We start from the raw sequence: 72,089 nt of genomic DNA, 5'->3' as shown, positions 1-72,089 counted from the left end.
CTTACTCATCTCTTCTTTATAGATTCTGTTGTATTGAGTGAGATTGAGTTTTAAACACTTTCTTATTATTTATGAGAGGTCATTCAAGCACCTATTGAAGTTTGATTGTGAAAAGTGTTTGGGATAATACTTGGTAGAAGTGTAAAGCTACTTGTAAAAACTTTGGTGAGAAGATTTGTAAAGGGCTTTTGTATCTTGCCTTTAAAAGAGAATATTAGTGGAGTGAAGACTCAAAGTGGGATATTTGAGAGAGTGGATGTAGGCTAGTTAAACCGAATCACTATAAAAATTCAGTGTTCAATTTTCTCAACCCTTACTTTTTATATTTATGCATTTTAATTTTCTGATTGAAGTATTTTTACTGAGATGAAAATTGATACTGTTTACTCTTAACTCTGCTAGAAACTGAGATAATTTGTTTACTGTTGAATCTGCTGATATCTGATATAATTTGTTTACTGTTATATCTGCTGTCAACTAATATATTATGTTTACTGCTCTGTTTGATGTGTTGTGATTTTATTCAGATTACTGAAATTCTTACTGAATGCTAATATATCCTGTTAGATCAGTATATTGAATGTTTATGAGCCAACTTTGTATCAACTTATCAATTGAGCAGTATTGCACATATTTCACAGCAGAAAATTAGGTTGAACCAAGCTGCAATTTTTCAAAGGTTTTGAGCAAAAATCGAAAAATTATTTTTAAAATCCAATTCACCCCCTTTTGAACATATTTTGGGACATTATATATATATATATATATATATATATATATATATATATATCAATGGAGCTTGTCAAAAATCTAAATATGTTTGGTTTTATATAGATAATAGGACATAGGTCAGCGGTACTTGATTTGAAAATAAATGATCAAATGAACTACTGATTATTCCACGTTTCAAACATTTGAAGGTTCAATGTTATCTCGTTTATTGCAGATAGGGGAAACGCAGGATTATACTTGAAAGGGAGTTAAAATTTAAACAGTCGCATAATTCATTTATTAAAAATAAGAAATATGACTTTCAATAAATATGTACATAATTTATTTTAAAAAAGATTTAAATAATATAAATTTAATAATATTTATATAAATAGACTATCACATAAACTCAATAATACACATATCTTAAATTATATAAGAAGATTTTATAGTATAATCATTCGATTACTAAACTGATTATATTTTATTAATAAAAAATTTATTATATATCATAAAAAAAATTATCAATTTATCGCTTATAAATTAAATCATATAAAAGTATAAATTCATTTAGGCATTTTTAACAAACATGTTAAAGATAAAAATAAGCAAAAAAAAAAAAAAAGGTTAATTGATACCAGAACAACAACAATAATATCATTTATGAAATGATTAATACTTAAAATAATTATAAATTAATTATTTGAATCCCAGATAAAGTGATTGAGTTTTTTTTTTTTTTTCTAATTACAAACCTAACCTATACATCAAAATTAGAAATTATAAAAATGGAGATTCAATAATTGAGTTAAAGAAGGAAATCAAGTAAAGAAATGTCAAAAAATATATATAATCTTTAGTTTTATTATTTTTTCTTATCATTTATCATAGTCCCTTTTTTATATTTTTATTTTTAATATTTTTTATTTTGAGAGTATTCTAAATAGTTATTCATATTTTTATAATATTTAATTATTATTTTGTTATTTTTAAAATAATTTTTAGCATAATAATATTTCAATTTCATTATTATTATTATTATTATAAAAGAAATTGGGTTTGGGGGGGGGGGTGGGGTGGGGGTGGGGGTGGGGGTGGGTGTTGGTGGGCCTCCCTAAGTGATAGCCGAACCCTAGTTAGCCAGCGAAACAAAACAGTAAACTCTTCCCCTGGCCGGGTAAGGAAAGCCAACTGAAGAAGCTCGACTTGTGCCGATAATAAGAGAAGCAAAACCAGATATTTGAGAGAACTTCTCTCGCAAAAAAGAAAAAAAAAAAGGGATAATTTTTCTTCCTCTGGCAACGCGAACAACACATTTAAATCCAAGGTAAAATCTTTATTTTACTGTTTTACATAAATAATGTAAAATAATATTAAGATTTTAACTCAAAATTTCATGATCTGAATTAATATGATTTTAATATTATTAAATTAAAATTTATAATTAATTATAATATATTTAAATCCACACTTCCGAATCATTCACTTAGTTTATAAATTATTTCGTTTAACTAGTTGTGTTTTATGGCATAATTAACTCTTTCATTAATTAATAGTACTTCATTTAATTTGGATTTACATTTAACATTTTCTTTGTTGCATACATTTATTTTATTTTTTTATATAACTTTTAATATTATGTGTTGCAGGGAGACTGAGTTCAAATACGAAACAAACAGGGGATATTCTAATCAATGGTCATAAACAAAGACTGGCTTATGGCACATCGGTATGAAAATTAAAAATAAAGAAAAAAAAATTCCAAATTTTCAACTTTTTCCCCAGTATTGATATGTGCAAAGATTATAGTTCTTGAGATATAATGATAATTAAAATTTTTAATATCGAATCAATTAATTTGGATGTGGCAATAGCAACTCTTGAAATTCATATATTTAAAATAGAAAGTACTTCAAATTTGAATTTGATGTAATTTATTTTGTTTAAAAATAAAGCCAATTATCCAAATCATGAATCCAGACACTATAATCTAACAAGTTTTCTTGAATTTTAATTTGGTATGAACTTAGGCATATGTAACTCAAGATGACACTTTGACCACAACCTTAACGGTTAGAGAAGCAGTTTACTACTCAGCTCAACTTCATTTGTCAGATTCAATGTCAAAATCAGAAAAGAAGTAAAGGGCTGAAATGACAATAAGAGAAATGGTTTACAAGATGCCATGAACACGAGAATAGGAAGCTGGGGATCTAAAGGCCTTAGTGGTGGGCAGAAGAGGAGAGTTAGCATTTGTATAGAGATCCTAACACACCCAAAACTTCTCTTCCTTGATGAACCCACAAGTGGGCTTGATAGTGCGGCTTCATATTATGTCATGAGTGGAATTGCAACTTTAGAACAGAAAGATGGAATTAAAAGAACTATCGTTGCATCCATTCATCAGCCTGGCAGTGAAGTCTTTCAGCTATTCAAAAGCCTTTGCCATCTTTTTTCTGGTAAAGTGGTATATTTTGGCCCGGCTTCTGCAGCAAATGAGGTATGTATGCTTTTAAGATTTCATATAGGTTAACTGATCAAATTTATGCAGAATTATGGGAAAAATTCAATTGATGGATCCATCTTTCTTTTGGTTATCCATACAGTTTTTTTCTTTGAATGGCTTCCCCTGCCCTACTCTCCAGAACCCATCTAATCATTTCCTGAAAACAATAAACAAAGATTTTGAGAAGGTATGATATGACGTTCACTCAAAATCCTTACTTTTTTTTTTCTTTTTATTTTAGCCCAAAATGATTTTTTTTTAAGGAATTCAAAGTTGTGACTGTGTTCTTTACATAATTAATTAACAGGATCTTGAACAAAGTAATAGTGAGGCAATGAGCATAGAGGAAGCCATTACTACACTTATAAAGTCATACAAATCATCTACCAATTACAAACAAGTTCAAAGACAAGTTGCTGAAATATGCAAACAAGTGAGCAAAAAACTACAACATTTGAGTTATAGATAACATAGGAAATGACGATTAAACATATATAAAACTAATGGGTGTAGGATTCTAGAGCACTAGAGCAGGAAAGAACTCATGCTAGCTTCCTCACTCAGAGTCTCATCCTTACAAGAAGATCATCTATAAACATGTTTCGAGACCATGGCTACTACTGGCTGCGTTTCGGTATCTATGTGTCCCTGGCTATAAGTCTTGCTACTGTGTTTCCAGATCCTGGATTTAGTTATAAATCGATCCAGGTAAGACAGACCACAGAGTGTGTAGCTTAAGAATTAATATCAAGAAAGGAAATTTGATTATTAAGATGACATACAAGCATGAATTAACCATTAATTATGGAATCAATTATTGCAGGATAGAGGCTCACTAATAATGTTTATTGCTACTTTCTTAACTTTCATGACCATTGGTGGATTCCCTTCTTTTGTGGAGGACATGAAGGTACATTTATTACTACATTAATTTTGCTATCTTGCATTGAAAATATTAATATCTAGCAAGGAAATTTTTATGCCACTAGCTAGTTGAATAAAAGACAGCATGCCTTATTAGTTTAGACACGTTCAATTACAAGGCTAATCAAATTGTATAAAAATTTATTAAAAATAAATATTATTTCTCTCTTTTCTCGATACAAGACTACTTTGCTGTTGTATCTTGATTGATTGAATGAGAAATACTTTTCCTATTTTCTACTACAGTTGTGACACTTTCCTCCTAAATCCAGGTATTTGAACAAGAAAGATTAAATGGGCATTATGGAGCAGCTGCATTTGTCCTTGGCAACACATTCTCTTCTATACCATACTTGCTGCTGATGTCACTAATTCCTGGAGCTATTACTTACTATCTTCCTGGGCTTTAAAGGGGTTCTGAACACTTCCCATACTTCTTTATGACATTATTCATTTGTCTGATGTTGGTTGAGAGCATGATGATGATTGTTGAAAGCATTATACCTAATTTTCTGATGGGTATTATAACTGGATCTGGGATTCAAGGAATCATGTGTTTAGGTGGAGGATTCTTTAGGTTGCCAAATGACCTTCTAGGAGCATTTTGGAAGTACCCTATGTACTATATTTCTTTCCATAGGTATGCTTACCAGGGCATGTTCAAGAATGAGTTTGAAGGACTGACCTTTCCTGCTAATCCTAAAGTTGGACACCTGGAAGGTTCACCAACCATTGGTGGTGAAGAAATTTTGAGGAATATATGGCAAGTGGATTTGAGTTACTCTAAGTGGGTTGATCTTGCCATTCTGTTAGGAATGGTTATTCTTTACGGGCTTCTGTTCTTAGGTATTATCAAGACTACAGAGAAGGTTAAGCCTATGATTGCAGCTTTTGTTTCAGTGCCTCCTAATCAAACTACACAAGTTATGGAGAATCCCATCACTACACCTTTGCATTAAGAGAGTGTGTAGTGAATGTAGCAATGCTATTGCTTATATTAATTAGAGATCAATGACAAAATATTCTCGTTAGTAAAATCTTGGGCTACATCTGGTATGACATAATGCAATATAGTATAATCAATTATATAATAAAATAAATAATGTAATGTAATACAATATAATTGTTATTATGTTTTTATATTTGGTTGCAAAATAAAAATATAAGTAATGTAATGTGATGATAATTTTTAGTTTAATATTTATTTTATTTATGGTGATAATAATAAGTAGTAAAGGTTACAATGATTAGTGATTAGGTGGTGGTGGTAATGGCTATGTTAAATAACCAAGTGGTTATAGTGGTAGTGGTAGTTAGGTGGTGGTGGTAATGGTGGCAACAGTAATCAAGTGACGGTAGTGGTGATGGTGGTAGCAATAATGGCATGATGGTGGTAGCAGTGGCAACGATGCCCAAGTGGGGGTGGTGATTACAATAGTAGGGACAGTGATAAGCTGGTGGCGGTATTGGTGATGGTGGTGATAGAAAACTATGCAGCAAGTTGTAATCATTTTTGTTTATGATGATAAAGGTGATCTCAAGATAAGTAAATGAAAAAATTTAAATTTAAGATATCTTCTACTCTCTATGCTTTGAAAATAGAAAAAGATCAAATAAACTATTTTTTTTTAGTACATTGACTAAGTTATCCTACCGTCTTCATTTTATGATAGAGACTATTCCCCCTCAAGCTTTGGATGTGCAAAATGTGGCCTTTCCCTATAAATGCATACCCTTTTCTTGGACATGACTCGCAGCACCAATAATCACTCTATTTCTCACACTTCAACAAAAAACATACCCCATGGCTTCTTTGCATAGTGACCGAGAAATTATGACTACATTGGAAGTGGAAACTATGAATCCACTACCAACCACTAGAAAAGCTAGAGAAAGAGGTGGTGGTAGTGGTGGGTGTGGTGGAATTGATGGTGTTTTCTTGACTTGGGAGGACTTGCGGGTGACTGTTTCAAATGGGAGAAAAGGTAGCAAATCCATCCTCCAGGGTGTAACTAGTTATACCTAGCCTAGTTAGCTATTGGTTGTAATGGGTCCTTCATGTTGTGGCAAGTTTACCCTTCTTAATGAGTTAGTGTTGAAAATCAGAGGATGAGAAGGATGGAATTAAATGAAATTTTTATTATGAAAAACTAAATTGAAATTTTACAATCTACTTTCTCAAAAATGTTCACATGCACGCCACTTACACCTAAAACACTCATACACTCTCACTTGAATACAAATGCACATACAAGTGTTTCACACTATCTCACATTCTCCCTTTTACACTTGCACACATACTGGCACTTGACACTCTTGCGCACCTAGATGAAGGAGCAGAAGCATGTTGATTAGTTCATTAGAGCAGTGAATTTCAAAAATTTTCTTCTAGGGTTTCATGCATCATGCCACATCTCTTATGTGCCTAATTAATTTCAACACTCAATTGTATATTAAAACACTTTTAATATGTATTAGGATCTATATTTGCCATTCAAGATTATGAATTAACAAATTAATTCATTTAAACCCTAGTTTAAAGGAGAAGTTAGAGTACTAACCTCTTTGATGCACTATGGATGTAATTGACACCTTTAGGAAGCACCTAGGATCTCAAGTGTTGTCCCTCTAGTTTGTTCACACTAAGATCACCAATGGGCAGCCCCCAATTTGCTTCTCAAGCCTTTGCCAACCAATTATAAATTGAGTTTTTGCCTTTAGAGAGATAGTATATATGTATAGGACACTAGAAACAATTTCTAGCAATTTTAATTCAAAGGATTTTTGGGCAATTCTCTTTGAATTAATGAGACAAGATGAAGAGGAGAGGGAGAGAGGTATGCTACCACACTTTAGACAAGAGAATGTTATATTTTATTCTTCTTTTTTTTCCCTTTTATAATTAGGTCATTAAGTTACTTAAACCCTATGCCACATATCACTACCACATTGTATCTTATTATTAATTGACTTAATCACATTAAGCCAAGTGTCAAAACTAGACTTAATCTTGACTTTGATCATCTTACATGATAGAAAGACCAATGGCAAGTTTATATGATACCATGTGTCACCATCTCATGGTGCTACATGTCACCATGACCAAATTACCCTTATATTGTAATTTTGAGTTCTCAACCCAAAATCATTATTTCTCCTCTTCTAATCAATTTATATCAAATATAAATTAATTAATTAATATCTATTAATTAATTTCTCATAATTAAATTCAGATTTAAACACTTTAAATATAATTTTAACTTATACTATACATCCAATAACCTAGATTTGGTTTCAAGCCATGCTAGGGACTTTGTAATCTCATTGCAAACCAAACATATTTAACTAATTAATTAAACTCTTTAATTAATCAATTAAATCACATTTTACTTGGTGATTATCTTGTGTATGTATGTGACTCACTAGGCTCATCACCAATTGGCAATGAGAAATGATATTGTTATGGAAAGTCAATCACTATGTTATGGAAAGTCAATCACTATATTATTTCTCTGTATATTTTGTATTCTATATTCCTATTTAGGATTTCTTATTTAGGATTTCTTCCTAATTAGTAGAACACAATTATAGGAATCAATTGTATATATATACCCATATACAGATTAATTGAAATCAATGAGAATCATCTCTTTTTACATGGTATCAGAGCAGGTCATCAATCTAGGGTGACTATTTGTTCTCACTACCCAGCTCAGGAGAGACCTTGGCCGCTGACCGGCCGTTTCAACCCCGATCAACATCGCCGGTGTCGCCTCAACCCTCTCATTCCACCACTGTGTGCTGTTGCCTGATCCAGTATACCATTAAAGGACTTCTGAGGTTTGGCTCTCAGATCCTATTTCGGTATTTGCTTGATTTGTGACTTTGGGTTATTTTGCTGCTATAAGTACTTTGGATTAGCGTTTTGGTTAGTTTTCTTTGTCTCAACAAATGGCAGACAATAAGAATGTTATTTCTGATGTGATTCCTGTGATGACTAAGATCACGGAACACAAACTTAATGGTTCGAATTACCTAGAGTGGAGTAAGACTGTTAAGGTCTATTTGCGTAGCATTGATAAGGATGATCACCTTACTAAAGATCCACCCACTGATGATACACGAAAAACTTGGCTAAGGGAGGATGCTCGGTTATTTTTGCAGCTTTGGAACTCGATTCATAGTGAGGTAATTAGTTTAATTAATCACTGTGAATTTGTTAAGGAATTGATGGATTACTTAGATTTTCTGTATTCTGGTAAAGGGAATATCTCCCGTATTTATGATGTTTGTAAAGCATTCTACCGTGCTGAGAAAGAGGATAAGTCTCTCACGGCTTATTTTATGGATTTTAAACGGGTATATGAGGAACTTAATGTATTGTTTCCTTTTAGTCCTGATGTGAAAGTTCAGCAGGCCCAACAGAACAAGCGGCTATTATGAGTTTTCTTGCAGGCCTTCCTTCAGAGTATGAGACTGCTAAATCTCAGATTCTCTCCAGTTCTGAGATTTCCTCTTTGCATAAAACGTTCACACAGGTCCTTCGTACAGAGAGTACTCAATCTTCACAGCCTGCCAGTAGTGCTCTTATTAGCCGTAATCCAAATGGACAACAGGGTAATAGAAGAGGAAGTAGAGGAGGAATTACAGGCAACAGAAGTAATCAGCGTAATGGAGAGGCTAGTTCTAATCAGGACTCAAGAGGAGTCATTTGTTATTATTGCCATGAGCCTGGCCATACAAAATATAATTGTCCGCAACTTCAGAAAAAAAATCAGCGATCACAGATGGCAAATATAGCGTGAGAGAATTCTCTGATATCTTCCTCTGAGAAAACTATCTTGGTATCTGCAGAGGATTTTGCACAATTTTCCCAGTATCAGGCATCTCTAAAGCCTACCAGTTCCCCTGTCACTGCGATCGCTGAGTCAGGTAAATCCACTACATGCCTTGTGTCTTCTTCATCCAAATGGGTTATTGATTCTGGTGCGACAGATCACATGACAGGTAATTCTAGTCTTCTATCTGCTTTTCAGTCTAATCTCACTTCCTCTACTGTTACTTTAGCTGATGGTTCTACTTCTTGTGTCATGGGTTCTGGAACTGCGAACCCGACTTCGTCAATTTCTTTGTCTTCTGTTTTGTGTCTACCAAAATTCTCTTTTAATCTACTTTCTGTTAGTAAACTTACTCGTACCTTAAATTATTCTGTTTTCTTTTTTCCTGACCAGTGTTTGTTTCAGGATCTTATGACAAAGCAGATTATTGGTAGAGGACGCGAGTCAGGTGGTCTCTACATTCTGGAAAATCATGTACCGCGGTCGCTTGTTTGCTCCAGTACCTTAACACCTCTTGAAGCTCATTGTAGATTGGGTCATCCTTCTTTGTCTACCATGAAGAAGCTGTGTCCTCAATTTCAGTCTTTATCAGTACTAGAATGTGAGTCGTGTCAGTTTGCAAAACATCATCGTTTGCCTTCTGTGTCTAGAGTCAATAAACGGGCTTCATCCCCTTTTGAGCTAGTTCATTCTGATGTTTGGGGTCCTTGTTCGGTTACATCTAAAACTGGATTTCATTATTTTGTTACTTTTGTTGATGATTACTCTCGTGTTACCTGGTTATATTTAATGAAGAATCGTTCTGAGTTATTTTCAATCTTTTGTGCTTTTTGTAATGAAATCAAAACTCAATTTAATATTTCTGTGCGCATATTAAGAAGTGACAATGCCAAAGAATACTTTTCAGCACAATTTCAGCCTTATATGATACAAAATGGCATTCTTCATCAGTCTTCCTGTGTGGATACCCCATCCCAAAATGGCGTGGTCGAAATAAAAAATCGTCATCTTCTTGAGGTAACTCGTGCTCTTCTTTTTCAGATGAAAGTACCTAAACACTTTTGGGCGGATGCAGTTTCTACGGCATGTTTTTTGATCAATCGCATGTCGTCTTCTGTCCTTAATGGGGATATTCCTTATACTACTTTGTTTCCTATAAAATCTTTATTCCCTATTGAATCCCGTATTTTTGGTTGTACCTGTTTTGTGCGTGATGTTCATCCACAGGTTACTAAATTGGATCCAAAATCTCTCAAATGTGTCTTCCTTGGGTACTCCCAGCTCCAAAAAGGGTACCGTTATTTCTCTCCTACTCTTAATCGTTATCTTGTTTCTGCAGATGTCACATTTTTTGAGTCCACTCCATTTTTTCCTCCATCATCTGTGTATGAGAGTCAGGGGGAGGAGGATGATCTCTTAATATATACTGTCCAACCAATGTCTAGTCCTCTCCCACAGCCTGTTCCTTCTGTCCCTAGACCTACTCGACCTCCCGTTGTTCATGTTTATTCCAGGAGATTGGAGATTCCTCACTCAGATCCTCCACCAGCTACTTCGTTGGGAGATCCTGTACCTCATACTAATCATGATTCTGATCTAGACTTACCCATTGCTCTTCATAAAGGTAAACGTTTATGTACTTACCCTATCTCTTCTTTTATTTCTTATAATCAATTGTCTTCTTGTTCTCGGTGTTTTGTTACTTCTTTAGACTCTGTTCCTATCCCTAATACTGTTGATGAGGCACTATCTCATCCTGGCTGGTGTGATGCTATGAAAGAGGAAATGGAGGCTTTAGATGCTAATGGTACATGGGAACTATTGCCTTTGCCCACTGGTAAGAAAGCAAATTGGTTGCAAATGGGTATTTACAGTAAAGGTAAATCATGATGGTTCTGTGGCTAGGTTAAAAGCATGCCTTGTAGCAAAAGGATATGCTCAGACATATGGGGTTGATTACTCTGATACTTTTTCTCCTGTAGCTAAACTTACTTCTATTCACTTGTTTATCTCTTTAGCAGCTACATATGATTGGCCCCTGCATCAATTGGATATCAAGAATGCTTTCCTTCATGGTGATCTTCAGGAGGAGGTGTATATGGAGCAACCACCTGGGTTTGTTGCTCAAGGGGAGTTGGATAAAGTTTGTAGGCTTCGGAAGTCTCTTTATGGCTTGAAACAAAGTCCTAGGGCATGGTTTGGGAGATTCAGTGAAGCAGTACAGGAATTTGGTATGCAAAAGAGTAAGTGTGATCACTCAGTATTTTATAGGCAATCTGAGGCTGGTCTAATTCTCTTGGTAGTCTATGTGGATGACATTGTCATCACTGGGAGTGACTCTGCGGGTATTTCATCTCTTAAAACCTTCCTCTAAACTCAGTTTCAAACCAAAGACTTGGGATTGTTAAAGTATTTCTTGGGTATCGAAGTTATGAGAAGTAAGAAGGGTATTTTCTTGTCTCAAAGAAAATATGTTCTCGATCTATTGACAGAGACAGGAAAATTAGGTGCTAAACCTTGTAGCGTACCAATGACTCCAACTTTACAACTGTTAGCAGGGGATAGTGAGTTGTTTGAAGATCCAGAGAGATATAGGAGATTGGTAGGAAAATTGAACTACCTTACAGTCACTCGTCCTGACATTGCTTATGCCGTTAGTGTGGTAAGTCAGTTTATGTCTTCCCCAACTGTTGCACATTGGGAAGCCTTGGAACAAATCTTGTGTTATCTGAAGGGCGCTCAAGGAAGAGGTTTGCTATATGGTAATCATGGGCATTTGAATGTTGAATGTTTTTCAGATGCCGACTGGGCTGGATCTAAGGTTGACAGGAGGTCAACTACTGGATATTGCGTTTTTATTGGAGGAAATTTGGTGTCTTAGAGAAGCAAGAAGCAGAGTGTAGTTTCTCGATCTAGTGCTGAATCTGAATACAGAGCCATGGCACAATCAGTATCTGAGGTAATGTGGATACTTCAATTACTAGATGAGACAGGTTTTAAGACCTCCTTGCCTGCTAAATTGTGGTGTGATAATCAAGCTGCTCTTCATATTGCTTCTAATCCGGTGTTTCATGAGCGGACCAAACATATTGAGATTGATTGTCACTTTATTCATGAAAAGATTAAACAACAGATCATCTCAATAGGACACATCAAAACTGGAGAGCAGTTAGGAGATATTTTCACAAAAACTCTGAATGGAGCTAGGATTGACTACATTTGTAACAAGTTGGGCATGATTAACATCTATGCTCCAACTTGAGGGAGAGTGTTATGGAAAGTCAATCACTATGTTATGGAAAGTCAATCACTATATTATTTCTCTGTATATTTTGTATTCTGTATTCCTATTTAGGATTTCTTCCTAATTAGTAGAACACAATTATAGGAATCAATTGTATATATATACCCATGTACAGATTAATTGAAATCAATGAGAATCATCTCTTTCTACAGATATTAACTCTTAATCTCATCAGAACTCTTTTTTACTAGAAATGATTTTTCTAAATCATCTTAGGCATCTCATAGACCATGGTTGACACCTAGTATAGCGTGCCATGGCCACCCAATCAGTAATAAGGAAGACCTTAAATGAACCTTTAATCAAATGTTACCATGCACTAGAATCTCTCTGTTACAAAATCCCAATTCGAGCTGGAGTCATGGCTTATGTCAAACCCCATTTGCTATGAATATTATGTTCTCTTTTAATTCCAGTTCTTGATTAATTTGATTTTCTTGTCAGAAACTCTTTTCTGACTAAATCTGTCTATCCTGGCCAGGAACTTAAAACATCAAGAACTATTAAATGAACATAGGATTTTATCCCTATTTACTTAGGGCAATAGATTCCATCTTGATCAACACCTATCTCCATATATAACTAGTAGGAGCCAACACATGCCCATTTACCCATACACAGTAGAAGTATGAAAGCAATACCAAACTCAAGCCACCTACATACAAGATAACTGTGTTATCTCAGGTCTAAAGATTATATGCACTAATATGATTTATGACAATGCATTGACAAGAGTAAACTCCATGTGCTTGTCATAGGCATCACTAGTTCGGCCTACTTATCATGTACAAGTGCCTATCATGTTTGTTATATGGCATGAAACTCACCATTCCATCTTATTTATCTCTCATATAAATATCTTGGGAACAAACATGAATACAATTTTTCTGGATAAGTCATGTCTTGTGTGAAGTATCATCGATTGTGAACCAATTTATAATACTTTGTACTAGAAATACTGTCACTAATATTCTTAACAATTTAAGAATAGAATTTCTAACAAAATATCAATGGACCTTTTCTATTACACGTAAATATATTATGTAAATGGAAAAGTGAAATTGCCTTTTATTAATAAAATATGTACAAGATACATACAAAATGATATGCTCTAGGACATACTACTAACAATCTCTCACTAGCACTAGAGCCATTCATTACAGTATCTCAGACCCATCTTCTCAAGATGTCGGTCTAACTGAGCTTGTGACATAGCGTCAGTGAATGGATCAGCCAGATTTTCAGTTGATGCTATTTTTCTGCATGGCTATATTGTCTCGCCCAACTATCTCTTTGATAATGTGGTAGTGCCTTTCTATGTGTTTGGATTTCTAGTGTGATCAGGGTTCCTTATATCCAAACAGCCTCTTTTGCAGCATCTGATGCAGCAATGTACTCGGCCTCTGTAATGGAATCAGCAGTCTTACTCTGTTTGGAACTCTTCCAACTGACTGCACCTCCATTACAATGAACACAAACCTAGAGGTAGAGTTTCTATCATTGATATCTGACTGGAAATCAGAATCAGTATAACTATCCAATTGCAAGTCACCACCTCCATAAATCAAGAATAAATCCTTAGTTTTTCTCAAGTACTTAAGGATATTCTTGACTGCTATCCAGTGTTTTAAACCTGGATTGGATTGAAACCTGCTAGTCAAACTAATAGCATGTGCAATATCTGGCCTAGTACACATCATTGCATACATCAAACTTTCAATAGCAGAAGCATATGGAATCCTGGCCATTTTATCTCTTTCTTCAGGTGTCTTTGGAGACATCTATTTAGAAAGGTAGATACCATGTCTTACTGGTAATAATCCTCTCTTGGAATCAAGCATGTTAAACCTCTTTAATACCTTTTCCAAGTATTGACTTTGGGATAAACCAATTATTCTTTTCGGTCTATCTTTATAGATGTGAATTCCAAAAATATAGGTTGCCTCCCCTAAGTCTTTCATGGAGAAAGTATTTGACAACCATACCTTGACAGTTGTCAACATACCTATGTCATTACCTATCAACAGAATGTCATCCACATTTAAGAAAAGGAAAGTGATAGCACTATCACAAACCTTCTTATATACACATGGTTCATCCATATTTTTTATAAAATCAAATGACTTAATGGCTTTATCAAAACGGATGTTTCAACTCCTCGAAGCTTGTTTTAACCCATAAATGGATCGCTTTAGCTTGCAAACCTTGGAACCATCTAAAACCTCTAGGTTGTTCCATGAAAATGTTTTCTTCAGTGTATACATTGAGAAAAACTGTTTTGACATCCATCTGCCAAATCTCATAATCATAGTATGCAGCTATTACTAATAGAATCCTAATTGATTTAAGCATGGCAACAGGCGAGAAAGTCTCCTCATAGTCGATTCCTTGCCTTTGGCGAAACCCTTTCACTACTAGCCTTGCTTTATAGGTCTCTACCTTTCCATCAGAACCAATTTTCTTCTTGAAAACCCATTTATTCTTTATAGATACAATACCTTCAGGTGGGTCAACAAGGTCCAAAACTTGGTTCTTATACATGGAATCAATTTCGAATTTCATAGCTTCAATCCATTTTAAAGAGTCTATATCTGATATAGCTTCTTTATAAATAAGTGCATCATCTCCATGATCTACTTCTTCATGAGTAAAGAACTCTTGTTCATCTTCATGAAGAAAATCATATCTCACTGGTGGGTGAGATATCCTGGTTAATCTGCGAGGAATTACTGTAGATGTTTCATCAATAGGTGTAGGTTGACTAGATGGATTTATATCCATTTGATCTATTGGTTGATCAGAATTCTCCAATTCTAACTCTATTTGCCTTCCTTTACCACCTTCTTTAATGAACTGTTGTTCAAGAAATATGGCATCTCTGCTTACCACAACCTTTTGTGATGTTGGCAAATAAAAATAATATCCAAAACTTTCTTTTGGATATCCAATAAATTGACCTTTTTCTGATTTGATTTCTAATTTATCAGTGTTCAGTTTTTTGATATAAGCTGGACAACCCCAAATTTTAACATGCTTAAGATTCGGTTTTCTTCCATGCCATATCTCATAAGGTGTGGAAGAAACTGATTTTGATGGAATCCTATTCAGAATATGCAATGCTGATTCTAATGCAAATCCCCAAAAGGAGATTGACATATCAGTATAGCTCATCATACTGCGTACCATATCTAATAGGGTACAATTTCTCCTTTTAGATATATCATTCAGCTGTGGCGTTCCTGGAGGAGTCAGCTAGGAAACAATGCCATGCTCTTTCAAGTATTCATCAAATTCAGTACTTAAGTATTCACCTCCACGATCTGATCGAAGAGTTTTAATACTTTTTCCTATTTGATTTTCTACTTCACATTTAAATTCCTTGAACTTTTCAAAGAATTCATGTTTGTATTTCATCAAATACAAATACCCAAACCTTAATTTATCATCAGTAAAGGTAATAAAGTGATGAAAATCGCCTCTAGCCATTTCCTTAAATGGACCACATACATCACTATGTATTAGATCCAAAATATTTTCAGCTCTTAGTCATTGTCTAACAAAGGGTGATCTAATTATTTTGCCTTGAAGGCAAGATTTACAAGTTGGAGTAGGTTCAGAACTCAATGAGGATAGAATCCCCATTTTCTCCAGTTTTGCAATCCTATCTTCTACAACATGACCTAATCTTAAGTGTCAAATATATTTTGAACTTGAGTTGATTTTCATCATGGTATTACATTCTTTTAGATTGGTTGCATTCAATTTGTGTTTATCATTATTATCCAAATAATAAAGACCATCATGCATATAACTCGAGCCAACATATTTATTTTCAAAATATTGCAAACATCATTTGTGAACTGAAATTCATAACTATCTCTAGTCAAACTAGATATAGAAATGATGTTCTTAAAAGCATCAAGTACATGCAAAGCATTATTTAAATACAAAACATGTCCATACATGTATAAAGATTTAGATCCTATGGCTAAAGCTTCAATAGTTGAGCCATCGCCAATCCGGAGTCTAACATCTTTAGCATGCAAGCTGTTACTGTTTGTTAGTTTCTGCATATCATAAAAAATGTGAGAACTGGCAACAGTATCTAAAACCCATGTTGTAGATGAACTATGAACATCATCAGCATCTAAATAACAAGATATAGACATACCTTCTGAAGGTGTGTCCTTCTTGTCCTTCAGAGAAGCAAGATACTCTGGGTAGTTCTTTTTCTAGTGCCTATCCTTCTGGCAGTGGAAACACTTTCCTTTGCCTCTATCAACTTTGGTCTTCCCTTTTTATTTGGCTATCTTCTTGGAAGGTCCTGAAACTTGAGGTTTCTTATTCTTATTGCCCTTCTTCTTTTTGGACTTTCCAACATAAGAAAAAGATGCAATCAAAGCTACCTCTTTTCCTTTATTGCCCGGCATATTCTTTTAGGCAATAATAAGCATGTTAAGTAAACCAGCCAAGGTGTATTTCTGCTTAGTCATATGAAAATTTATCACAAAATTCTCAAATGACTCAGGTAGGGACTGAAAGATCAAATCCGTCTGCAATCGGAAATCCATGTTAAAGTCAAGATGTTCCAGCTGCTCTACAAGCCGAATTATCTTGTGGACATGATCCCCAACATTCTGTCCCTCAGACATCCTCATTCGAAATAGCTACCTAAATATCTCATACCTAGCATTCCTGCTGTGCTCACCATATAACTCTTGTAGGTGAAGAAGGATCTCACTTGCACTTTGCATTTTCTCATGTTGCTTCTGTAACTCATTACTCATAGAAGCAAGCATGTAACATTTAGCTCTCATATCATGCTCCTTCCACTTGTCCAAAGTGTCATATTCCTCTAGAGTGGCCTCTGGTGGTAAGGGACCAGAAATATTTGAGTCTAGAACATATCCAATACGTTATAGGTTCAGGACAAGTTTTAAATTTCTGAGCCAATCAGAAAGATTAGGTCCCGTCAACCTATTGTGATCAAGTATGCTCGTAAGGATATTGGATGGTGGTGGTTGTTGTGTGCTCATTATTATCAGAAAATTAACTGTAGAAAATAACTAGATTAAGTAGTAAATGTATCAAGTAATTAACTAAAATAATTATGGTCTTTTAATCAAATTGGTCCTCCTACTAACTTGACGAATCCTACACTTCCAAAGTAGGAAACGAAAAATCCTAATTGAATGAATTTCTAGTGGGTGATTGAATTCTTATAGTCTTATTAATCATCCTCAGGCACATCCATTATTAGAATTACAATAAACTATAAGTGAGCAACTCCTTGGCCATCACATCTCATGTGAAGTTCAATCATTTATCTAGCCCCCAATGCTCAAAATCTCAGGCACATCTATTATTGATTTATCTTGCATTAGTTAAGTTGATCCCATTAAGCGAATAAACATGCAAATAATTTTAATGTCCTCAGGCACATCCATTTGCCATCAACTTATTTACATATTTACAACATTTCATGCTTAACAATTATTCTTAAGAAAGTCTCTTAAATTAAATGCATCACATGCAAGTATTTAAAATTTCTTAAAATAATTGCCTTAATGGAGGGCCCATGATATAATTACTTTAATTATACCATTTCCAACTTAATCATTTGTTTGGATGATTTAGTGGTCGGCTTAATTATGATTATGGTCTCATTTTGCACATTATCCAATTAGCACGCATATATCATATACTTGCATACATTCTCATACATCTCATGCATACATGGATAAACAATTAATATGGTATGATCATAGACTTTATAAGGGATTCAATTCTAAGCAATCAAGAATTGAATTAGGGCATTCTTAGGTGCATTTCATTCATTCATTTTACAAGAGTTGCTGAAGGAGTACATAACCAATACTTGATCTTGATTTTCTCCCACTGGTCCCACCAATACTCTTGACCTCCTTGATCTTCTTGCAATCCAATTACATTATAATCCTTGGTATACCAAGGAAAATTTACAAGAATATGGACTTTAAAATTCTCAAATAAATGAAATTATAACCCAAATTATTGCAACACTTATAATACATACCACCAAAAATAAAATTGATTATTTTACAACCCAAAGAAAAATAAAAGAAATAAATCCAATCACATTGGTATTTTATTGTCCATGATCATCCATCATGCATATTACCATTTAACAATTAAATAAAACATACATACTAAAATTAAATTGAATATCTCATATTCAACTAAAAAATTCAGATTTGAATCTCATTCAAACAAATTTAAAAATTCAGATTTGAATCTTATTCAAACAATTGAATCAAAATTTAATTGTGTGATTAAAATTTTTAATTAAACAATTTAATTAAGCATGGGCCTAATTATGGGCCTTAAATTCCAAGCCCATACATCAAACCCAAACAATGCGGATGGTTGGTGTTCACAACCATGCAAGCCGCCACACATGAGGACTTCAACATGGATGCCGCCACCATTGGTTAATCCAAACAGCTTTAGATCAATTCAATTCTCACAATTAAATCTCAATAATCAATCTAAATGACAAATATAGTGGCTCTGATACCAATTGAAGGAGCGGAAGCATGTTGAGTAGTTCATTAGAGCATTGAATTTCAAAAATTTTCTTCTAGGGTTTCATGTATCATGCCACATCTTTTATGTACCTAATTAATTTTAATGCTCAATTGTATATTAAAACACTTTTAATATGTATTAGAATCTATATTTGTCATTCAAGATTGTGAATTAACAAATAATTCATTTAAACCCTAGTTTAAAAGAGAAGTTAGAGCACTAACCTCTTTGATGCATTATGGATGTAATTGACACCTTTAGAAAGCATCTATGATCCCAAGTGTTGTCCCTCTAGCTTGTCTACACTAAGATCACCAATGGGCAGCCCCCAATTTGCTTCTCAAGCCTTTGCCAACCAATTATAAATTGAGTTTTTGCCTTTAGAGAGGTAGTATGTATGTATAGGACACTAGAAACAATTTCTAGCAATTTTAATTCAAAGGATTTTTTGGCAATTCTCTTTGAATTGATGAGATAAGATGAAGAGGAGAGGGAGAGAGGTGTGCTGCCACACTTGAGACAAGAGAGTGTTATATTTTATTCTTCTTTCTTTTCCCTTTTATAATTAGGTCATTAAGTCACTTAAACCCTATGCCATATGTCACCACCACATTGCATCTTATTATTAATTGATTTAATCACATTAAGTTAAGTGTCAAAGCTAGACTTAATCTTGACTTTGATCATCTTACATGATAGGAAGACAAATGGCAAGCTTATATGATACCATGTGTCACCATGACCAAATTACCCTTATGTTGTAATTTTGAGTTCTCAACCCAAAATAATTATTTCTCATCTTCTAATCAATTTATATCAAATATTAATTAATTAATTAATCTCCATTAATTAATTTCTCACAATTAAATTCATATTTAAACACTTTAAATATAAATTTAACTTATATTATACATCCAATAACCTAGATTTGGTTTCAAGCCATGCTAGGGACTTTGCAATCTCATTGCAAACCAAACCTAATTAATTAATTAATTAAACTCTTTAATTAATCAATTAAATCATATTTTACTTGGTGATTATCTTGTGTGTGTGTGTAACTCATTAGGCTCATCACTAATTGGCAATGAGAAATGATATTAACTCTTAATCTCATCAGAACTCTTTCTTATCATAAATGATTTTTCTAAATCATCTTAGGCATCTCATAGACCATGGTTGACACCTAGCATAGCGTGCCATGGCCACCCAATCAGTAATAAGGAATACCTTAAATGAACATTTAATCAAATGTTACCATGCACTAGAATCTCTCTATTACAAAATCTCAATTCGAGCTGGAGTCATGGTTTATGTCAAACCCCATTTGCTATGAATACTATGTTCTCTTTTAATTCCAGTTCTTGATTAATTAGATTTTCTTGTCAGAAACTCTTTTCTGACTAAATCTGTCTGTTCTAGCAAGGAACTTAAAACATCAAGAACTATTAAATGAACATAGGATTTTATCCCTATTTACTTAGGGCAACAGATTCCATCTTAATCAACACCTATCTCCTTATATAACTAGTAGGAGCCAACACATGCCCATATACCCATACACCGTAGAAGTATGAAAGCAGTATCAAACTCAAACCACCTATATACAAGATAACTGTGTTATCTCAGGTCTAAAAATTATATGCACTAATATGATATATGACAATGAATTGACAAGAGTAAACTCCATGGGCTTGTCATATGCGTCACTGGTTCGGCCTACTTATCATGTATAAGTGCCTATCATGTTTGTTATGTGGCATGAGACTCACCATTTCATCTTATTTATATCTCATATAAATACCTTGGGAACAAACATGAGTATAATCTTTCTTGATAAGTTATGTCATGTGTGAAGTATCCTCGATTGTAAACCAATTTATAATACTTTATGCTAGAAATACTGTCACTCATATTCGTAACAACTTAAGAATAGAATTTCTAACAAAATATCAATGGACCTTTTCTATTACACATAAATACATTATGTAAACCGAAAAGTGAAATTACCTTTTATTAATAAAATATGTACAAGATTCATGCAAAATGATATGCTCTAGGGCATACTACTAACACTAGACACACACAACACACACTACACATATTTATACATGCTTTATAGCGGTGGATGGATAAATCTAGAGACAATTTTGAGTCATTGATGAAGTTTAAAATGTTGGTGCCGAGAACCTTCTTGAATGGCGATTCCCATGCTTAATGACCACGAGATGATTCTAGATAGAGAGAGAAGTGGTGATGATTCTTAATACTACCCCTTAGCACCGATTGCTCTTTCTAAATGTATTCTGCTAATCATGCCAAGTAGTTTTCTAAAGTCATCGAGTTTTGCAACATTGAGCCCTTTTGTGAATATATCTGTAACTTGATTTTCAGTCTTGAAATATCTCATTACAATGTCACCTTTAAGCTCCTTCTCTCTTATATAGTGGTAATGTACCTCCAAATGTTTTGTTCTCGCATGGAATACTAGATTTTCTACTAGCTGGATTGCAGAAATGTTGTCAAAGTATAACTTCACTCCATAGTCTGTGGGTTCATATAGATCCTTCAATAATTATACTAACCACGTACATTCTTGAGCTGCTGTAGCTGCTGCTATATACTCTGCCTCGGTACTTGATAGAGATACTATTGTTTGTCTTTTACTGCACCAGGGGATAGGTCCTAATCTAAGATTGAACACATGCCCTGTAGTTAAACGTCTTGTATCATGATTGCTAGTATAGTTAGCTTCACAATGCCCGACCACCTCATATTTTTCGTCTTTCTTGTATAATATACCATAGTCACTTATACATCGAGTATATCACAAAATTCTTCGGACAGCTTCTAAGTGAGGCTTCTTCAGTTTTTGCATAAATCGACTTATCAAACTCACCACGTATGAGATATCTGGCCTTGTGAGAGTGAGATATATTAGAATGCCAAGTAGTTGTCTATACATAGTAACATCTTCTAATTAGAATGCCAAGTAGTTGTCTATACATAGTCACATCTTCTAAGTCATTTCCCTAAGCAGAGCATAGCTTTATATGTACTTCTACTGGAGTTGAAATAGGCTTGCTCTTTAGCATTCCATACTTTTCTAAAAGATCCATAGTACACTTCTGTTGGCATAAGAAAAGTCCTTCCTTTGTTTGTTCTACTTTAAGACCAATGAAATGCTTCAACTCTCCCAAGGCTTTCATTTGAAAACGTATCGATAGGTTGGCTTGGATTTTATGAATCTCATCTTCATCATCTCCTGTGATGATAAGATCATCGACATATACTAGTATTATAGCCAACTTACATTTTGAGCTTTCACAAACAAGCTGGAGTTTGCTTATGCCATCACATAATCACTTTGAATCAGGAACTCCGCTATCTTCACATGCCAAGTTTTTGGTGCTTGCTTCAACCTATGGTAGCTCACGTGCCCCAGGCGTGCATGCCATAGATCACCCATCTCACTCTTTCTAGTCTTGTCAACATAAGCTATTTGTGCTGACATCACATAAACATACTCCAAGCGTCTACCCTCCATGATAGGTGGACTGGTGAGTTTTAAACTTTGGCACACCTTAACATCATTATATTAGAGATTGATTCAAAGTGACAGTTGTTTTATTTTCTGACTTTGTCTTAGGCACGTTTTGTTTTTCTTCCTAAAATTCTGGTTGTTTGTTAGTAGTGGGAGCATTTTTGATTTAGTGCCAATTAATTCTGCTATTTTATTGTTTTCAGTTATTGTGTTAAGCCTATTTAAAGGCCACTTTGGTTCATGAATAAAATATCTTTGTATGTCAAAGCTTTCTGCAGATTTGTGCCCACCATATGTTTGATTAAATTTCTCTTTGAGAACTAGTTATCTCTTTGTTGTCCTCACTTTATTGCTTGCTGTGATTACTTTATTTTGCAGCATTTGTGAGTTCTAGTGAGCCATCTTACGTTCCTTTCACAACAGAAGTGGTATCAGAGCCTCGTTCGATTGTAACCGAGCGTACGACTCATGGCATCTAACGGCAATGCAATGAATATTTCTCAACCATCAATTCCAATCTTCAAAGGTGAATGCTATGAATTCTGGAGCATCAAAATGAAGACATTGTTCAAGTCTCAAGATTTGTGGGACTTGGTTGAGAACGGGTATCCTGAACGAGATGAAGAGGCTAGACTTAAAGAAAACAAGAAAAGGGACTCCAAAGCATCGTTTCTTCATCCAGCAAGCGATGGATGAGTCAATTTTTCAAAAATAGCGCAGCAAATACAGCCAAAGAAGCATGGATGACCTTGCAGACGGCGTTCCAAGGTTCCTCAAAGGTAATCACAAGAAACTCCAATCACTTCGTGATTTTGAAACCTTGCAAATGAAAAGCGGAGAATCAGTGCAGGATTTTCTGTCTAGAGTATCTGTAATAGTTAATCAAATGAGGTCTTATGGAGAAGAAGTTACTGATGTGACTGTTATTGCAAAAGTGTTGCGCAGTTTAACTCCAAAGTTTGATCATGTAGTGGCAGCTATTGAGGAGTCGAAAGACTTGGCTACTTACTCGTTTGATGAACTAATGGGATCTTTACAATCCCATGAGGCAAGGTTGAACAGGGCAAATGAAAAGAATGATGAAAAGGCTTTTCAAGTGATGGGGGAGTCATTTAAACAACAAGATGACTCAAGGAAGGCATTAACCAGAGGACGTGGTAGAGGAGGATATCGCGGCAGAGGTGGTGGCAGAGGTGGTAGAGGTAGAGGCAAAATTGGTGGACAAGATGAGCAAGGGCCAACAACAGAGAGGCAGAAAAATTACAAGAGCAATATCCAGTGCTATAATTGTAAGCAGTATGGGCATGTGAAGGCAGAATGCTGGAGGAAAGAAAAGCAAGCAAATTTTGCAGAAGATGAGGAAGAGCTCAAGCTATTTATGGCCTCTCAAGATGATAACAAAGCCTCAAGTGACATCTGGTTTCTGAACAGCGGGTGTTCCAATCATATGACTAGAATAAAATCTTTGTTTAAGGAGCTTGACGAGTCATACAAACTGAAAGTGAGACTTGGTGATGACAAACAAGTGCAAGTTGAAGGCAAAGGCACGGTGGCAATAGGCAAAGGCATGGTGGCAATAGGCAAAGGCCACGGTAATGTGAAGCTCCTTTACAATGTTTATTTTATTCCTTGTCTATCACAAAATTTGTTAAGTGTCGGACAACTTGTATCTAGTGGATATTCAATTATGTTTGATGATGGCTCATGTGTGATTAGAGATAAAAAAATCAGAACAGATTATTGTAGATGTTCACATGGCACCAAACAAGCTTTTTCCACTTAAAATTTCCAGTGTTGAAAAACATGCTCTTATTGTCAATGAAAATAGAGAGTCTAGATTATGGCATTTACGGTATGGGCATTTGAATGTAAAGGGTCTGAAATTATTGAGTCAAAAGGAAATGGTTTTTGGGTTACCTAGAATTGAGTCATTAGATTTGTGTGAAGGGTGTGTATATGGGAAACAATGTAAAAAACCATTTCCTATAGGAAAGTCTAGAAGAGCATCTGAATGTCTTGAGCTTGTACATGCTGATTTATGCGGCCCCATGAAAACACAATCATTGGGTGGGAGTCGTTATTTTCTGTTGTTCACAGATGACTATAGTCGCATGAGCTGGGTTTACTTCTTGCAATTCAAATCAGAAACTTTTGACACTTTCAAGAAGTTCAAGGCACTTGTTGAGAAGCAAAGTGGAAAAAGCCTAAAGGTCCTTCGCACCGATAGAGGAGGAGAGTTCGTGTCTCAAGAATTCAATCAATTTTGTGATCAACAAAGCCTGCACAGAGAACTAACAGCACCATATACACCGGAGCAAAACGGAGTGGCTGAGCACAAAAATCGCACTGTTGTTGAAATGGCAAGAAGTTTGTTAAAGGCTAAGGGAATGCCTGATCATTTTTGGGCTGAAGGTGTTGCAGTTGCTGTATATTTGTTGAATTTGTCACCAACAAAGGCTGTCCAAAACCAAACACCGTATGAAGCATGGAGTGGAAGAAGGCCTTGGGTAAGCCACTTAAAAATATTTGGTTGTATTGCCTATTCATTGGTAGATTCACATAATCGCAGCAAACTTGATGAAAAATCTGTGAAATGTGTTTTTGTTGGTTATTGTACTCAATCCAAAGCATATAGGCTTTACAATCCTGTGAGTGGCAAGGTGATTATTAGCAGGAATGTTGTGTTTGATGAAGAGGCAAGCTGGTGTTGGCAGGAGAAATCAGATGACATTCAGTTCAAGATTCCAGCAAAAAATGAAGGATCACCAACCATTAGACAGCAAGCAACCCCTCCAAACACTCCTAGTCCATTCTCATCAACCTCACCAAGCACTACTTCTTCAAGTTCCAAAGAATGATGAGTGCATCCAAGGTGAAACTCCTCCAAGAAAATTCAGATCATTGGCTGAAATTTATGAAGGCACACAAGCCTTGTTTGTAGTGATCCAACAACATTTGAAGAAGCAGAAAAAGAAGAATGGCGCAATGCAATGTTAGATGAGCTTGAAGCAATCCAGAAGAATGAAACATGGGAATTGGTAGATCTTCCTCAAGATAAGAAAGCCATTGGAGTTAAATGGGTCTTTAGAACAAAGTTTCATGCAGATGGCAGCATTCAAAAATACAAGGCACGACTCGTAGTAAAAGGCTATTCACAACAACAAGGTGTAGATTATGACGACACCTTCTCTCCGGTTGCACGGTTTGAAATGGTGAGAATTGTAATAGCCTTGGCTGCTCAATTAAATTGGCCCATCTACTAATTTGATGTTAAATCGGCGTTCCTAAATGGGGAGTTAGAAGAAGAGGTGTATGTTTCTCAGCCTGAAGGTTTTGTTGTTCGTGGAAAAGAAGACCAAGTCTACAAGCTGCGAAAGGCACTTTACGGATTGAAGCAGGCTCCACGGGCATGGTACAGCAAAATCGACTCTTATTTCCATCAGAATGGCTTTGAGAGAAGTAAGAATGAGCCCACTCTCTATACAAAAAGGCAAGGTAAAAATGATCTTCTAATTATTTGCCTTTATGTTGATGATATGATTTATATGGGCTCTTCTCCTTCTCTTATTGATGAATTCAAAGTCTGCATGAAAAAGAAGTTTGAGATGTCAGATTTGGGTGTGTTGCATTATTTTCTTGGGTTAGAGGTTAAGCAAGTTGAAGATGGTATTTTTGTGTCACAAAGGAAATATGCAACTGATTTACTTAAAAGATTCAAGATGTTAAATCGCAAAGTTGCAGCCACTCCTATGAACTTAAATGATAAGTTACTGAGTTGATGATGGATGAACAAACCAATGCAAGTCACTTTAGAAGCTTGGTTGGTGGCTTGATTTACTTAACACACTCACGGCGGACATTGCATTTTCGGTTGGTGTAATTTCGTGTTCATGCATAATCCTTCAAAGCATCATCTTGGAGCAAAAAGAATTCTTCGTTATGTAGGAACCATTGATTATGGTTGTGGTATGAAAAAGTATCATTTTTCAAGTTAAGTGGGTTCACCGGCGATTGGGCTGGATGCTTGGAAGATAGAAGGAGCACTTCAGATATATTTTTAATCTTGGTCCGGTGCTATTTCTTGGAGTTCAAAGAAACAGAGCACGACGACCTTGTCTTCATCGAGCGGAATACGCAATGATAACATCGTCAAGATGTCAAGGAGTATGGCTAAGGAGAATTCTTCGATCTCTCAAGAACAATGGAGCAACTGAAATTTTTGTGACAATCACAAAGAATTGCCATGACAAAAAATCCAGTGTACCATGGAAGAACAAAGCATGTGGACATTCGTGTTCATTTTATTAGAGATCTTGTGGCAGATGGAGAAATCAAATTACAGTATTGTAGCACAAATGAACAAGTTGCTGATATCTTCACAAAATCACTTCCACGGGACAAGCATGTCTACTTCAGAAATCAGCTTGGAATTTGCAACTTTGAATCAAGGGGGAGTATTAGAGATTGATTCAAAGTGACAGTTGTTTTATTTTCTGACTTTCTCTTAGGCACGTTTTGTTTTTCTTCCTAAAATTCTGATTGTTTGTTAGTAGTGGGAGCATTTTTGATTTAGTGCCAATTAATTCTGCTATTTTATTGTTTTCAGTTATTGTGTTAAGCCTATTTAAAGGCCACTTTGATTCATGAATAAAATGTCTTTGTATGTCAAAGCTTTCTGCAGATTTGTGCCCACCATATGTTTGATTAAATTTCTCTTTGAGAACTAGTTATCTCTTTGCTGTCCTCACTTTATTGCTTGCTGTGATTACTTTATTTTGCAACATTTGTGAGTTCTAGTTAGCCATCTTACGTTCCTTTCACAACACATTAGGCCCGAACACCACTTAGTTGCTAGAAAATGTTAGCTAAGATATAGATAAAAGGTTCTTGGTCATACCTTCCACATGATAGACATTTTGTAGTTGCACAGGCCGTGGACTATAGCAAGGAATTATAACAGCTTTGCCAATTTGAGTTATTGGCAATCTTGAGTTGTTGGCAATTACCACCATTTGTCTTCCATTATATTCTGACATTCCTAATAATTTTTCTTTCACCAGTCATATGATTGGAGCAGCCTGAATCCATGATCCAATCTTCTTTATAATTGATTCGTCCTTCGCTTGTGACAGTGAGTGCAATCTCCTCTTGTGATTCAACATTGCTGAATTCCATAGGCTCTTCTTGCTTAATGAACTTATCATTATCGCTTGGCTCTATAACAGCATAGGAAGCTTAAAAATTCCATTCATCTTCAATTTCAACTTTGGACTGTGAGGTTGTCGCAATGTTCCCTTCTGCCTTTTTACGCCAGCAATCTCAAGCATAGTTGCCTCTTTTGCCACACTGTATGGGAAGATACTCAGCAATCTCAAGCATAGTTGGTCATTAACTATTAAACTATGATACCACTTGTTGAAATTTAGAGGATGAGAAGGATAGACTTAAATGAAATTTTTATTATGAAGGGCTAAACTAAAATTTTACAATTCACTTTTTCAAAACCCTTCACATGCACACTACTTACACCTAAAACACTCATACACTCTCACTTGAATACACACGCACATACAAGTGTTTCACACAATCTCACATTCTCCCTTTTACACTTGCACTTGACACTCTTGCAAACCTAGACACACATAGCACGCACTACACATATTTATACATGCTTTATGGCGGTGGATGGATAAATCTAGAGACAATTTTGAGTCGGTGATGAAGTTTAAGATGTTAGTGCCGAGAACCTTTTTGAATGGCATTTCCTATACTTAATGACCAAAGAAAGAGATAATTCTAGATAGAGAGAGAAGCGGTGATGATTCTTGTTAGTTAGCAAGTACGAACATTTTATGGTTTTAGTTGCTAGTTTTATTTCAGGTCATCTACTGAAGACTCCAAGACTAGTTCTTGGAATGAAGAAGAAGAAGTTATTTAAATAGAAATGGGGTTGGAAAAGAAAAATAACGTTGCAATTTATCAGAACAACTTGCCTGAAGTGTGGTGTTTTTAAATAACTTAATTGTGGTAAAAATCAGATTAATTTTTAAAATTATCACTAAATTATATTTAATTGTCTAACAATGTCTATAATTTTTTATAAAGAAATAATTTTCCTTCAAATTTAATGTCAAAAAAAAAAAATATATATATATATATATATATATATATATATATATATATATATATATATATATATATATATATATATATATAAAATAAATCATGCATTCAAATCAAATACAATTATATATTATTATTGTTATTAAAAATTATTATATAAAATCCAAATTTATCCCAATAGTATTACAAATAATTGAATCTCACAACATACATGTAGATACATTAATCTTAAAAGTTTTTGAATTATTTCAGCTCTTGTTTTTTAATTTTTTTTTATGATAATAAGTATTGTAATATCAAAAACAATATAATAAAAAATTTTAAATTTATAAAATAAAAATAATAAAAAATTTTAAAATTATAAAATTAAAAATAACATATAATGAACTTTTAATATTTAATAATACGGTTAATATGATTGTATTTTCAAAATCATAATTAATTATAGACTAAATAATTATTTAGTCCCTAAAATTTATTAATATTACTTAGTCCCTAAAATCCCTTCATCTTTAAAACCCAATTAACAAATCCTCGACTTAGTCAGTCCCTTCATTTTTAAAACCCAATTAACAAATCCTCCCACATTTTGATCCTGTCAATGAAATAGCCATTCCATTTTTTTTTCTCACATTTATCGTTAATTATTTAATAAAAAGATAAAAATACCCTATGTGAAAAATATTTTCTGCAGAAAATATTTTCTAAACCGTGAAAATATTTTTCGTTGTTTGATTATAATATTAAATTAATGATATGTATTTATTATATGTTTGTATAAGTGTTTTCATATTTTAATAAAATTATTAAAATTCAAAAAACGAAAAATGACTTATTCTTTTAAAAAATATAAATCAATTTCTTAAAAATGACTTAGTTTTCTTTTTTACTAGAAAAATATAACAAATTTTTCTGAGTATCTCAGACACCAAAAAATATAAAAAATAATTTTCAAAAAAATATTTTTTAATATTTTTTTAAAAAATATTTTTCAATATTTTTAAAAAAAATATTTTTCATAAAATGACTCGCTCTTTCTTTTCCTCTACCATTTCTCCTCCTCTCTTTCTTATTCACACAAGGCAAGAACCCCACCCACCGGCCGACCCTTGCCCCTCCCCCACTAATCAAATTCGGTTGCCCACATCCACCAACAGACCCTTCACCATCAACACCACCACCAACATCATATACCTTCTCCCCACAATTGACAAAACCAAAGTTGTTACCACCACCGCGAGCAAGCTTAGCTTCAAATGAAGAAATTGGAATGGTAAAGAAGGGAAATAACATTCTGTTTAACCAATCTTTCCAATACACCGGATGTTCAACTTCTGCAACAACAGTCCTTATAGAATCCATTGCTTCGACAGAGGAGCTATTGAAGGATTCTTATGGGTGGCGGTTACAACTATTTAGCGTAGAACAGTTTTCATGCAGCTATGATGTCCTTGGCCGAATTCGCCTTGTTCAGATCCATATTCTACACTACCAATGGGGCATAACCTAGAGCCCTTCTAAACAATAATCAACATCTCTCATCAATTGATAACTTGTTCTCGTTGTTACCGTCCCTAAGAAACTCCTTGCCATTGTCACTATCCTCAGGGATACCCGTGTTGGCACGTGACCCAAGAAGAGCTTCCCCTACAATCTCGTGAGAATGCTTGGTTCATCTTTTCCATTTCTCTTTTGCTTTCTTCTGGAATTGCAGTATAATGCTCAATGGCTTCTGAATGCTTTCCTGCTTGAAATGCTTCATTTACTGCAGCCTACGAGTGAGAATAACACACAAAATAGTGATGTGATAAAGAAATCACCTGCAGGGAATGTCTTTAAGGTCTTAGATATGAACATTATGCTATCTGATGAAAAATAAAGTTCAAGATAATCTCTGTCAAATGCTTTAAAAATTTGTCAAAATGTTGCCTTCTCCTCTCTGTCTAAATATCAGATTTATCAATCCCCTAACATGTCTTCATAACATAGTTAAATTGAATAAATACTAAATGGTTCAATAAAAACCTGCGGTAAAACAGGATTGTGTTCCACTCTTCCTTCAAAGGATACCCCATCTAATCCGTACAGTGACAGCTAAGGGTGTTAATGATTGCGTCATCTTGCTATAATTCCTGGACAAACCACTGAAGGAACAGTACAAGTATCAAACTGGAAAAATTAAAATCAAAGTTATTCCATATGAGTATGGAGTATGATTTACCCTTTTTGCAATCAGTTCCTCTTGCTTTTCTAGTGAACCAATAGCCTCTTCCAGCTTTCCAAGATAGAAGTAGGATTTGAAAGTCAGGTGGCTTCGCCAGAGAGAAAAGGAGTTCTTCATATGTTCACTACTATCCAGATCTGCTGACTGGCAATCAGCATCTATTAGAGGAGAATTCTGCTCAGCAGAATCAAAAGTCTGCTCACATAGCTGAATCAAGATAACACAAAAGTTAACAAAGCTCTAAATAACATTTGGTGCTTTTCCAAGCACATGTAGAACAAACACAAATCAGGAAAAGGGATGTTGCTTTCATTTCAAGTAATTTTTCTGAGAATGGACTTAATAGTCGAAGCCTCTAAAATTAGTCAAAGCACTCCCTGCATCACAGGAAGTTTTCATTTGCAATAGTTCAGCAGAATGTTGCAAGCACTCAAACACTATATGCCATTCAGTAATCAGTACCGAAAAAAAAATGATTAGGTACAAAAAAAATGAACACGTACAGAAACAATGGGCAATAAAAGTTTTACTAGTCAGAACTCCAAACATGTGAGGCATTTATCATTTTGGTCAGTTTTAAATTACACTATATCTATTTGTATGCATTCTCTTCATCTTTTTTTCAGATCATGTAATAATGCAGACCATTAGAGCACTTATTCGATTTAAGGACAGACTATAAGATCCTACTTCCGAAAAAGGAGAGAGAAAAAAGGAGTACCTGCGCCTTTTGTAGTCCCTCAGAGGCTTCAACTGCAATTTTTCGGTCCACACTGTCGCTTCCTAACTGCAAGCACTTCTTGAAATACTCATGCATTTTCAACTTCCCTCAGGGCCAGTTAATAACTTAACAAGAAATTTTATAACAAGAAATAATATTTTAGTCAATATTAAACACCACCCAAACTGAATTCACACAATATTGCAATTCAACCAGATTATGCAATGGAAAAATGAATAAGCCTGAAAGAATAAATTTTGTTGTTGCAAAATGCAGTTTGGAACTTTCCCTTAGTTGTTTTGGAGATTTTATGACCCAAACACACCAAATCAACCCTAGAGACAAATTTTAATTGCTATTGCCTTTAATCACATATTTAACTTAAAGATTTTCTCAACAACAGCTACAATAACATACCAGACAAGCACTGGTTAGTTAGATCAGACAGACATTGAGAGAAGTATAACATCAAACAAAACCATTTGTGTAATTCATTTATAACAGCAAATTCACTACTTGACATCACCAACCCTAAATTGGTAATGCAATTCAATTCAGCCAACTTGACAAAATTGGAAGAGAAAAAAAGTATTATGATATACTGTTTATCAAATTCTTAAGCAGATAATCAGTGCAAAAAAATTAACTAGCACTCATGTGGAGCAAAAATAAACACTACTATCATTAACTAACTCCAAATAAAAAGAACAGAAACAACCAAGGGGGGAATAACTTACTTTGCAGCTCTTACTTGCACCCTGAGAAAATGGGGATCAATTTCAGCAGCGATTTTAAAATCTCGAAGCGCATCTCTCATTCTTCCAAGAGAGATTCATGTTGCTGCACGGTTGCTATAGCACAACATCAATGCCTGAGACAGGTTCTAGTTGTCTTACTTTTAGAAACACAATTTATCCCTTGTGTGTAACAATTCTCTGCTTTAGACCAATCTCCACATGTATATCCTTGGTTTCCCCTAAAATAAACGAAAAGGTTAAGAATGTAATGGAATCAATGCTGAAACAAGGACACTCCATTGTTACAAAAATAAAATGGCCAGCTAAAACCAAATGTAATGTGGCTAGATGATGAGAAAATATTTCAAATCAGACATTTTATAAGCAAATTAGAAGCTATATTGAATTATTACCTTAATCGCCACATTTCACATGCTTCCTGAGCTGCAACAGATGCAGCAGAAATCAAATCAAATTCCTGCTTCACCTCCTGTTCTCTAAGACCCTCAGAATTACCTCCAATTATGTGGAATAGAGTGGATATACTTACTTTCTTGCCCAGAGTAGGGGACAAAGACAATGAAGCACCAGAGAATGGAGTAAACTCTGAAGATGATGATTTATATGAAACTTTTGCATTTGGGCTGCAATTATAAGAATCGTGACCAACTTTAACACTATTCTTCTTTTTATGCTAGTGTTTTGCCGACGGTCTAGCAGCAGAAGCAGCAGCAGCAAAGGTGAAACCAGAACCACCTATATCCTCAGAACTTGCAGGAGAACCAAACTGAATCCTGACATCACTACCTTGTCTCTCAATATTTGTACTAGAACTGGCTCCATTTTCTGCTGAAGTAAACACAATATCATTGATAAAGTCTATTTCCTCATTTGCAGATTTAAAGCTTTCTGTTTCAGCCCAATATATCTAATTTTCTGGAGGATTTTCAGCACCTATACCTTTGTCGGAACAGTAACCAGAACCTTCCTTTTCCGTTTCTCTGAATTGCACATTTCCGCTCCCAGTTCTCACATTTTTCATCTGTTCAATGACTTCGTTTTACCCATTTCTCTGAATTGCACATTCCACTACCCGGAATCCGAATTCCCACCTAAACTACTTTTACCCGTTCCAAAAACAAATGACTCATTCCTATCGCTACCATACCCAAATGCACTGGACTTTGAAACATCCTGTTCAGCAGGGCCGGAAACAGGTCGAAACGGATTAAAACCGGGACAAGCAAAGGTGTCAGCTGCGGATTTGAAATTCTGGGAATTGGATTGCCTTCTCAATTTCATCAATCTCGGCCTCGAGATGGTCTTTCCTGATGATCTCAAATTCTGGGCATTTCCGCTTGAATTTAAAAACCCAGAATTTTAAATCACCAAAATTCGGTTCATAGAGCTTTATAGTGGTGGTGGTGGTTATTCCGATTGAGAATCCGAATACAAACAAGAGGCAATAAAAGACGACAAAAGAGGAAGAGAAATCTGAACGTTAAGATGATGGTTTTGAATAATACAGAGACTACTAATAAGGCAATCAAATCTCACATATTCTCTTCTCCTTAAATTTCTTAATGGGACAATGATTGGGATTGAATCGGGCGTAAAAAATAAAGGTGTGGGCTTTGGTTTTAATAATTGAGAGAGAGAGATTTGAAGCAAAGAGAGATAGGACGGTAATCCAAATCCTAACAGGAAAGAGTTATCTATTTCAACACAAATTACACCAATCCTTCACTTATAAATGGGGCTTCGTTTTCTCTCAGGTAAACTTAAGAGAGTAGCCATTAGTTAATTCTCTCAATAGTTCTTTTTCTGAGAAACAATGCCAACAATGCAATATCATCAATGAGGTCGGAACAGTAATGTGAGAGGAATGAAGAGACAAAATTTCTTGGCAGCAAACCAACACGCATGGGACGATTCAGCAGGTAAGAAGTCCTTTCAACAGGCCAAGAATCGGTTCTGGACAAAGAATGGCCTTTTATGCAAATTATTCTCTCTACTAAGTACTAATATGTACATTGATCAAATCAACTGGAATGCAAAACTCGACCCTCAGGACTTGGAGGAAGCTCGCAGGCAAGTGCAGGACCATAAAAAAAGGAATGATCGCATTTCGCTAGCAGGAATAAAGCCAACAGATTGTGATGAATAGCGAGATAAAGGGTATTGCGAAGATGGCATGAAAGGTGAAGTTGTACCCACAAATTACAAGAGAAAGGCACAACCATTATCACTACTCCAAAACTCTACATCCATCATGATCTAATCTCTAATGATCCTGAGCCACTATCTTCTATCATACTACAGTCCCATTTGAGACATCATTCCACAGATAGTTATATTAATGGTACTCTTTTGTCTCAACCCCATTACCACAACTATATAAAGTTGTCTGCTCTCTTTTTATATTGTCAACCTTCCTAGAATGCCATTTCACAGGCTACGAATATTATTCATAACCTCCAATCTTCTTTAGGGAGTAGAGTCGTACTACGCTCCAATGTCACACAAAGAAGGTGCTATCTTCATTAAACTTTAGGCAATACGTCCACTGTAATGCTAACACTGCCAATGATCTCATACCGGAGACCAGATGATTCCACCAAGTAGGTGTCACCATTACACTGCAATCATAGTAAAAACCTCTAGTCTTGTGCCACTTATGCTCTAACTCTGCGCTCAAAGTAGGATAACTGAGTCACTGACTTTAGTTATCACCCAACTGCAACTTTTGGTGTTCAATCTCTAGGGTCTTAAACCCTAATTAGGAGTTTTCCTAACTTCTCTACAGAAATAAAACTCTATCTTGACATAACTGTACCAAAATAGAGGTTATTTACGAACACCCTAATCATGGTGCACCACGGGGAAGCACGCAGCTCTACACAATAATCCTATGTCGACACTGTAATCTGCAGCTTACAGCATAAATATCGAGAATATTACATAGTTACTACGCTACGTCCCATATACCAGATTTCTCGATCCTCTTATCTCTCTTGAACTCACTAATACTATACACTTACTCTAACTAGGCTATCCACTGATGACTGTTAGCAGTGGTACCCTCACTCCCATCTAGGGCACCTATGCTGTCATAACTCGCCTTTAAATATTAGTACCTTGCACTAGATAGGCACATCATTAGCTCCATACTAACAAAAACATAGCATTTTTTGGAGTACGTATTCTCATGGCAGACCTCAACACGTCTGCTAACTCTACTTCACATCTTTATGTACTTTACGAAAATCAAGACACTAATTGAAGCACTCTTATATTACCCAAAGTATAACACAGAAGCTAGAAACAAGGAGTTATAGAAGAAGATGAAATAGTATTCTATACTCCACATGTGAACCCCTAACCAGACTCTTTTTAAGCCTTAGACATGCATTTCCCATGAATCTGGAGCCTAAACTCTGATACCATAATTGTCACGATCCAACCTATGAGCCGGACCGGCACTAGGATCTGGGCCAGCTTAAAGCCCTCGAGGCCCGTAGTAAGCCTAACTATTCCTTAACCCAATCCTAAGGCCCATATTGAGCCCAATTTCAAGAAATCAACCAGACAAAGTCCGGCCATAACATGGACCATCCAACCGAGAGTTTTTTACTCACCCGACCTGTAAGCACAATATATATAACAATTTGGAGAGTTCAGTTCACCTTCCACATACTCATAACAATACTATTTCAAATGGGAGCTCAGCTCTCTCATTCAACCCAATAATCATCAATGCATACTCATATATCATGCTTACAATTCCAGTTAATTCATACATAACAGATCCATGCGGAGTTCTAGAACAGAATAAAAGGATAAAATACAATTAAATGCCAATAATAGACCTGCGAAGAAGATAGCAGGTTAAACTCAATAAAGGGCCTCATGTATCCTGGAAAAATAGGTGAACATGAGTAAGCGTTTAACTTAGATAGTAAAATACTAATTTTAAGTATAATTTCTATAGCTATCTAAAACTAATGCATCCTAAAGAGTGGAATGCAACACTTTTATAGTTTTCATACAAATCACATCATAAACTATAAAAAGGTAATTTGGAGCACTCACACACTCATAAAATATTCAAACAATACATATATGAGAGTTGATCCCCTATACAGCTTTCTTAATCCAACCTCTGCCAGCGAGTACATCTCAAGCCGAACTTTCTCTTAATAGACCAAATGCGGGGGCCAGCGATATCATCTTAAGCCATGCCTACCCCGACTTATCCATAAAGGATCGGGTCCCAACGAGTCAAGCTCCAGCCGCATCTACCCATCCAGTCCATAACCAATATCACACACTACACACATGCCAACACACGCACACTGCTCCAAATTACCAAAAAACAACATTCATAACATTTCATCAAATAAATATACAATATAAAATGTGCCTAATATTTAACTACATAAATATATATTTATAAGTGATAGATGGACATGCCTGACATATAATAATATTAAAATTATAATTAAAATCAATATTTTACTCACAGACGTAAACCGAAGTCACTGCGGTGACTGGGCAGAGGAGGAAGCCAATCCTGGCCCACCTGACAATTATATTATAATTACTTAATATAATTGACTCAATACAAATTTAAAAAGAACCAAAGACACCCTAAGTTGTGTTGAAAATCAGGCAGAGTTTCCCCCATACCTAAGACCTACCCAACCTGCAAAATGGCTCAAAAATACACTTCTATATCCACAAGTCACACAATCATATCTCAATCACATCACATGGCCCCTCCTGGGCCCATCCAAACTGTCAACAACCACAATTTTGAAAAATTATAATTTAGTCCTTACAACTAACCCTTTTTGTAAAAACTACCCAAATGAGCTCTAAAAATTCTAAAATTTTGCCCCGCGGTCCTTAGCAATATTACTAAGCTAATATAAAAGTAATTATAATTTTCTAACCGCCTACGAATATTTTATGGAATTTTATTCTAAACCCAGCACTATAAAATTGGAGAAACTTGGAGTCCGAGTTTACCTATGCCAATTCTGATGGTTGGAACGCGTTCGGGGGCATCTGAAAATGGTGAGGCAGCCTATAACTTTAATCCGTTTCTGAAGTAATTCCGGCAGCTTATCTGCTCAGCCTGAAATTGTAGATCCGGGCGACAGTTGAATTGCCATGAAACGAAAGTACCTACGCAAAACCCACAACATCGGGGGTTAGACTAAAATATTTATATTTACATATAAAATAATTATTTGAAAATTAGGGGTTACATTCTCCCTCCCTCCTACAGAAAATTCGTTCTCGAATTTTACACAAAGCAGAATAAAGAATTATGAGATTACACTGTGTACAAGTACAGGTACTTGTTGTGCATGTCCTACTCTGACTCCCAGGTACACTCTTCTACCGATTGGCTCCTTCACAAAACCTTAACCATAGGGATCTATTGTGACCTTAGCTACCTCATCTGAAAGTCCACTATGGCTACTGGCTGTTCCTCAAAGGTTAGGTTTTCCTTCAACTCCATTGTATCAGGTTGTAACACATGGGAGGGATCAGGTATGTACTTCCTAATCATGAAAATGTGGAACACTGAGTGGACGTGAGAAAAGCTTGGTGGTAACTCCAACCGATAGGCCTCTGCTCCAACTCTATCAGTAATCTCAAAAGGCCCTATGTATCGGGATGCGAGGTTTCCCTTCTTTCCAAATCTCATAACTCCCTTCATCGGAGAGACCTTCAGGAATACATAATCGCCCACTGTAAACTCTAAATCCTTTTGCCTAGGATCTGTATAGCTCTTTTGTCTGCTGTAGTGTCCTAGCTATCATCATCATTTCATAGCGAAACTCATACCTCAAACCACTCCTCATCTTTTTCTAACATCTTCAGTAGTCACTATACCTCCACTGCGCTTGACTTGATATCTCATAACTTCAATCAGCTTTGGTGCTTACCTCTCCTTCATTGTGTCCTAACGTATCTCTTAACGACTTCAGTATCCATTCCTCTGTTTCAACAATCTCTACTTTCCAAAGACATAACTTATGTTTCTTATCCTATAGTATCCTATGAGATGCTTTCCTGTAGCACCTGTCATAGGCATCTCATTCGAAATTTCTACTTGTTCTATGACCTCAATGGTCAATACCTATGCATCTTCTCACTCCCATGATACTTCGAAATTCCAATCTCCTTTGTGTCATTACTAAGGTCCTTAGACCAACTCTTGTCCATCTTATGCATCTAGTCATGTAGAGTTCCATCGAAATGCCAAGTGTACCTATACCATCTATACTTCTTCTACACTCTGATATGGTATCCTGCAGCACTAGCCTTTATTCCCCTTTATTACCAATATCCGTGGTGTAAGGATGTGACTCATATTGTCTGTTTTACAACGTCTCATGAAACACCCTTCTGAAACAACTACTTTTGCATGCACCTTGCCCAAGATCATTGCTAATTCTGTTGGCCATTAAAGCTTTAGCTAGATCCTCCCATGCTAAAAACATTTTTATCTTCCTAATTCCATGATACTGCAAGCTTCTAACTTACTTTGTGTCACCAAAGAGTTCCTTGTAACAATTCCTACCTATCTTAGGTAATTAGTTGTGTAGAGTTCCACCCAGTCAACACTACTTATCATAGCCTACTCATTTCCTAAAAAGAGAGTTCCTTGACTTCTGCTTAAAACTTCTTACTATCTGACGTGCTTTTGGACACATTGGTACTTAAACCGAGGCTCCATTATTCATTTAGTCTATCATCTCACCATAACTTGTTTTAAACATCTCTTAGTGTGTCCCTAGTATACTTGTTCCTTCTTATTCTCATCATTGTAACCAACTCTACCGAGCTTTTCTCCTATCCTTTAGATCTTATCCACTTCCTTTTCCTATTTCTGCTATTGTTGATATCTTTCCAACTTACTGTACTTATTCTTTAACCTTTGTCCTCTCTCACCCTTATACCTTTTCCTTCAAGGATGTCCATTCCATCATCAACTTTAATCTACTTTTTATTTCTTAGTCCTATCTTGATTACTAGTTCCATCACTTCCAGAATTCTAACATTATGATTGGCTCCTACTAGCATATCCTTCATATTATGTAACACCTGTGATACCATAGAAAATTCTTATTGTATCTTCTTTTCCAACTTGACCATCAGAAGTTATCATTCCCTACCACCATTTGTAGGAAATCGCTCATCATGGTTAGATAGGAGCGCTTGAAACTATAAGTTCCACCCGAACTAATATGGCTATGGGAAATATGTGCTATGCCATAATTCCAGACAAAATACTTCACATATCCATTCTCCTTAACATAACCACACATATTGCCCACAGCTCTCCAAACTTCAACCTCAAATTTACCCATCAGCAACAATTTCATCCACTGTAACTCATCCACAAATAGTACTTCCTTCAGCTTATAGTTCAGAAGGCTTGCAAGCCTTCATAACTAACTCGATTTAACTCCTATCACTATTCTGATCGTCCTTTCATACTTAACATTAGGTACACACTTGACATCATTTCCTTTTAAGGAGAATGTGTACAGACTGGTGCCTACCAAATTCTTAAATACTGGTTCATCACAACATTATTTCCCTTGCTTATGTAGACTTCTACAGCCAAAGGTACGATCTAAACTTGAAGAGAAGGAGAAATCCCCTCCTACTGACATCAATGCACCATTCATGTCTCTTGGTCTTCTCCCTAAAATTTCATCATCTCTATATGAGATATCAACTACAGCAATCCTTCTATTGTACCACCGATTTGCCTAATATATCATCTTAAGATTTTCTATCTCCACTTATACTCCATTTCTACCTTTTTATGCCTATCTTAACTCTTTTGCATCCCTATATTTTACTGTATTCAAGAAGATATCTCTCACTAATAAACTCTTCCAAAATGGATTCCAATCATGCTTACTGTCATAACTCTTATCCTTGTACTTCTCAGTGACTTGTGACTGTCACTCATACATATCTCTTTCTGCTCTATCTCCTTCTGTGGTTCAGTCACTCATTTTCATTTATGTTTCCTTATAAAGTGACCCTATTGGTCATACTAAAAATGTTTATCTAATCCTTGATCGCAGACCCCATAGTTGCTATCTCACCACCTCTACTCAGGTCCTAAGCCTATGTGTCATTTTCCACCATCCTTTTTGTTCATCATGCCTATTTGAACCATTAGTTTTACTTTTATTTAACTTACTACTTATTAATTCACTCCTTTGCCTGATAGAACAGTTCAAGATACCATTGCACATCCTATAACTTTTACTTGCTCTGGTTGCATTCCTTAACTAACTTTCCTCATACTGTTAAAAGTCTAAATAGACTTATCCCATTGCTACCTACTCCATCTCAGAAATAGGAATAGACAGAGTTTGATCCATATCTTGCAACTCTGAACCCCATGTTTTGGCTCCTGACACTGCCCGAACCATAACCTGCTCTAAGTCCTGCACTTTTGGATTCTATATCTTAACAGCTATCCTCACTCATGTACCCTTGTTCTAGGTTTTCTAATATTGCCTTTCAGTTCATCCTATTTACCTTGCTCAGGATGGCACTTTATATACCTTATATCACACTTTGATCTTCATGACCTTGTCCTATTTTTGGCTATTCGGTTTGCTCTTTAATTCATCTCTTTTATCTTACCCAAAGTAGAACTTGACTATTTCATTTTTTAGTGCTACTCTCTTTCTTGATCTGACTATCATGTCAGGAACTTATATTCCTTTACTGTCTCTATCAAGTTATCAACACCTTCATGTTACTCAAAATTGGTACTCTAACCACTCTGGCTGGTACTTCTACCATCATTCGAATTTCTCTCCTGTTGCATCTAAAACCAACTATCCAAATTTTCATTTATATATTTCCTTTTATCTACTGATATTTTATGACTTATTTTGGCTGACTTGCAGTCATTGTCCTTTCCTCTGTTTAACTCTAAACTACCCTTTAATACCTCAAGGAGGGAATCTACAAGATCCTTTTTTTTTTTCCTTTACTACTCCAAAGCTCTGCATCCATCATGATCTGATCTCTTATGATCCTCACAACGAAAATTTTACTCTTACTAAGGGGATACCTGAGCCACTATTTCCTATCACACTATAGTCCCATTTAGGACATCATTCCACAGATCGTTATATTAGTGGTACTCTTCTGTCTCTCCTCAGAAAACATTACTATAATCTACTGTATAACTGACTGCAAGAGAGGTACTACCTCAACCCCATTACCACAACTATATAAAGTTGTTTGCTCTCTTTTTATATTTTCAACCTTCCTAGAATGTCATTTCACAGGCTACGAATATTATTCATAACCTCCAATATCCTTTAGGGAGTAGAGTCGTACTTACGCTCCAATGTCACACGAAAAAGGTGCTATCTTCATTAAACTTTAGGCAATACGTCCATTGTAATGCCAACACTGCCAACGATCTCATACTGGAGACCAGATGATCCCACCAAGTAGGTGTCACCATTAAATTGCAATCATACTAAAAACCTCTAGTCTTGTGCCACTTCTGCTCTAACTTTGCGCTCAAAGTAGGATAACTGAGTCATTGACTCTAGTTATCACCCAACTGCAACTTTTGGTGTTCAATCTCTAGGGTCTTAAACCCTAAATAGGAGTTTTCCTAACTCCTCTGCAGAAATAAAACTCTATCTTGACCTAATTGTACCAAAACAGAGGTTATTTACGAACACCCTAATCATGGTGCACCATGGGAAAGCATGCAGCTCTACACAATAATCCCATATCGATACTGTAATCTGCAGCTTACAGCATAAACATCGAGAATATTGCATAGTTACTATGGTACTTCCCATATGCCAAATTTCTAGATCCTCTTATCTCTCTTTAACTCACTAATAATATACACTTACTCTGACTAGGCTATCCACAGATGACTGTTAGCAGTGGTACCCTCACTCCCATCTAGGTCAGCTATGCTGTCAAAACTCGCCTTTAAATACTAGTACCTTGCACTAGATAGGCACATCATTAGCTCCATACTAATAAAAATATAGCATTTTTTGGAGTACGTATTCCCATGACAGATCTCAACACGTATGCTAACTCTACTTCGCATCTCTATGTACTCCACGAAAATCAAGACACCAATTGAAGCACTCTTATATTACCCAAGGTATAACGTAGAAGCCAGAAACAAGGAGTTATAGAAGAAGATGAAATAGGATTCTATACTCCGCATGTGAACCCCTAACCAGACTCTTCTTAAGCATTAGACATATATTTCCCATGAATCTGGTGCCTAAGCTCTAATACCATAATTGTCACGACCCAACCTATGAGTCGGACCGGCACTAGGACCTGATCCAGCCTAAAGCTCCCGAGGGCCGTAGTAAGCCTAACTATTTCTTAACCCAATTCTAAGGCCCATATTGAGCCCAATTTCAAGAAATCAACCGGACAGAGTCCGACCATAACATGGACCATCCAACCAGAAGTTTTTGACTCACCCGACCTATAAGCACAATATATATAACAATTTGAGGAGCTCAGCTCACCTTCCATATACTCATAACAATACTATTTCAAATGGGAGCTCAGCTCTCTCATTCAACCCAATAATCATCCATGCATACTCATATATCCAGTGTTATCAAGGCGAAAGGCGACACTAAGGCGATAGAGTATTCTATTGCCTTAGGCGAGAGGCGAGAGGCGAGGCGAGGGCCTTTTTGAAAAGAGGCGCCATAACCTTAATTGTTTAAATTATATATATATATATATATATATATATATATATATATATATATATATATATATATATATATACTTTTAAATAGTTGATAAGTAAAAAAACATATTAAAAAGAAAAAAAATATGATTTACACTATGTTTATATCTAAAATAAGAGAAATTGAAAATAGTGCATACCTGTATTTCCAGCTTAAGTATAAGATACAAGTGAAAGTATGAGATCAGAAATTAAAATATATAGCATAAGTAAAAACACACATAATAATAAGAGATGTTAAAAAAAGAAATAGTTCATACCTGAATTTTCAGCAGATGTATATGATAAAAGTGACGCTATAAAATTATACATAATAAATAAAAAATTAGAAATAAGTCATAAGTCACATAATAGAAAATATAAATTATAGAAGTTCAGACATTAATACATAAAAATAAGTTGTAAGTCATAATAAACAAAATGCAATAAGTACATAAAAAACTTATAACTAAAACTACTCATCATCAAGTAAACTTCCGCAACATATTTAGAACTCCTGAAGAGCCATATGTGAAATCAGTAAGCTCAACAGCTTTGCGGAATGTTTCTTTGAAAACACGGATCTTAAAGATATCCTCCAACATCAAATCTATACAATGAGCTGCACATGGAGTCCAGTATAGATGAGAAAAATTTGTTTCCAATATTCTCCCTGTCATAAACAAGTAGAAAAATTCATTCCATTAATAATAAAAATAAAATGATATTTTTTTTAGTAATATAAAAATTTAAATAAAAATTTTACCTGCTGCAACATTATTTGATGCATTATCTATAATAACTTGAACTACTTTTTCAGGACCAATTTCCATCAATTCTTTCTCAATCAAACTAGCCAACAATGCCGCTGTCTTTGATTCATCACTTGCATCAACTGATTTAATAAATACACTTCCCTTTGGACTATTAGCCAAGAAATTAATCAAGGTTCTCTCTTTTCTATCCGTCCATCCATCACACATCAATGTACATCCATAATTTTCCCATTCTTTTTTATGAGACTCGAGAAGATCATTTATGATTTGCACTTCTTTGTTAAGTAACCGAACTCTAACCTAATGAAAACTTGGAGGTTTCATTTCTTTCCCATAATTTCCAATTGCTCGAATCATTTCCCCAAAGCTATCATAATTCACAGCATTAAAAGCTATTCCCACATCATACATCCATCGTGCTATGGCAACACAAGCACGCTCCCTTAACTCCTTTTTAGCTGGACTATTTTCATCAATGGTAGTTTGCCTCATATTTTTTCCCAAAACAGCAGGTCTAGGGGAAAAATAACAGTCAATAGGCCCTCTACTACTTTGTGGTGGTAAAACTTTTGATTTTTTAAAAGCACTAGTACCTGTAACTTCCAGTACTTGCCTTCTTCTTTCACTGCCAATTTCTTGAATCAACTCTTCCTCTTCCTCATTTTCATCTAATCCTAGTACTTCAACATCATCAAATTCAGGTGGTCTTTCCATATTCATGATTGATTTTTGCTCTCTTTTTTTAGCAATGAATTCCTGCATTTGATTCCTTACATCTTCTGGACATTTTGGACACCGAATTACATTTTTGTAACCTCCAGCAAGATGTTGCTTGATTCTATTAATTCCTCCTTTATAAACTTTCATACAGTACATGCATTGAAGATCATTGGTATTGTTTTCACTAACTTGAATTACATGTGCCCATCCTGGGTCCGTTCTTCTACTACTAGCAGAAGATCCAGATGTATTATTCTTATCACCCATTTATAATCTAACAAAAAAATTAATAAGAATAAAAAATAAATTAATTAACAACAAATTAACAATATCCAATATATATTAAATAAGTAATTAACAAGAATAATAAGTAAAAAGTAAAACAGTAAACTAATTAACAACAAATTAACAATGCCCATATAAATTAAACAATTAATTAATAAGAACAAAAAGTAAAATCATAAATTAACAATGCCTATATAAATTAAACAATTAATTAATAAGAACAAAAAGTAAAATCATCAAATTAATAATAAATTAATAATACCATATAAAATAAACAACTAATGTCTAATTAACAAGACAAAAGTAAAACTAATTAATCTAACAACTAATTAACAATGATAAGAAGTAAAAAGTAAACTAATTAACAACAAAGTAATAATGTCCATATAAATTATACAATTACTTACTAAGAACAAAAAGAAAAATAATCAAATTAACAATAAATTAATAATACCTATATAAAATAAACATCTAATATCTAATTAACAGGAAAAAAGTAAAATTAATCAAATCAAAACTAATTAACAATAATAACAAGTAAAAGGTAAACTAATTAATAATAAATTAACAATACCCATATAAATAAAATAATTAATTAACAATAATAAAAAGATAAAAAATTAAATTAACAATAAATTAATAATATCTATATAAAATAAATAAATAATGTCTAATTAACAAGGTAAAAGTAAAACTAATCAAATTAATAAGAATAACAAATAAAAATTAAACTAAATACCAACAAATCAACAATACCCATATTAATTAATCACAAATCAACAATACCCATATTAATTAATCAACTAATTAAACAAGAATACAAAGTAAAATAATCAATTTATCTACTCAACTCAACTCAACTCAACTAAGCCTTTATCCCAAAAATTTGGGGTCGGCTATATGGATTCGCTTTTTCCACTCTGAACGATTTTGAGTTAAATCCTCAGAAATGTGTAATGTTTCTAAGTCATGTTGTACTACTCTCCTCCAAGTCAATTTAGGTCTACCCCTTTTTTTCTTTCTATCCTCTAACCTAATGTGCTCTACTTGTCTAACTGGAGCCTCCGTATGTCTACGCTTCACATGACCAAACCACCTCAATCTCCCTTCTCTCAACTTATCTTCAATTGGCACTACTCCTACCTTTTCTCTAATACTCTCATTACGGACTTTATCTAGTCTAGTATGGCCACTCATCCACCTTAACATTCTCATCTCTGCAACTCTTATCTTAGATGCATGCGACTCTTTCAGTGCCCAACACTCACTACCATATAACATAGCCGGTCGTATGGCTGTACGGTAAAATTTTCCTTTCAATTTATTGGGAATCTTACGATCACATAAAACTCCTGTAGCACGTCTCCACTTCAACCATCCGGCTTTAATCCTATGACTAACATCCTCCTCACATCCCCCATCTACTTGAAGGACTGAGCCTAGATATTTAAAGTGATTACTTTGTAACAGTACCACTCCATTCAAACTAACTCCTTCCCTATCACCAGTTTGGCCTTCACTGAACTTGCAATGCATGTATTCTGTCTTCGTTCTACTTAACTTAAAACCCTTTGACTCTAGAGTACTTCTCCAAAGTTCTAGCTTTCTATTGACTCCTTCTCGTATCTCATCTATCAGAACAATATCATCTGCAAACATCATGCACCAAGGAATACGCTCTTGTATATGTTTCGTCAGTTCATCTAAAACTAATGTAAAAAGGTAAGGGCTTATGGCTGATCCTTGGTGTAATCCAATTGAGATCGGAAAATCTCTTGTGTCCCCTCCCACTGTACGCACAATAGTAGTTGCTCCTTCATACATATCTTTCAATATTTGTATGTACCTAATAGATACCCTCTTTTGTTCTAACACATTCCATAAGACCTCTCTTGGAACACTATCATAAGCCTTCTCCAAATCAATAAAAACCATGTGTAGATCTTTCTTCACATCTCTATATTTCTCCATCAAGCTTCTAATGAGAAAGATCGCTTCCATAGTTGAACGACCGGGCATGAAACCAAATTGATTGAGAGAGATAGAAGTATCATGACGTAATTGATGCTCCACCACTCTCTCCCACAACTTCATAGTATGGCTCATGAGTTTAATTCCCCTATAGTTTGAGCAACTCTGTATGTCTCCCTTATTTTTAAAAATAGGTACTAAAATACTCTTCCTCCATTCATCAGGCATTTTCTTTGAGTTTAGAATCTTATTAAATAATTTAGTTAACCATGCCACTCCCCTATCTCCCAAATACTTCCACACTTCAATTGGTATTTCATCGGGTCCACAGGCTTTACCCACTTTCATTCTCTTAAGTGCTTCCTTTACTTCTAAAGATCAAATCCTTCTAGTATAATTTACATTCTTTTCTATTGTTCTATAATCTATATTCACGCTATTACCATTTTGACTATTGTTAAAGAGATCATTAAAATAATTTCTCCATCTTTCTTTAATATCCTCATAACTTGATTGAGATATTGACATTTCCTTTCTCTACTCCTTGCTAGTCTATAAATATCTTTCTCCCCTTCTTTAGTTCCAAGTTTCTCATATAACTTTTCAAAGGCCTGTGCTCTTGCTTAACTAATTGCCTTTTTTGCCTCTTTCTTTGCTATCTTGTACTGTTCATATGCCTCATTATTATCACATTTAGGTAATTTCTTATACCATTCCCTTTTTCTCTTCACTGCCTTTTGTACTTCCTCATTCCACCACCATCTCTCTTTTGAGGGTGGTCCATGTCCTTTAGACTCTCCAAGTACTTTTCTAGCTACTTCTCTAATTTTTGATGCCATCTGTATCCACATATCATTGGCCTCCATATCTAGCTTCCATACTTCGGACTCGAGAAGCTCATTTTTGAACTTCACTTGCTTTACTCCTTTGAACTCCCATCACTTTGTTCGAGCTACACTATTTCTTCTGACCTTAATTGAATTGTTCCTAAACTTGACATCCAAGACCACCAACCTATGTTGACTTGTTAAAGCCTCTCCTGGAATGACCTTGCAATCCTTGCATAGAGCTCTATTTGTCTTCCTGGTTAAGAGGAAGTCGATTTGGCTTCTATGTTGCCCACTTTTGAAAGTCACTAAATGTGACTCTCTTTTTATAAAGTAGGTATTTGCTAGTATTAGGTCATATGCCATAGCAAAATCCAGGATGCTTTTTCCCTCCTCATTTCGACTGCCAAAACCAAAACCTCCATGAACATTCTCATAACCTTGTCTATCACTTCCTACATGTCCATTCAAATCTCCACCAATGAAAACATTCTCTTCATTCGGTATGCTTTGCATTAAATCATCCATATCTTCCCAAAACCTTTATTTACTCTCACTGTCTAGTCCTATTTGTGGGGCATAAGCACTAACTATATTTATTGTTTCTCCTTCTAGTACTAGCTTTACTAGTATAATTCTATCTCCTACTCTTTTCACAGCTACTACTGCGTCTTTCAATGTTTTGTCTATGATTATACCCACTCCGTTCTTGTTTCTCTCCTTTCCAGAAACCACGCTTGTACTCGAATTACCCACTTTCTTACTTTTCTCTCCTACCCATTTAGTCTCCTGAATGCAAGCAATATTCACCCTTCTCCTTTCCAAGGTATCCACAAGCTCCATTAATTTTCCTGTAAGTGATCCAACATTCCAAGTACCAACCCTGATCCTCCTCTTATCCTGCTCCTTCCTAATTGGTTTTCTTCTATGATATCTTCTATTGTTTTCTATATCTATCTTGTGTTCTGTTCCACTATTTGTTCTACTATATGTCCTATGGACTAACTTCTTTATCCACACCCGTCCATGATGTGGGAACCCTTGCTTACTTAACACCACACCCGGGCGCCGGCATGGCGCGTCGCTTTCGGTGAACGCTCTACACCCTTGCATATTTATCACTACACCCGGGCTCCGATGTAGCGCGTCGTTAGTAGAGGACACCCCAACGTTTATATCATTTGAATCCATATCATAGGGTGTAACGAAATTTTTACGCCGGTTGTCACCTACCGCAACCCTCCAACTTTATCGGGGCTTGGGACCGGCTAAGCGCAAACTACTTAGGCGGAGTTAAAATAATCAATTTATCAATACCCATAAAATTTAAATAATTAATTAATAAAAATAAAATAATTAAATTAATAAACAAATAAATAGTTAATAATAACTAATTAATTAAGAGGAGAAGAAAAAAAAAAGAAAAAATAAAAAGGGACTGCTGAAAGGAGAGGAGAGAAAAAAAAAAAAGAAAAAATAAAAAACAGTGCAGCAGGAAAGGGACAGGAAAGGGACGTGCAGTAGAAGAAAAGTGAGATCGAAACAGAGGAGAACAGCAGTAGAAGAAAAGTGGAGAGGGAGAGAAAAAAAAAAAAAAAAGAGAGGGACATGAGAGCGATCAACAGAGCAGCGGCAAGCAGCGCAGCAGGAAAGAAAAAAAAAAAAAAAGGACCTGAGAGAGAGATCGAACAGAGGTGGAGAGGGAGAAAAAAAAAAAAAAAGAAAGGGACGTAAGAGAGAGAGAGATCGAAGCGGGAGAAGAAGAAGAAGAAGAAGAAGAGAGAGAGCGAGAGAGAGCGTACCTGTTGTCGTCGTGAAGTCGAGGTTGAGCCGTTGAAGAGAAAAGCGTCTTCGTGAGGTTGAGGAGAAAAGTGTATCTGCTGGTGGAATAGCTGCATCAGGTACGCAGTTTATTGACTTTTTAATTTAAAATAAAAAAAAAAAACCACTTACCGTTGCTGTGAAGAGGCGTTGCCTCTCGCCTCTCCGGCCGAAGGCGTCGCCTCCTCCAAGCCGAGTCAGGCATTCCAGTCGAGGCGACAGAGGGGCGCCTCGCCTCGCCTGACGCCTCGCCTGGGCGCCTCGCTCGCCTTTGATAACACTGCATATATCATGCCAATAATTCCAGTTAATTCATACATAACAGATCCAAATGAATATAACACTAATAATAATAATACATGCGGAGTTCTAGAACAGAATAAAAGGACAAAATACAATTAAATGCAGATAATAGACCTACGAAGAACAGAGCAGGTTAAACTCAATAAAGGGCCTCCTGTATCCTAGAAAAATAAGTGAACAGGAGTGAGCGTTCAATTCAGAGAGTAAAATATCGATTTTAAGTACAATTTCTATAGCTATCTAAAGCTAATGCATCCTAAAGAGTGGAATGCAACACCTTCATAGTTTTCATACAAATCACATCATAAACTACAAAAAGGTAATTTGGAGCACTCACACACTCATAAAATATTCAAACAATACATATATGGGAGTTGATCCCCTATATAGCTCTCTTAATCCAACCTCTGCCAGCGAGTACAACTCAAGCCAGACTTTCTCTTAATAGACCAAATGCAGGGGCCAGCAAGATCATCTCAAGCAGTGCCTACCCCAACTTATTCATAAAGGATCGGGTCCCAGCGAGTCAAGCTCCAGCCGCATCTACTCGTCCAGTCCATAACCAATATCACACGCCACACACAAGCCAACACACGCACACTGCTCTAAATTACCATAAAACAACATCCATAACATTTCATCAAATAAAGATGCAATATAAAATGTGCCTAGTATTTAACTATATAAATATATATTTATAAGTGATGCATGGGCATGCCTGACATATAATAATATTAAAATTATAATTAAAATTAATATTTTACTCACAAACGTAAACCGAGGTCACTGCAGTGGCTGAGTGGAGGAGGAAGACTGTCCCAGCCTACCTGACAATTATATTATAATTATTTAATATAATTGACTCAGTACAAGTTTAAAAAGAATCAAAAATACCCTAAGTTGTGCCGAAAATCTGACAGAGTTTCCCTCATACTTGGGACCTACCAAACCTGCAAAAGGGTTCAAAAATACACTTATATATCCACAAGTCACACAACCATATCTCAATCACATCACATGGCTCCTCCTGGACCCATCCAAACAGTCAACAACCATAATTTTGAAAAATTATAATTTAGTTCATATAACTAACCCTTTTTGCAAAAACTATCCAAATGAGCTCTAAAAATTCTAAAAGTTTGTCTCGCGGTCCTTAGCAATAGTACTAAGCTAATACAAAAGGAATTATAATTTTATAACTACCTACAAATATTTTATGAAATTTTATTCTAAACCCAGCACTATAAAATTGAAGAAACTCGGAGTTCAGGTTTACCTATGCCAATTCTGACACTTGGAACGCATCCGGAGAGTCTGAAAATGGTGGGGTAGCCTATAACTTTGATCCAGTTCCGAAGTGATTCCGACAACTTATCTGCTCAGCCCGAAATTGTATATCTTGGCGACGGTCGAATTGTCACGAAACGAAAGTACCTACCAAAGCCCACAACACCGAGGGTTAGACTAAAATATTTATATCTACATATAAAATAATTATTTAAAAATTAGGGGTGTTACACAATTGCTGACTGGGAGGAACCTTAGCACATGCCTATAAACCCACACACACACACGTCCACAACCGATGTGGGAGCCCGAAGGATCTGTCCTGGGCACACCCCACATGGGACCTCAACCAGACCACATCGGCCCACCCACAAACAGCAACAAGGCCTTTTGATATTTTTTGACAGTAAAGTGAAACACACGCACACACGGAAGTATAGGAGTTACTGTATCAACACTCACACCCAGGCAATTGCTGACTGGGAGGAGCCTTAGCACATGCCTATAAATCCATACACACACACGTCCACAACCGATATGGGAGCCCAAAAGCTCAGTCTGTATCCATGATTTATCTTCAATAATATGTCCATTTCAATAAAAAAAAATTATGTCATGTATGGTAGCAGATTGCTTATGTTGGTAGAAATTTTATAGGGGTCCGGTGACTTTGACTCTAGGTCTATTTTTTGTGTCCCACATAATTAATGAATATAGTTCATGGACCTCATCAATCGGCCCTCGGCAGCCAACAATCTCAATTATTATTTAGAAAATTAATTATAGTAATACCTAATTCCTATATACTTTTTTTATAAATAAAAATTATAAGTGTGAGGGTATGACCTAACTTGTATAAGTTTTCTTATAGAGTTGAGCTTTCAGGCTCCCACAGCAATAATAGAGCGTATGTGTGTATAGTTTATATACATTAATATGTCGTGGTAAAATTGTCATGATTTTATTAAGGGGTATGTCATATCCTTAAATCACGTGTATCTCTATTTTTGAGAAAAAAAATTATTTTATTAATTAAAAAATTAAAAGAAAAATAGCATCAACACATCCAATTAAAACCAGGTTAATATAGACTATCCTTTACATCTAATCTTAAAATATAAGATATTAAGTGAAAAAAATCTAGTACTAAAATATGTAATGTCCATGTAAATATGCAGCTTTGAGTTAAATAGTCGAATTTAAAAAAAAAAATTGAATTATTTGTTTTTTCAGTTGTTGCAGTAGTAATCTTTTTTTATTGCTTTTGTTCAACAAAACAAATTATCATCATTAATCACAATAGAGCAGCATACAGTAAGCTTGATAAGGACTCTTTACAATATGGTCAAGTAGCCCAGCAAGTGGATGCATGTCTCTATTATAATGTAAAATATCACAGACTTCCAAGTCACAATTAATTCTCCTCTCTCCGTTCTGAATTTTCAACATGCATGATAATGAGTTTCATCATTTTCAATATGCATGATAATGAGGACCAATAACGTACAGCACGCATAGACTGCCAATCTTATAGCTAGCCACAAATTAACAACTCAAGATAATGAATCATGATTAACGAAAGTAAAAACTTTATAATGAATAATAAAAAAAAATATTGTTTGAATTAATAAATATTGGCTTCCAAAATCTTGCTTCCTGGGTATCTAATGGTCATTTTCGCTCAAGTAAAGGAGAGACTACTTTGAGATGTTTGATGGGATTTGGCCAGCAAAGTAAAAGAGATTAAGGATGCAGCTGTGAGTTATTAAAATGGTTATCCGCCAGGCTAAAGGCTGATGGAAGAGTACTGCTAGAGGGATTTTCTTTTTTCACAAGATTAATTGTTTTAGAGTTTGGAAGTGTCCCTTTAAATAATATCTTTTCAAATAGGGCCGTGGGCGTTATTTCTGCATCCAACACTGATTGATTCTACCGCTGAAGTTGAAGGAACCATAGAGACCGCTACTAATCCACTTCTTAAGTCAAGGCCAATCACATGACCACATTCCTTATCACACTGTACTACATCCCATGAGCACTACTCGCCCCCTTGGAGCTTCCATGATCATTCAGCCTTTAGATGAGCAAGCACGACGATATAAAAAAAAATTAAAACTATAAATTAATTTTAGTTAAAAATAAAATACAGTTATCTTAAAAATTAATATATTATAATAATATTATATCATATATAAAAAATTACATTTAAAAAAATTAAATTAAAAGTATTATAAATAACGTGTAACCAACGTTAGGCTCCTATCTTATAGCTGGCTTCATCATCGCATATTCTATGAAAATTAAGCCAAAGACTAAAACTTTGAGAGAAAATTGAATAAAAAAAATGGAGTCGAAGATGTTATTGCTATATGCACTAATCCACTAACATGGAGTTATTATTACATGGTGAAAGTCGCAAATTCAGACGCAGGACTCAACTTTCTAAACCAAGGTTGCAGCAACTACAACGTCTCAAACGTTTTAGATTTCAGTGTCAACCTAAATAATTCTTTTAGGGACCTCAGCTCGCAGATCAATGGTGGCAAGCATTTCGCGACGACACAGCAACATAGAGGCGCTGACCCCGTCTATGCTATGATCCAATGAAGAGATTATATGTCCACCGCCGAATGTCTCAGATGTTTCACCGTTGCTTCTACTAAAATACGCAACTGCTCCACTGCTAATGGTGCTCGGATCATTTATGATGGCTGCTTTCTTAGGTACTTATAATGATAGCTAAGTAACAGCTAAACTAACTTTCCTGCCAAGTTTCAGCTTCTTCCTCTTCTGTGATCTTCATTCTTGAGGCTTGTTTTGTTTAGCCATTGAATACATATGAGTTATACAGAATTAAAAAGTTAATCCAAACACCCACTTAAAGCCCTTTAATCCGATGTGCACCGTTACACCTAAGTAAGCCTTTCCATCCAAAGCAAGCAGCAAATTATAGCTGGAAGAACAAATTAAACGGTTCTTGACTCGTTAAAATCTAAATATATATTGTTTCAAATTTACCCATAAAAAATTTTTTCCATTTTAACAATTTTATCAAAAAATAAATAAAGAAAGAAAGAAGGAAAGAAAATTTTGTGTCACAGTCTGCGTTCCTTTTGGCGTTGTGTCTAGTCATGTTTGCTTCTATCTCGATTCCCTCAATCTCTACACCAATCTCTGGCGATGGGAGATTTGGCGATGCTCCGATAGAGTCACAAGGTAGTTGGTTTGCATGTGTACTTCAAGATCACTGATGACGCTGGTTTGTGGCCACGGTGATTTCGGCTTCCTGCGTGCCTAAGGGCGGAAGGTGGTTTCGATGTTAGGGGCTGGGCTTTTAGCTGGGCTGCGTTTCTGTTGAGACTGGGTTGGGCAACTCCATAATCCTGCCCTTCCGGGCTTGGTAATGCAATATTTGTATGTTAGGAGATGCGCGGTAGACCTAGAGTGCAAATTTGAGGGGTAATTTTATCCTTTGTGCTTTGGTTGGCTGGACAAATGGGTTTTGTTAGAGAAAAATTGTTCAAAGGGCTATTAGGCCTTTCAAGCCTGACCGGTTTCCTCTAAAAGTTCTAATACCGTTGCTGATGTGCTTTCTTCCTACACGTCTGGCCTGCCTTCCTCAAAGCTAGACAGAAAAACGACGTCGTCTTCCCATTCTGCGTGCGTGTTTTCCCTTGCCGTTTATGTCGATATTTGAGGTCTCTTGCCAATATTATTTGCTTCAGTCATCAATTACTCATTGGCTTGCTGTGCTTTTCTTTTCAAAACAATCAAGAAATAAAATAAAATAAAAATAACCTTTTAGTCCATTTCTATTACAGATGTTAATGTTCTCCACCTTTTACAGGTATGAGAGAAGCGACTTCTATGGAGAAACCACTCGGGATGGCAGAGGCGAGTTTTGTGGGAATCGGAATACATCAGCACCAGTTACTGCTTTCCAATCAGCAGTGCAAGGATTGCTATATGAACTTCAAATTGCGACACCAAGGATAAATGGTTTCTTTACTGCCAGTAAGAAGGAAGTTACGGGTGCTAATAATGAATCAGTATACGGGATTGCACAATGCGTTCAAACCATTGATTCAACCGGCTGCTTAGCTTGCATGCAAGTAGCATTTACCAACCTTCAGAGATGCCCTCCTACTGCAGATGGTAGGGCGGTCGATTCTGGGTGTTTCATGAGGTATTCCGATAAACCATTCTTCACCGATAACCAGACTACTAATCTTGAACCCTTCTTGAAAACAGGTGAAATTCTCTTTAACAACAAGAACTCAATCTTCCTTCCCGAGTTTTCTTGTCTATTTTCGAGCTCGGAAAGTTTCCATTGCATATTGATTTTCCTATGTTCTCACAGGAAGTTCTGGTAAAAAGAAAGCTCTTATTGGAGGAGTGGCTGGGGGTGTAGGGCTTCTTTTGCTTATTGTTGTGTTAATTGTTTGGTTTAAGCTTTCAAGCAGGAAGACAGCTAATAGAGGTAATGCAAACAACAAAAATATCATTTCCAAAGCACATTCTCTAAAAAACTCTGCCCATTCATGCTTCCTCAAATCATTAAAAGAGTATTGAAGTAACATGTTAAATTGAAGTGAGATTAGAACCTTGACTGCCAGCATTTTGAGACAAATACTTTACTGCAGCTATTTACTCAAAGAAGATTCCTCAATCTTTTAAAAGTTGAATCGTTTATTTTAAAACATTTGTATTACCACTGTCCTCTTTCCCTACTGTTACTTTTCTTTTATAAATTGCCAAATATTAAGTGTTGAAGCTGAATCTCTTAACTTTATTTACCAATTCGCTCCTTGAAAAGAAAGAACTTCCTGTGTAGCAGGTGACATATTAGGAGCAACTGAATTGCGAGGTCCTACAAATTACAGTTATAAAGACTTGAAATCTGCAACAAAGAATTTCAAAGAAGAAAACAAACTAGGAGAAGGAGGTTTTGGTGATGTATACAAGGTAAAATAAATAAGAAAATCAACTATCACGCAAGTTACTACAATTATGTTTAGCATGGCTGCTTTTTTCTTTGGTTCTTCCAACTTCTATATCCTAAAGCAAATGTTCGCATTTATTGCTAATTCTCTATGGCCTAAATTGCTAATTTGCAATGGAAATAAACAGGGTACTTTAAAGAATGGGAAAATAGTTGCAGTAAAGAAACTAGCACTAGGACAATCACGAAGAGCAAAGGCAGATTTTGCAAGTGAAGTCACACTTATAAGTAATGTTCATCATCGCAACCTTGTACGCCTACTTGGTTGTTGTAGCAAAGGACCAGAATTACTTCTTGTCTATGAATACATGGCAAACAGCAGCCTTGATAGATTCTTATTTGGTAAACATCTCTACTACAATATGCATAAACTGAGTTGTATGATACAATTAAAGCTAAAATTCTAGCAGAGAATTAATATTTACAATTCCATGTAGTAATAAATATTTTTTCTTTTTTTTTTTTTTTTTTTGAAACAGGTAAAAGAAAAGGATCCCTTGCTTGGAAACAAAGATTGGATGTAATCATTGGAACAGCTCAAGGTCTTGCATATCTACACGAGCAGTTTCATGTATGCATCATCCATCGAGACATCAAACCAAGCAATATTCTTTTGGATTATGATTTCCAACCCAAAATAGCAGATTTTGGGTTGGCAAGGCTTCTGCCAGATGATCAGACTCATCTGAGCACCAAATTTGCTGGCACATTGTAAGTATTGACTACTATTGCACTAAAGCAATTCAATGGTTCAAACATGCAAAATTATTTTTCCTGTTCACATGGACATTTGTATGTTTGAGAATTAACATCATATGTACGTCCAAGGAAATTCTTATGCAATAAAAGTTTGGGTTGTTCATTAAAATGCTCTAGCAAAAAAGACAAAGAGAGCTAACAGCTAAGCCTGACTCAAATCAATAACATTCATATGTCCTAATGTGTGACTTCATCATACATGAAATAAGTGATTGGTTTTCTCCACTAATAGTCATTAACACAAATCTCGAATCAGGGGATACACTGCACCAGAGTATGCAATTCATGGACAGTTATCAGAAAAGGTGGATACCTATAGCTATGGGGTAGTTGTCCTTGAAATCATCAGTGGCAGAAAGAGCAATGAGACAATAGTTGATCCTGACTCTGATTACCTCCTGAAAAGGGTGAGTATTACAAGGCTCGATTGAAGCAAAAATTGAAAAATATAATTCAGTTATTTTTTTCCCACTTCAAAATCAGATTTGTTCAATTAGATACTGTTTTCTCACACTTTTGTGGCTAAAAAAAGGCATGGAGGCTATATGAGAATGGCTCTCACCTGGAACTGGCGGATGAAAGCTTAGACCCGAATGAATATGACTCACAAGAAGTGAAGAGAATCATAGAGATTGCCTTGATGTGCACTCAATCTTCACCTGCTTTAAGGCCAACAATGTCTGATGTGGTTGTTCTGCTCAAAAGTAAGAATTCACTAGAGCATACTCCACCAACTAGGCCTCCCTTTATTGATCATGAAGAAAAGGTGGTTATCCATGGGGACAAATCCACATCTACCGCATCCTCTTCATCCAATGCCACTGCTTCCACCACTCAGGTGTCAGGTCGCTAAATGAGAAGCAAATTGATTAGAAATCTTGAAGATATATCAGTCTTTAAGTATGGTGAATTACATGGTTTTAGTAGCTTTCTTCACTAATGTAATTATGTTTCCTTGTTCAGAACCTTGGAGAAAAATGCAACCCTTTGACATTGATGATTATTTTTGACAAAATATACATGAATAAACAAAATGGCAACCTTTCTTAGTGAAGTTAAATTCTAGTAGAGAGAGAGCATGTAGCTCAAGAATTTCAACTAGAACTGGAATAGCCTCAGAGGCCCTAGCTTTGTGGAAATAAGGGATGATGGTAGTGGTACATAGGATCAACAAAAGGTGAATAAGAAATGGCATGTCCTTAGACAAAGCTAGCAAATAGTGTCTTATAATTTATCATAACTCCTTAGTGCTTCCAAACATCCAATGCTACATATTTTTTGTAGGTAAGAAAAGTTTCCTGCTCATTTCTATTTTCTACTAAATGAAGGAAAAATAAACCGCCAGTATCCATATTAAGAAATTGCTATTCCTACAACAATTCGACTACTATCTACATTTAATATCTTTAACCGTGAATTAGCTGTTCAGTAATGGGGTCTAACTACCCCCAAAACTAATTAAGAAAGTATCTGTCACACCCATTCTCCCTAACTAAGACATGTATAACTTAGACACAAACTGACAGTTTCTCCATGGCAATTCATAAATTTCTCAAACACTTAATTAAAAATAAGTAAGTCAATAAATCAACCTATGTTAAGGCCCTAACAAGTTAGATCACCGATACAAGTTAAAGACAATCAAAATACACCAAAATACATATCGCAAGTCAAATAATGAATATTTAATTTAGAAAAATTTATTTACACACACGGTACCAAGTAACTATAACACATTTTTTTATAGCTACCTACTTTGCACTGCACCGGAAGTCTGCCAATGCACCTCCTAAGGAAGAGGATCAAGCCCACATAGCTCTACATTACTATAAAGAACACCTTTATCACTACCTTCAAGAGTACCAACATATACAACAAGAATTAGTCAAGTTATTTATCCTTGCCTATCTAAATATTCTATCCATATACAAATACAACAAGAGAAAATTATATAATAATGGTTCATTCAATATTCAAAATCTAGTTATAATGATGTGATTATCACAAATAAATTTTGAATAAGCCATATCCACAATTACCAAAAGAATTTTATTCTTACACAGCCAATTAAAAAATAAAAAAAAAAAAACGAAGTCATAAATGAGTTGAATCTTACATAATTTACTACACTTGTCCTTCAAATTCGAGGAATGCATATTTGATATAAGGAGAGTCATGAATTAATAGTGTGATTGTATTTTTATGAGCTCAATGATATAAGAATCTAATCCCTCAAAGAACCTTGTGATTTGTTTTATATACATTTATATAAAAAAAATAACAAAAAAAGCTAGTGTTTGTAATCTAAAATTAGTGTGTTCTAGTCAACTTTGGCAGAAATCACTACCAACAACTTTACTTAATGCTAATTATTAACTAATAATTCCTCTATTTAATAAATATATATGCACTACTGATCATGCATAGAGAAATGGCACGATGATGTTACATAAAAGCAGTCAGCAAATACAAATCTAAGGTGAAACAATGAAAGGCTGACGCTTGAAAGAAAGAATATAGAATAGCTTATACAGCTATGTAAGTTTGGAATCATTGTAACAAAACTCTCTTTAAAGAAGAGAAAGGGAACTAGTCACAAAGATGTATTGAGATTTGAGACTGCAGGCCACTTGAAGAAGAAATTCCAGCAAAGTAAACTGTTTAAATTCCAAAGGAGTCACAAAAAGTAAACTTATCAAACATTTAAATTCCAGCAAAGCAAACAAGAAATTACACTTGAAGAAGAATTTACTGTCACACTAATAGTGCAACCAGAAACAGGCATCCAATATATAAATATAGTTTTAAAAAAAAAGAAACATGGGCTTATTTTCTGGGGAAAAAAAAAACAAGCATAGGTGTTCAATAAAAAAAAAAGAAAAAAAAAAAAAGGAAACAAGAAGAAAAAAGGATAAACCAACTGTTGCAACTTGTGAGTTCTGCTAACGGTCAGCAAATCACCTAACTGGCAATGGGGACAGAAAGAAGAGGCTCATAGGAATTTAATGGCAACCTCATATGCTAGAATTTCATCGAAGTATTGGGTGTTGAATCCATAAGTTCTGTTTTTCCCCGAATCTTTGGTTCCTCTTCATCTTTCAACTCACGGCTAAAAAATGGAGGTTAGGGAAAGATTAATGACAGCTAAAGGAAACTAAATTCAAAACGCATTGAATGCCCATCTAATCCAATCATCTCAACCCAAACCCAAACTACAAAATCAAAAGCTTACAGAACTTCAAAACTTCAATAACCATAGCTCACAAAACAGATAAACTCAAAACTAAAACTCAGAAAATAAAGAATTTATAGAACCTTAAATCTTCAGCAGCAATGGCTCAAGATTTTTCCATTTTTTTTTTCTCTGCCAATGTTGGGTTGAGTAGTTGGAGGTAGTGACCCGTAGAATAAGCTTAGGGTAAGCTCCATCGAAACCTCTTCACGCTAAAATTTCACTAGAGCTATGAGAATTGAAGGCCGTAAGCTTCAACCATCCAGAGATTAATTTGTTTCTCCTTCGAAAATCCATTCAAATCAATAGCCAAGAGAGTTTCTCAAGTGTCCAGCAACAATGGGGAAGGGTCTGAAAGGCTTGGTCGGCATTGGAGTTATCAGAAATGGCACAAAACATGTTGGTGGATTCTTCTTCTTCTTCTTCTTCAATTCTCGGCAAAACTGACAGCTGGGAGGTGTTATTTGGAGGCTAGAGGCGATGAAGGAGAGTCTAATTGGCTTGATTAGCGTCGGGGTTGCCATAAATGGCAAAGGGGCAGCCATAATCCATTCTCTGTTTCCCCTTGATTTCGCATCTCTGACGGACCAAAACTCAAATTCAACTCAACCAACAAAGGAAGGAAGGAGCCCTAAATTTGTGGAAGAAAACAAATTTTCATTGCAGTCCAAGGACAAACGACAGATCTCCTTTCCACCATATTTAAGAAGAGAGTGAACACCTTTATACTGAAGAGGAACGAAAGCCCGTTAAAGCTAAACGGTACAATTAAAAATTTCCCTCAAATTTAAAGCTGATTAAGTCAATGATGCTTTTCTATTCTGGATGCAGACATCGAACGAGAAATATAAATTTGATTGGGCCGTGCTGAAAAAGCCCATTTCTAGTTATATCTTGGGTGGGCTTTGAAATCTTTTGTTCAGTGGTTAACAACTCCAATATTGTTACGTTGACAGGATGAATCCTGACGGTAGGCTGATATCACCCCGGCTTGGTCCATGTGGATACGCTCAATTAATTTATGGCCCTCTTGGGATATCATTTAGTGTTTTAATTTTTATTTAAGGTGTTTGATTGATCTCTTGAGTTTAATTAATAGTTAATAGATATTTAAATAATTAAATTAAAATATTTAATAAATTAAAAAAATAAAGTTGATAATTGATAAGTAATAAATATGGTATCCATAAAGTATAATTTTTGTCAATTCTAAAAATAATAAGCTGATAATTAATTTAATTTTTATTTTTTATTTAAATTATAATATTTTTTATGTGATTAAAAATGAATATTATAAATATTATTTATTTTTATTCTTTTTTATTTATAATCTTATCACCTTAATTAGTATGTTACAATTTTATTAAAATATTTTTTTATTAATGACATAAAATATAAAATACTTATTTATTAAAAAAATATATTTTTTTCTAAAAACTTAAAATTATAAGGTGTTCTTTCTTTATTAACAATAAAATTACTTTATTATTTTATAACTACAATTTTTAAATTATTTAATTATTTTAAAAAAAAAAATTAATTATTTTCTCATTTCAATAAGTAATATTATATAATAAATCAATAATTATATTTTTATTTTAATAATATAATAAATGATATAATATATTAAATTAATAATTTTATATTTATTTTAATAATAAAACAAATAATATAATATAATATAATAAATATATAATTTTATATTTATTTTAATAATAAAATAAATTATATGATGTATACCCTTATTAGTTATTTTATATATTAACAGTAACAGTTAAACATAGTTTTATCAAATATTTAATATAAATCAACTACACTTAACATAAACTACACTTAATATAAATAGACTATCATTAACTACCAGCTATCAGTTCACAGCTATTAGTTGCATTCAATAATTAAATTAAATACATTATTCAATAAATAATAATAATTATACTAAAACAATTAATAGTTACTAAAACAATTAATATTATCGAAAAAGAATCACAAGTGACTTTTAAAATTATAATAAGACCTCCCTAAACTATTAACTTTCTATTTATTAGATGTATCAATACCGTGTGCCTAAAAAAGTAAATTTAAAATATTGCTATTGCTTCACCAATTTATTCTATAATAATAATAATAATAATAATAATAATAATTTGTATAATTTCTATTGCCTAACAAGATTAAGTTAAATTAAAAAATTTGTATAAGCGTTTCCAAATTGATTTTCTCTTGTGGTATGATTGGATGCACGTCTCTATTATAATGTAAAATATCATGCATAGACTCAAACCTGCAAAACCCATAGACTCAGACCTGCAAATCCCATAGACTCAAACCTGCAAAACCCTTATCTTGTTTTTTATTTATAAGATTCTGAATCCTCTTTATTCAGACTTTTCAATATGTTTAATAGTCTTATAATTATATTATACGAGTCAATAACTATTTTTTGGTCCACATGACGAACATCATTTGTCCATATGCTAAAACAATCTCTGCTTAAGACGCAGGCGGCTAAGCAAATCTTCGGTATTGAATACAAAAACTAACTAAATTTCATAAAATCTCTGCCTATCTTATTGCCGGCTTCATCAAAATTGAATACAAAAACAATGGAGACGAAGATGTTATTGCTATATACACTGGCAATAACATGGAGTTATAATTATTATATGGTGAAAGTCGCAAAATCAGACGCAGGACTCAACTTTCTAAACGAAGGTTGCAGCAACTACAACGTCTCAAATTTTAGAGATTTCATTATCAACCTAAATAATTCTTTTAGCGACCTCAGGACGCAGATCAATGGCGGCAAGCATTTTGCGACGACGCAGCAATTTGGGGGCGCTGATTCCGTGTATGCTATGATCCAATGCAGAGATTATATGTCCATCGCCGAATGTCTCAGTTGTTTCACCGTTGCTTCTACTAAAATACGCAATTGCTCCGCCGCTAATGGTGCTCGTGTCATTTATGATGGCTGCTTTTTAAGGTACTTGAAATGATTAATGAAATAATTAGAAGAATAATTAATTTTACTAAAAAAAATTAATTTTATCCTTTAGAACATGAGATATATATATAGTCAAGGTGATTGGTTGAGTTAATGATACTTAAATAACGCTTTCATTATGTTGGTAATTTGAGTCTTGCTAATTATTTATTTGTACATATTTATATTTTAAATTTAATTTAAATTTATTTTTATTTTTATTTTTTACATATTAAACATTATTGTAAAAGTTTAAAAGTTAGTTAATATTGATTATCTAGTAAAACATTTAGAGAAAAAATGATTAGAGTTTTATTATAATTAATATTATATATAAGAATTATGATCATCATCCACTAATTTATAGTACCTTTTTCAATAAATATCATAAAAATAATAATTATTCTTACTATTAGTATGACATAAACTTAGATTTTTTAACTAAAAATTACTTTTTAATTTTTAATTTTGTAAAATTTAATTTTTAAATATCATAATTTTAAAGATTTTTATATTTAATGGATCTTTATTTACAATTAAAAATATAAATAAATTATAAATAACATATTAAACACCTAAAAAAACTAGTATATAAAAAAGTGGACTATTTCAATGTATAATAATAATAATAATAATAATAATAATAATAATAATAATAATAATAATAATAATAATAATAATAATAATTGAAGACTAAATTAATTTGCAAATTCAAGAGAATTTGTCAGATACTAAAATTAATTAGAGCATAAATTATTGGGGTTTTAAATTAATTTTTTAATGACCATTATTATTAATTCAAAGGGGAGAAATGGAAGGATTTGTTATATTCTACATGAATATGATGACAGTGTGAATCAATAAAATAATACACAACCATAGAGCTGAACCATGGGAAGGAAAGTTAACAAGCAAAAACCAAATTATTTTTTCCAAGGCCTGAGCAAAACTAAACCTCCCAAGGAAGCTAAGAAAACCAGAGAAAATTTACAGAGAAAAGGAAAATGGAGGAAACACAACTAATTCCTGCACAATGAGTTTATATATCAGTTCACAAAGTCTCTACAATAATCAAAATATCTTTGCCAGCCAAACTAACTTTCCTGCCAAGCTTCAGATTCTTCTATTTCAGTCCACATAGCGGCCTCTTATCTGATGTTCATTCAATCTTTCTTCTCGTGAAGCTCTTGTTCATGAAACGCACCATTTGACTTGAAGCCAAATTTAATCAGATGTTAGTGTCTCTAACTTTTCAGGTATGAGAGAAGTGACTTCTATGGAGAAACCACTCGGGATGCCAACCGCGAGTTTTGTGGGAATCGAAATACATCAGCACTAGTTACTGCTTTCCAAACAGCAGTGAAAGGATTGGTAAATGATCTTCAAATCGCGACACCAAGGATAAATGGTTTCTTTGCTGCTAGTAAGAGGGAAGTTGTGGGCGCTAATAATGAATCAGTATACGGCATTGCACAATGTGTTCAAACCATTGATTCAGCAGGCTGCTTAGCTTGCATGCAAGTAGCATTTACCAACGTTCAGAGATGCCCTCCTATTGCAGACGGTAGGGCGGTCGATTCTGGGTGTTTCATGAGGTATTCGGATACACCATTCTTCGCTGATAACCAGACTATTAATCTTGAACCCTTCTTGAAAACAGGTGAAATTCTCTTTAACAACAAGAACTCAATAAATTATATGCTTTGAGATAGTGAATTTAACGTATTACTGGTGTCTCATCTATTTTTTATATTTAAACATATGCTATGAAATGGCCGACAAATTGATCTCTTTACACGTTTCTTTTTGACATACCTTTAATAATGTGAACATTCAAGTTACAAAATTAATCTCTGGCCTGGCTTGCTCTCTCTGAATTGCAGACCTTATACTTTCTTATCAATATTTTTATCCCCCAATGTCACATAATCCTAATGTGACCCACTGTTTACCACAGCTGAAATCCTTTGGTTGGATTTCGCATAGTAACTTAGCTCTTTTGATGTTCCAATGACATTGCTGATTTTGTTTTGCCTATCAGAGGGCTGAATTTGGGCAACTGTTTGCTATATTTGTCTGGATCAAACTAAGTTTGTTGATGGTTATGTGCTTAATGGGCTATTGATGATTACAAATTGGATTTGTTGAAGATTTTGAATTGAATCTTGATTATAAGAAGTTTGTTGGTGTTTTTGTGCTCAATAAGCTATTGAATGCTGCAAAATGGGTATTCATTATAAGTAGTCCATTGCCTGCCATACTTTTGGGAATGGGGCGTTGGCACTATTGGTGGTATGTTCAATCATGTATAGAATTAGATTGGAGAACATGGAGAGAAAAGAGGATTTATTGCCCTTCTATTAGTAGTATATCATTGAATTTGGTTGAAGATATGTTGATATTATCAATTTTATTGCATTTCAGTATGATTTCTTACCATGGAAACCTCTGTTCTGGAGGATGTTTCTTCCTCGTAGAATTAGTGCACTCTTGAGGTGAAGTTGCTCAGAGACTCGAGTTGGCTTTTTGCATCTGTCAGCTTTTATCCTTTTGCAAAGAAATTTAGCTGTCTTGTTGACATATCAGCGCATCATCTGTTATTTTGATTTTGTTCCTTGTCCTTCATGACCTTTTGATCTTTTTATTTTTTGGACTTGTTCATGTTGTCTCCCATAGGTTGGTGTATCAGGGTTTTGTCTTTTGGCTTGGAATAGCTAGGAGCTGCACCATATACTTTCCTTCTCAATTAATAAAATTTTCTTGCTCATCAAAAAAAAAAAAGAACGCAATCTTCCTTTTCTGGTTTTGCAGTCTATTTTCGAGGTTGGAAAGTTTTGATTGCATATTGATTTCGCTATGTTCCCACAGGAAGTTCTGGCAAAAAGACAGCACTTATTGGAGGAGTGGCTGGGGGTGGAGGCTTTCTTTTGTTTGTTGTTGTGTTAATTGTTTGGTTTAAGCATTCAAGGAGGAAGAAAGCTTCTAGAGGTAATGCAAACAACAAAAATATCATTTCCAATGCACATTCTTTAACAAAAACTCTTTAGGTATCTCTATAAAAAGCTCGAGCTCATATAAGAATGAGTGTATCCACTGTTAGATTGAATTTTTATATATAGATTCGTGCACTTTATATATATACTCTAAATAATTATGCATATATCTCGATACAAATATTTAATCTAACAGTTATTAAACTCGTTCTCTTATGAACTCGAGTTTATTTTAGATACATCCAAACTCTTTTCATGTTTTCTTAGTCATTAAAAGAGTATGGAAGTAACATGTTAATTGAAGTGAGATTAGAACCTTGACTGCCTGCATTACAAGACAAATGCTTTACTGCAGCTATTTACTCAATGAAGAGTCTTCAATCTTTTAAAAGTTGAATCATTTATTTTAAAACATTTCTATTACCACTTTCCTCTTTTACTGTTGATTTTCTTTCGTCAATTGTCAAATAATAAGCGTTGAAGTTCAAATATCGTTTACCTTTATTTACCAATTTGAGCTCCTCGAAAAGATATTCTAAGTAATTTCCTATGTAGCAGGTGACATATTAGGAGCAACTGAATTGCGAGGTCCTACAAATTTCAGTTACAAAGACTTGAAATCTGCAACAAAGGATTTCAAAGAAGAAAACAAACTAGGAGAAGGAGGTTTTGGTGATGTATACAAGGTAAAGTAAATAAGAAAATCAACTATCACACAAGTTCTACAATTATGTTTAGCATGTGCTTCCTTCTTTGGTTCTTCCAACTTCTACATCCTAAAGCAAATGTTCGCATTTATTGCTAATTGTCTATGGCCTAAATTGCTAATTAGCTATGGAAATAAACAGGGTACTTTAAAGAATGGGAAAATAGTTGCAGTAAAGAAACTAGCTCTAGGACAATCACGAAGAGCAAAGGCAGATTTTGCAAGTGAAGTTACACTTATAAGTAATGTTCATCACCGGAACCTTGTACGCCTACTTGGTTGTTGTAGCAAAGGACCAGAATTACTTCTTGTCTATGAATACATGGCAAACAGCAGCCTTGATAGATTCTTATTTGGTAAACATCTCTACTACAATGTGCATAAACTGAGTTGTACGATAACAATTAAAACTAAAATTATAGCAGAGAATTAATTAACATTTACAATTACAAGTAGTAATAAATATCTTCTTTTTTTTCAGGTCAAAGAAAAGGATCCCTTGTTTGGAAACAGAGATTGGATGTAATCATTGGAACAGCTCAAGGTCTTGCATATCTACACGAGCAATTTCATGTATGCATCATCCATCGAGACATCAAACCAAGCAATATTCTTTTGGACGATGATTTCCAACCCAAAATAGCAGATTTTGGGTTGGCAAGGCTTCTGCCAGATGACCAAACTCATCTGAGCACCAAATTTGCTGGCACATTGTTAGTATTGATTACTATTACACTAAAGCAATTCAACAGTTCTAATAAAATTATGAAAGAAGTGATTAGTTTTCTCCACTAATAGTCAATAACACAAATTTCAAATCAGGGGATACACAGCACCCGAGTATGCAATCCATGGACAGTTATCAGAAAAGGTGGATACCTATAGCTATGGGGTAGTTGTCCTAGAAATCATCAGTGGCAGAAAGAACAATGAGATGAGAGTTGATCCTGGCTCTGATTACCTCCTGAAAAGGGTGAGTACTACAAGGCTCGATTAAAGCAAAAATTGAAAATATTATTCAGTTATTTTTTTCCCACTTCAAAATCAGATTTGTTCAGTCAGATACTATTTTCTCACATTTTGTGTGTCTAAAAAAAGGCATGGAGGCTATATGAGAATGGCTCTCACCTGGAACTGGTGGATGAAAGCTTAGATCCAAATGAATATGACGCAAAAGAAGTGAAGAGAATCATAGAGATTGCCTTGATGTGCACTCAAACTTCACCTGGCTTAAGGCCAACAATGTCTGAAGTAGTTGTTCTGCTCAAAAGTAAGGGTTCACTAGAGCATCCTCCACCAACTAGGCCTCCCTTTATTGATAATGAAGAAAGGGTGGTTGTCCATGGGGACAAATCCACATCTACCGCATCCTCTTCATCCAATGCCACTGCTTCTATCACCCAAATCTCAGCTCGCTAACCTTTGTAGATTCACAAAATGTGAAGTGCAAATTGGTTAGAAACCATGAAGATATTTCAGTCATAAGTATAGTAGCTTTTCACAAATGTAATTATGTTTCCATGTTCAGAACCATGGAGAAAAATGCAATCCTTTGAAATTGAAGATTATTTTTGACGAATTTCAACTAGCATAAGCTTTGCACGTTTTAAATGATTATTAAAGATTTTTTTTTCATATTTTCTTGATGAGTTTAAACTGATAGATAGGAAAGGAGGTTTTTATTTTTATTGATTGGATTAATTCATTTTTTTTTCTTTTCATGAAAACTCAATAATAGACTCGGTGTTTATCTTAACTTATAAATTAGTTAAACCAACTTATAAAATATAATTTTAAACTAACATTTTTGTTTAAGAAATTTTTAGAGCTTATAAGTTTTACTTATTAAAAAAAAAAAAAAGAAGATGAGAGAAAAGATGATGAACAAATACAACTTTGTGCACTGCTCTTGGGATTACATATTCCACATCAGAAAAATAGAAAAATTAAAAGGTGAATATAAGTTGATGGGTTGTAATATTAATTTGGCTAGTTATTTTAATATATAAAATAATTCAATCATTTATATAAACCTAAGTTAAAATAAATTAATACATAATTTGCATACTCTCTCCAAATTTAAGTGTTGGGATTATTGTAACACCCCTAATTTTTAAATAATTATTTTATATGTAAATATAAATATTTTATTCTAACCCCTGGTGTTGTGGGCTTTGCATAGGTACTTTCGTTTCGTAGCAATTCGACCATCGCCCGGATATGTAATTTCGGGCTAATCAAATAAACTACCAAAACCACTTCGGAACCGGGTCAAAGTTATAGGCTTCCCCACCATTTCTAAACGCCTCGGACAAGTCCCAAATGTCGGAATTGGCGTAGGTAAACCTGAAACCTAAGTTTTTTTAATTATCGAGTGCATGAATTATATTAAAAATTCATAAATATTAGTGGTAGGTTAGACAATTATAATTCCTTTTGTATTAGTTTAGTAATATTACTAAAGACCACGAGCAAAATTTTAGAATTTTTAAAGCTCGTTTAGGTGGTTTTTCCTAAAAAGTTAGCTTCGGGGACTAAAATGTAATTTTTTCACATTGTGAGTTTTGACTGATTTGGAGGGTCCAGGAAGGGTCATATGTTATTAATGTGTTGTGATTGTGGGAAATTGAGAATTTGAAGTGTTATTTGAACCTTTTTGCATGATGGTAGGCCCTAGGTAGAGGGAGAACTTTGACGGATTTTCGGCAAAACCCTAATGTTGTCTTTTGATTTTCCAAAGCTTTGTTTCAAGTTGTTTATTTATAAATTTTGGTATACTGTTTAGGTGAGCTGGGACAACCTTCTTCCTCCGCCCAGCCACCACAATAGCCTTTAAAGTGTTGTGAGTAGATATTTGTTTTATTTATAATTTCAATATTATTATACTTTTGGCATGCTCATGTATCACTTATATATATATGTAGTTAAACATTAGGCATGCCTTGTGTTGCATTTTTACTTGATGAATACTGTTTTAGTTGTTGTGTTTTGATAATTTGGAGCTGTAACACCCCTATACTAAGCAGTTTATACATTTTACTGTTTCGGTAACTAGTGTCTACCCGGACAGTCAGAATATCTAGAACTATATTGGTGACACTTATTAAAAGCCATAAATAAAAATTAATAGAAATTATATAAAGGTGAAATGGAAATAAAGAAAACAAAGCATAATGGGTTAAATGAGCTAAGGCCACAGCGATGGGTGACCGAACCGGGAAGTGACTGCGAGCTCAGTTGCTACCCTGATTTCGTGTGGGACCCTGTGACACCCCAGGCCTAGGGATAATTGCGAAGCTAGGGAAAATGTGAAAATCACAGAAAAGAATTGAGAACAAGCTCAAATAATTGAATCAGGATTCAGGAAGCAATCTAGTATTATTGGAAAAACGGATCAGACCGGTAAGGCACAAAATAGTCAATTCACCCTTAGAGGTGACTTTTGGCCTAAATATCCATTAAAATGTGGAAAATTAAAATTATGAAAGATAGATTTAAATTGAAGTGGTGAATGAAAAGAAAAGAAAATTCAAAAAGTAAAAGATTATGACATCATCATTGAGCGTGCATGACACAATAAATTTATAAATTTTAAAATTTGAAACTTAGGGATAATTTTAACATAAGAAGACAAATTAAAAAAAAAAAGAAAAGAAAATCACTTCTCCATCTTCTTCCTTGGCCGTCCACTTCTCTCCTCTCTCTCTCTCTCTCTCTCATTTTCTTCATTTCCTCCATTAAAACCCAATTGGGAGCTCTTAAAACCCTACTCCATACCATAAATCCCTTGTGAAAAATAGTAGAAACCTTTAAGTTGAACTCCAAGAAGAAGTTTGGGAGAAAGAAAATTGAAGAAACTTGAAGAGATAAGAAGTTATAAAAGCTTCATTTGAGGTAAGTTCTTCTCCCTACACTTTAAATTGATTTATGTTGGGGAAATGAAGTAGAATAATTAGAAATTAACTCAAAACATAAAAAAAATCATGCATGTATGGAACCCCATGAAATTCGGCCAGCCTAGGAAGAAGTTGGAATTGATGTGAATTGGTGAAATTAAAGGTGTAGGCAAGCTTAATTGAGTAGGTAGAGATGATTTGTGCATTTGAATTTAATGAATTGTAACAATTAGACAATTAGGGTTCTTGACAATTGAAAATTTTAGGGATTTGGTGAATTGATGCCCAATTAACCTAATTGATGCTTAAATTGGTCAATTGGTGTGATTTGGAGTGTGAGTGAATGATTAAAGTTGGAATTGAGTTGTGAATGGTAATGTCCAATTCTGGACAGCCTGACCATGGTCCACTCAAATGGCCATAATTGAAATTCTGTTGCTCCAATTGGTGTGAGGCCAATTGGAGATGAAAATTAAGACCCAAAGCAACAATTTTCATGTAGAAACCTTGCCCTAAAACTGACCACAAGTTGGTGAAAAATTGGGTTGAATCCGGATTAGGTGCCCTGCCACTGTACAGAATTTACCATATAAACAGTACTTATTCAAATGGTCATAACTCTGTGTAGGAAGGTCCAAATGATGTAATTTCTATACCATTGGAAAGCTTAGACATAGTAGAACAACTTTCATGAAGATCACAAACCTAAATTCTGACCATAACCTAGTCAAATTGCCAACCAAAATTGGCATCCCAAATCTGTCAGAACCAGAATTGGCCCAAAATTCTGGATTTTTGACCAATCCAGCCAGACTTAGAAAAAGTGGCATAACTTGAGCTGCAAAACTCCAAATGGAGTGATTCAAAAAGAAAATTAAATTTAAGACATTAAAGAACAACTTTGATGATGGGAAGTTGGCTAAATTTTCACTGTAGAAGGTTCAATGGAATAGTAGAACCAAGTGACTCAAAACTGAAATTTTAGAATTTCACTTGGGAAGTTTGGGATTTCAATTGACAATCAAAGCTAATACAAAAGTAATCCAAAATGTGGTATGTGGGAGTAATTATAACTAATATACCTATTAAGTATAAAAAAGTTAATATTTTAGCCAATTAGTTAAATGAATAGTAACCACAAATGCACCTAATGCAAAAGATTCAAATTTATAAATCTTATTGGTGTAGATTAGGTCTACAAAATTTAAATGTTGGATTACTTATTAGAAATGAGTTGAATGAGTATTGAAACACTTTAAATTGTGTGTTTCAGTAGAAAAAAACACTGGAAAGAATAAGGAAACAGTGAGTTAAGGCAAAGAGGCGACTCATTAGAGGTTTGTGCACAACAATTAACTTCTATTTGATTTTCTATTTGAATTTTTAATTGAATGATTTGTGAAATTTATTTATGACTTTATGGATATTGAATACTCTGGTTGACAAAGAATTATATGTTGTTGGCCCAAATTTTGGAAAATTATTTTGAATGAAATAAGAATGTAAATTGATTGATGTTTTTAATGCTTGGAAAATT

At 34.7% G+C, this 72,089-nt stretch overlaps 3 protein-coding genes, 1 long non-coding RNA gene and 1 pseudogene across 16 annotated transcripts; 3 read left to right on the top strand and 2 right to left on the bottom strand.

Moving 5' to 3' along the window:
• The first annotated feature begins 2,350 nt into the window (after nucleotides 1-2,350).
• LOC110646767 (ABC transporter G family member 1-like) lies at nucleotides 2,351-5,100 on the top strand (annotated as a pseudogene).
• Nucleotides 5,101-29,785: 24,685 nt separating this feature from the next.
• On the bottom strand, nucleotides 29,786-51,861 carry LOC110663798 (uncharacterized). 8 transcript variants are annotated; one of them, XR_009150556.1, is made up of 10 exons: nucleotides 50,968-51,861; nucleotides 49,521-50,641; nucleotides 49,370-49,444; nucleotides 43,755-44,758; nucleotides 37,228-43,661; nucleotides 36,720-36,778; nucleotides 32,197-32,435; nucleotides 31,460-31,584; nucleotides 30,540-30,945; nucleotides 29,786-30,286 (listed from the first exon to the last, which is right to left on the bottom strand). XR_009150556.1 is itself a non-coding variant. In XM_058151235.1 (5 exons), the coding sequence occupies exons 3-5, from the start codon at nucleotides 31,553-31,555 to the stop codon at nucleotides 30,119-30,121; spliced, it is 474 nt and encodes a 157-aa protein (XP_058007218.1). In that variant the 5' UTR covers nucleotides 31,556-31,584; nucleotides 32,197-32,435; nucleotides 36,720-37,162; the 3' UTR covers nucleotides 29,786-30,118. The 8 variants fall into 8 exon arrangements, 3 of the variants coding, with proteins under 3 accessions (XP_058007218.1, XP_058007216.1, XP_058007217.1); XR_009150559.1 differs by lacking the exon at nucleotides 36,720-36,778; XR_009150557.1 differs by lacking the exons at nucleotides 36,720-36,778; nucleotides 37,228-43,661; nucleotides 43,755-44,758; ... (1 more) ...; nucleotides 49,521-50,641; nucleotides 50,968-51,861 and adding an exon at nucleotides 32,610-36,658 and having other exon boundaries at nucleotides 30,540-30,658; nucleotides 30,736-30,945.
• Nucleotides 51,862-53,564: 1,703 nt separating this feature from the next.
• Nucleotides 53,565-57,793, top strand: LOC110646765 (cold-responsive protein kinase 1). Its single transcript, XM_021800310.2, has 8 exons — nucleotides 53,565-53,701; nucleotides 54,826-55,229; nucleotides 55,339-55,458; nucleotides 55,816-55,943; nucleotides 56,109-56,322; nucleotides 56,460-56,691; nucleotides 56,996-57,146; nucleotides 57,272-57,793. The coding sequence occupies exons 1-8, from the start codon at nucleotides 53,595-53,597 to the stop codon at nucleotides 57,590-57,592; spliced, it is 1,677 nt and encodes a 558-aa protein (XP_021656002.2). The 5' UTR covers nucleotides 53,565-53,594; the 3' UTR covers nucleotides 57,593-57,793.
• LOC110646766 (uncharacterized) lies at nucleotides 55,496-60,823 on the bottom strand. Of its 5 annotated transcripts, none has more exons than XR_009150554.1 (4): nucleotides 60,055-60,820; nucleotides 58,495-58,590; nucleotides 57,053-57,588; nucleotides 55,496-56,754 (listed from the first exon to the last, which is right to left on the bottom strand). It is a non-coding gene; the product is annotated as an uncharacterized LOC110646766 (long non-coding RNA). The 5 variants fall into 5 exon arrangements; XR_002493212.2 differs by having other exon boundaries at nucleotides 55,496-55,848; nucleotides 60,055-60,819; XR_009150553.1 differs by lacking the exon at nucleotides 55,496-56,754 and having other exon boundaries at nucleotides 56,799-57,588; nucleotides 58,495-59,848; nucleotides 60,055-60,823.
• Nucleotides 60,824-62,484: 1,661 nt separating this feature from the next.
• On the top strand, nucleotides 62,485-68,235 carry LOC110646762 (cold-responsive protein kinase 1-like). 2 transcript variants are annotated; one of them, XM_058151232.1, is made up of 8 exons: nucleotides 62,487-62,957; nucleotides 64,214-64,617; nucleotides 65,826-65,945; nucleotides 66,509-66,636; nucleotides 66,799-67,012; nucleotides 67,138-67,369; nucleotides 67,479-67,629; nucleotides 67,755-68,235. In XM_058151232.1, exons 1-8 carry the CDS (start codon nucleotides 62,578-62,580, stop codon nucleotides 68,073-68,075), a joined length of 1,950 nt encoding a protein of 649 aa, XP_058007215.1. In that variant the 5' UTR covers nucleotides 62,487-62,577; the 3' UTR covers nucleotides 68,076-68,235. The 2 variants fall into 2 exon arrangements, with proteins under 2 accessions (XP_021655998.2, XP_058007215.1); XM_021800306.2 differs by lacking the exon at nucleotides 65,826-65,945 and having other exon boundaries at nucleotides 62,485-62,957.
• Nucleotides 68,236-72,089: the final 3,854 nt, after the last annotated feature.

This window comes from Hevea brasiliensis, chromosome 8 (assembly GCF_030052815.1).
Source record: "Hevea brasiliensis isolate MT/VB/25A 57/8 chromosome 8, ASM3005281v1, whole genome shotgun sequence".
NCBI classification, from domain to species: Eukaryota; Viridiplantae; Streptophyta; class Magnoliopsida; order Malpighiales; family Euphorbiaceae; genus Hevea; species Hevea brasiliensis.
This window is presented reverse-complemented; position numbering and strand designations above follow the sequence as displayed.

What these genes read in the sequence shown, in the direction of transcription:
- LOC110663798 (XM_058151235.1), bottom strand. Translation starts at nt 31,555, where the DNA reads ATGCATGAGTATTTCAAGAAGTGCTTGCAGTTAGGAAGCGACAGTGTG. An exon ending in AGGGACTACAAAAGGCGCAG is followed by an intron (nt 30,946 to 31,459) that starts GTACTCCTTTTT and finishes ATCTTGATTCAG; the next exon opens with CTATGTGAGCAGACTTTTGA. An exon ending in AGGAACTGATTGCAAAAAGG is followed by an intron (nt 30,287 to 30,735) that starts GTAAATCATACT and finishes TCTCACTCGTAG; the next exon opens with GCTGCAGTAAATGAAGCATT.
- LOC110646765 (XM_021800310.2), top strand. Translation starts at nt 53,595, where the DNA reads ATGTCCACCGCCGAATGTCTCAGATGTTTCACCGTTGCTTCTACTAAA. An exon ending in ACCAAATTTGCTGGCACATT is followed by an intron (nt 56,692 to 56,995) that starts GTAAGTATTGAC and finishes ATCTCGAATCAG; the next exon opens with GGGATACACTGCACCAGAGT. An exon ending in CTGATTACCTCCTGAAAAGG is followed by an intron (nt 57,147 to 57,271) that starts GTGAGTATTACA and finishes GGCTAAAAAAAG; the next exon opens with GCATGGAGGCTATATGAGAA.
- LOC110646762 (XM_058151232.1), top strand. Translation starts at nt 62,578, where the DNA reads ATGGAGACGAAGATGTTATTGCTATATACACTGGCAATAACATGGAGT. An exon ending in TATGATGGCTGCTTTTTAAG is followed by an intron (nt 62,958 to 64,213) that starts GTACTTGAAATG and finishes CTAACTTTTCAG; the next exon opens with GTATGAGAGAAGTGACTTCT. An exon ending in CTGATTACCTCCTGAAAAGG is followed by an intron (nt 67,630 to 67,754) that starts GTGAGTACTACA and finishes GTCTAAAAAAAG; the next exon opens with GCATGGAGGCTATATGAGAA.